At 42.4% G+C, this 72,089-nt stretch overlaps 1 protein-coding gene across 2 annotated transcripts; it reads left to right on the plus strand.

Annotated features, from left to right (window-relative positions):
* The first annotated feature begins 5,937 nt into the window (after positions 1-5,937).
* On the plus strand, positions 5,938-58,155 carry TXNRD1 (thioredoxin reductase 1). Of its 2 annotated transcripts, none has more exons than XM_084621409.1 (17): positions 5,938-6,156; positions 16,317-16,480; positions 20,197-20,257; positions 26,016-26,125; positions 30,017-30,139; positions 31,338-31,410; positions 31,525-31,644; positions 32,392-32,534; positions 32,664-32,779; positions 35,106-35,331; positions 38,731-38,823; positions 41,306-41,382; positions 43,453-43,609; positions 44,406-44,513; positions 47,209-47,304; positions 49,686-49,820; positions 54,537-58,155. In XM_084621409.1, the coding sequence occupies exons 1-17, from the start codon at positions 6,063-6,065 to the stop codon at positions 54,597-54,599; spliced, it is 1,959 nt and encodes a 652-aa protein (XP_084477535.1). In that variant the 5' UTR covers positions 5,938-6,062; the 3' UTR covers positions 54,600-58,155. The 2 variants fall into 2 exon arrangements, with proteins under 2 accessions (XP_084477535.1, XP_084477536.1); XM_084621410.1 differs by having other exon boundaries at positions 16,320-16,480.
* The last annotated feature ends 13,934 nt before the right edge of the window (positions 58,156-72,089 follow it).

The following is a 72,089-nucleotide window of genomic DNA, read 5'->3' on the forward strand; positions in this document are numbered from 1 at the left end:
AAATACCTTCACCAAGATTTCAACATAGAGTGAAATGCCTTCTGATATTTCACCTTTATAGAAGCTGAGTTTTTTATTAGTGACTAGGACACTTCATAGACTTACTACACGTTACTGAATTTATTCCCCCCCCCTCCATCTCTCTCCTTTGTTTTCATGATGCTGGTGCAATCTGTGTAATGTAATAGCCCAAAATACCAACCAGTATGATGCATTTGCAACCTTTCTTTTTGCTTTACAGAAATTCTGAAGGATACAACCTCCTGTCCTGCTCCTTTGAGAGTGCTGTGGCATCACAGAAAAAAAGAGAACAATATATATAATGGTTTTATACTGCTGCCTATCACTGTAATATGAGTGCCTTCCATGTAAAAGTGGTTAGCAATAATGAAGATCCTAGTAGACTTCATGGAGCCTCTGATTCTTCTCCCTTTTCTGCAGAATGCTATCTGATGTTCAAAATAAGAGATTGCTTGTTGTTGCACAGCAGTCCTCAACATCTGGACAAGTTTTTCACACTGATAAAAATTAAGGATGACTCCAAAGCATATTTAAGTCAATGAAAAGACTTCTAGTTTTCCATTGACTTCAATAAGCAAGGTTTGGATCAGGGCCTTAAATTAGAGTCTGTGTCCAGGAAAAGCTCCAGGATCCAACTGGTTCTCCTTTGACTTTTATAATACCCATGCAATGCTCTCCTGTGCTTATTTTATTATTTAAAAAAGAGACATGATCAATTATTATTTATTATGCAGATTGAAGTAGAGCTCATAATGTGCTAGACATTTTCCAGACACAGAGAAAGAAACCAGTCCCTTTCCTGAAGAGTGTACAGTTTAGGCAAAGATGAGCAAAGGCTGGGAGAAACAGATACAACATACAGTCAAAGGGATCAAGATGGTGGTAGTCACATAGATTATTAGTTACATGATTGTAGTTTAAAAAAAAATAAGTTTCACACACCACATTTTCTTCCCCTCACTCTCCCTCCACAATTCAGCTCTCTCATTTTTATCCCACAATTCCAGTGTTCTTAAATTCCAATGTTCACATGCATCGTCTCAACATTTGGCCCCTTACCTTCATGAAAATGAGCAGTTCATTCATGCAAAGATCGACTTAAATAGGTAAGTAGGTGCCTTTGGTCTGCTTTATTATAGGTATCACAGAAAAAATAGTTTTTTTTCTGGAGGGATTTAAATGAGGAGAGTACAGTGGCTTTGGGCACCAGCTCAGAAGTATCTGATGTGTAGGGGATGGTGTGAAAAAGCATTGAGACACTTGTGGGAAAAACAGACAAACAAGGTGATGAGACTGGCCTAACTGGCAGAATAGAGAGAATGACAGGGCAGTAAGACAAGAGTCAAGGATAGATAAGTAGGGAGGAGCAGAGTTATGTAGCACCTTGGAGTTGACCACAATGAATTTGCTGTGATAGAGACGGGAAGAGAGTGACAGGATTCAAACTGGGGGCATGAGATGATCAAAACCATAAAGAACATGACCTTGGAAGCTGCATTTCGTGTGGACTAGAGGGGACAGGGGAGCAATGTGAAGTCAGGAAGGCTAGGGAGGGGGCTACGATAGTCAAAAGGGGAGATAGGGTGGTCCCAAAAAAATGTTTTAGAAGTTGGGACAGAGGAGGGGAGAGGGGAAAAGCTGTTTTAGGAATATTGTGTAGGAAGAAGCAGCAGATTTGGACAACCCATGGATGTGTGGGGAGAGGGAGAAGTTGAAGATGACCAGTAGCTTATTTGGCTGTACTGACAGGGCTCTATTCAGTAGTAGCAGGAACTTTTGTTTAAATTTACTTACCTACTCTTGTGGCATGTAACATCTACAATAAATATAACTGAAAGACATTAGGAAAATATATTTTCAGTTTTCTTATTTTGTGCACTAGACAGTGTATAGTTCCCTTTCACCGTCCCCCCTTTACAGTCAGATGCAGCCACATTTTCATTGATTTTGGGCACCTCTGTTTTTGGGTGTCTTAAGTTGGGCTCCCAAAATCATTGGCCACTTTCAAAAATGTTGATCTTTGTTTCCCCTTTTGTTCCTGTGGGTCTTTCTCACAGCAACCTAGGAGATATTTTTCTTTTTCTAATAAAGGAATGTGATTGTGAAACCACAAAAATTGTCAAGAGATACCAGGGCAGGTGCAGTATCTTATGCTACTTTTACCTTGTTTATTTTCAAACTGACAAAATGTCCATTTGATGGTATCCCTTTGAAGACTTTGTGGGGCTTGGTGGAGTAGAATGACTTCCCACAGCCTATCCTGAGAATGATTTTATATCTCTAAGTCTGAAACCGTAGTCCCTGAATGACTGTTCTAGTTATTACCCTCTATTATAATAATTATTGCTATATAGATGAGTGAATGCAGATATTAACTGCAAAATCTTGGTGATCATTCTCATTGCTAGATCAGGAGCACTGCTTCATTTATAAGTGCACTGTAATAAAGTCATCTTAATTAAATGAAGATAGCAGTTTATGCATTTATAGATTTAATTATCTTAACTCCAAATTATTATTCTTTTGCCTTAGAAGACATTTAACAGGGTGGGCCAGAGGTTTCCATTTAAAAAATATGGCTTTGGTAAAAATATTTTGCCTGTTGGTTTATCCACTTTGTACAAAATGAAATGGCTTTACCCCTTGGGGTTTTAAATTAGATAGAGGTCAGTATACTTACATACCAGATTTAGGTCCCAATCCTGCAAATGCCTAGGCACGTGAATATCTTTATGCATGTGAATACTGATGAGTTCAATGGGACTACTCAAATATGACGTTATTTATATGCATATCTGTTTGCAGGATCATGGCCTTAGTCAACAAAAGTGTTTCAGAAATTCAAGTATAATTTTTTGGTACTTGAAACTCCAATTAATGGTGGAGATTGGATTGTAGGATGGGAGCACTGTACAGCATTTGTAATGGGACTGGCACAAGTCATCCGTGCAAACAGAACGGGTTTCTGGGAGGTTATACCCCTTGAGCATGGAGGCTATTCCACCACCACTGTGAGAGTAGAGAAACGGGTTTCCTTTCTATAGAGATCCCTCGTGTTGTTTGTTATTTGTATTATGGTAGTGCATAGAAGCCCCAAGTGAGATCAGAGTAGGGTGACCAGATGTCCCGATTTTATAGGGACAGTCCCGATATTTGGGGCTTTTTTTTTACATAGGCTCCGATTACACCCCACCCCCGTCCCGATTTTTCACATTTGCTATCTGGTCACCCTAGATCAGGGTCTCATTGTGCTAGGTGCTGTACAAACACATAGCAAGAGAGTGTCCCTGCCCCAGAGAGGTTACAATCTAAGTAGACAAGACAGGTATAAAGGTGGGGAAAAAAGAAGGATAATTATCTCCATTTTACAGCTGGGGAACTGAGATATGGATAACAAGAATGATTTTCCCATGGTCACTTAAAGTCTATGACCAAGCTACAGAATGAACCTAGATCTCCTGAATCTCAGTCTAATGCTTTAACCACAAGGTCATTCTTCCTCTCAGCATGTATCCTTCTTTTCATTCTCCCCTCCCCCAGCATATAATCAACCTGCATAATGGAAGAGATGATTTGTTCACAAAGACAAGAATTTTTTTTTTAAACATCAGGTATTGGCCATAAGCAAGAATAGGATACCAGCTTTGATGGACTTATTGTCTGAGCTGGTTTGGCCAATCATATATTTCCATACAAAGAGAAAGGAAATGCACAATTTCAACGAAACAGTAAGAAAACCACATCACATGTATGCTGTTGTTTTACTTTTATAGATTCATAGACTTTCTCTCCCATCTTTTGCCTTGTCTCTTTACACTGTAAATTCTGGCTCTCTCATGTGTACCTTCAACATCTATCATAAGGGTATCTCAATTTTGGTTGGGGCCTCTAAGCAGAACTGTAGTAGCTCATAATTTAAGACCAGAAGAAACCCATTATCATCATCTAGTCTGACTTCCTCCATAGCTAAGGCCACTGAATTTCAGTGAGACACATACAAAGTCAAATGTTTCTTTCTTTAATACTTTCTAAGTTGGAAATTATTGCTTTTGGAAAAAAAAGACATGCTGAAAATTGTCCCATATGTAGAATCTTTACTTTCAGAGTCCATCCTTTGTTTTTTTTTTAATTCAAATGTTTCCAAAAGCTAGACAGCATATGCGGACACATGCTACTGTCTGTGATTTACTTATAGTTAAAGTTGTCCTCTTTTACCCCTTTTTAATATTTTTGAAATCAGAAATGAAAAAGATAAATATAATAATTATATCTAGCTCTCATGTAGTGCTTTTCACCTGTAGATCTTAAAGCATTTTACAAAGGAGGCAAGTATCATCTCCGCTTCACACATGGGAAACTGAGGCACTGATAGGTGAAATGATTTGTCCAAGGTCAGCCCTCAGGCCAGCAACAGAGTAGGGAATAGAACCAGGTCACCTGATTCCACTCCACTGTTCTATCCACTAGGCCACATTGCATTCCCATATGGGTGGATGCTTGCAAGTAGGATTACAATAAGGACAGGTCATATTTTTAATTTTTCACTTCACCTCTTTGTAGTGTCCCTTTGAGCATGGTTCCAAAATAAAAAAAAAATAAAAAAAAAATAAAAAAAAAAGTAGGGATATTTAACTTTTAAAATATGTTTTGCCATGTGCTCTGTTCTAATTCCATGTCAGTTTGCAATATGCTTCTTGAGCTGACCTGCTAAAGCTCCAGTTTTAGTAGTAGTTTCTGCATATCTTTATATTGAAGAAAATCCCCCCCACCTTTACTCAATGCCTTATTTTAGCTGCATAGGTCTTCCAAGGAAATTGAGTAATATCTTTTACTTCTAAGACACCTCATCTGTAGTGTCTATGCTATGTACAGTAGTTTGAGGTATGCTTGACTAAAAGTTAGGGCTGTAGATTAATCATAGTTAAATCATGCAATTAACTCAAAAAATAATAACAATTAATCACAGTTTTAATCACATTGTTAAACAACAGAATACCAACTGAAATATTTTTGATGTTTTTCTACATTTTCAAATATATTGATTTAAATTACAACACAGAATACAAAGTGTACTAGGCTCACTTGATATTATTATTTTTGATTACAAATATTTGCACTGTAAAAATGATAAACAAAAGACATAGTATTTTTCAATTCACCTCATACAAGCACTGTAGTGCAATCTCTTGATGGTGAAAGCACAACTTACAAATGGATTTTTTTTGTCACATGACTGCACTCAAAACCAAAACAATGTAAAACTTTAGAGCCCAGAAGTCCACTCAGGCCTACTTCTTGTTCAGCCACTGGCTAAGACATTAATTAATCATTAATTAATAAAGTCACAAGGGAGCTGCCCCTCATCAGCTCCTCAAGACTGGGGATTGGGGCACAGGCCAATTCACTAAACAGCTGCTGTGATTCCCCCTCCACATTTCTCCCTCCAGGGGCAGCTCAGTTTGTTAAACAGCCTAGGGTAAAAAAGAATCACTTGGGAGCCAGATTTCAGAGTAACAGCTGTGTTAGTCTGTCTTCGCAAAAAGAAAAGGAGTACTTGTGGCACCTTAGAGACTAACCAATTTATTTGAGCATGAGTTTTCGTGAGCTACAGCTCACTTCATCGGATGCATACCGTGGAAACTGCAGCAGACTTTATATACACACAGAGAATATGAAACAATACCTCCTCCCACCCCACTGTCCTGCTGGTAACAGCTTATCTAAAGTGATCATCAGGTGGGCCATTTCCAGCACAAATCCAGGTTTTCTCACCCTCCACCCCCCCACACAAGAGGCGGTCCGGCACCGGCCGCAGCACTCAGTACCTGAGGCGCGTCCGCCGGCAGGGGTCGCCCCACGCCCTGCAAACCCGTTCCTATCGCTAGTGCAAGCGGAGCTTCACCTCGCAGGAGAGGAGGGCGCAGCTCCGTTGCCTGCAGCCCGGGCCTCCCTTGCGTCCTTATCTGGTGCTGGCCTGGCAGAGGGCGCTGCGCGGCCCCTCCCTGGGAGCCGCTGGAGGAGGATGCGCTCAGTCCCGCGCCATGGGGAGCTCGGTGAGGAAGGGCAAAGCGGTGCTGCCGGCCGAAGAGGCTGCCCGCCCCAGTAGCCCCCGCCGGGAGCAGCCCCAGCGAGCAGGTAGGCAGCCCGCCGCTCGCGCGGGGACCAGGCGGCAGCCGGGCAGGAAGGTGGGAGCAGGGAGCGGGGCTCGGCTCCCGCAGCAGCAGAAAGTTCGCTCTGCCCGTGCCAGGTGGCGGCCGCTCCCCAGCGCCTCCCCACCTCCTCGCGTCTCTCCCTGCCGGGGGCCTGCCTTGCCAAGCGCGGGGGCTTCCGCAGTGGGAGCCTGCGATTTTTCCTCTGCGTGGGTATCGGCCAAGATGTGCAGCCCTGCCACTGGCTAGTGATTTGGGGTGCCCAACTTCATAGATTGGGGCCAGATTTGGAGAAGGTGCCAAGTGCCTGCCCCATGAAAATCAAGCCCGTTTAAGGTGCCCGAACTAAGCTAGGTGCCCCAAAATAAAAGCACCCCAAATCACTAGTTGCTCTTGAAAATGTGGGCCTCCTACGTAGATCAGGTGTGAGTCTCTGCAGCGAAATAGATAACTGTATAGACCATCTTTCTACATATCTGCCTAAAAATACACAGTACTGGCAGCCCTTTACTCAAAGTACTTGACAAATGCCAATTAATCCATAGCTCTGGTCCATAAACTGACAATGAAACACTTAGATTTTCTGGTAAAAGAATTCATAAGTCTCAGAAACTGAAGCTAAAAATTGTGTGTGGGGGGGGGGGGCAACATAAAATTGAGAGCTCTGTAGCTATCTTTCTGCTTCAATTCCCTCTTCTAACCCTGACTCAGGACTTCTTATACTGGGACTTTTTAGGTATCTGTGTATGTAATTTTGGAAAGGTAGACCTGTTTAATGAAGTAAATGTGTGACTGCAGACAAGGCTTCAGTAATAATATGTTTCTAAAATTCAACTTGAGAAATTGAATTGTTTTCTGTGATTGCTTATACTTATCAAAATCTTGACCTGGTTTATGTGAAACAAAGATGATGTGGTTGATTCAGTTCCTATCTATTTATGGCCAGATTCTGATAACCTGTCATTTTGTTCTGTGTTTGTACAGCACCTGGCACAATAGGGACCTGGTCCATGAGTGGGACTTCTAGGTACTTTGATAATACAAGTAATTAATAATAATGATGATGATGTTCAGTAGTACTTTACTCCATTAATAAACTAACTTAAATGAATGGGGCTAGTCAGGGAGTAGAATGCCAATGAATAAGGACATCAAAATCTAGTGATTAGTATTTACCAGCATGGTAGCACTAGTCACTGAGTGCAAGATTCCTTGAGTAGGTGTCCATATCACAGAAGTTCTTATCACCATAAATGGCACCCTGGTAGCATTCACAGCAGAGAGGGCAAATTTTGAAGTGACATGAAGACTGAATTGTCCTCTCACCCATAGAGATAGTCCCTCCAGTCCAGGTTAGGACTAAGGCAACTAGCAGTACAGTGTGAAGAAGCTTGCACTTCAGCTGTCCGTTTTGTATTTGTTCTATGGATAAATCAAGGTCAGGACTTCCATCTCCAGTGCTTTCAGCTTGGCACTTAGCATGAAGAATACATTCACTAAAAAACTGTAAAAAGTGATTTAAAAATGTAAAGGGTTTGAAATGCTGAATGGCTGAGATTAAAAAAAAACAAACAAACAAAAAACTAAGTATCTAGAGTAAACCAAAAGCCATTTAAAATATGTAATATTTTAATAGGGCATTCAAGGCTGAAGGAAACTTTTAAAACATTACGTATTTTTGGATTATGGAAAGTTTTTAATACACAGCCCTCACTCCCTCAAATTTGGATACGGGTTGGTTGTTTTTTGTTTTGTTGTTGCCATAGAGCATTTTTGTATATATGATACTTGAAGAATTGTCAGGGCTAAAACACTTTTGTAGTTCTGTAAGATAATGTAAACCACTTTACATCTGTTTTATATACAGCTTCCCCAGAAATACAACGCAGAGAGGGGCCGCCCCTCCAGAGCAGCAGCTTTGCTCCTGGAACCCCCCCCAGAGCACCCAAGATTTAGTCAAGGGTATATAGTACAGGTTATGGACAGGTCACAGGGCTGTGAAGTTTTGTTTATTGCCCATGACCTGTCCATGAATTTTACTAAATATACCCATGATTAAATCTTAGCTTTATACATGATCACATACTATATAGTCCATAGAATCTCCCCTCCCCTCCCCCAGCTCCATGTCCTCATCTCCCCCAACTCCACATCTGGGTCAAAATTTGTGAGGTGCCGAGTGCCTTACACTTCCGATGACTTCAGTAGGAGTTGAGGGTTGGGCTCTTGAGACGCAATTCCTTGTCACTGGCACGTATGGAAAGATTCTAACTGGAATCTTGGAGTGAGTTTAGTATCAGGCCCTTCGTGGGTAGACTTGTAAAATATTGTTACTATTAAAAATCACTTTTGCACATTTTCTTTTACTAATAATAGCTGGCAGAGCCCCAAAATCCAACACAACTTCATGGTATGAAGAGAAGGGGCCCAAATCACTGCTGTGTTACTCTACATTAATGCCAGTGTAACTGTACTGAAATCAATGAAATTACATCAGCGTGAAACTGGAGTAATGCAGTGACAAATTAGGCCCAAACTCATTTTATTTCTCTTTGTGCTGTTTCCTGTAAACATTTCTGCCATATTATTGTGCGTGTGGACTTTTAAAGTATAACAATGCTTCATAGCTGTGTTCATATAGCATTACTGTTGACGGATGCGAGCTTGCAGACCCTGGGTTCAATTTTGTCCTCGCTTACATCAGTGCAATCTTAGGCCTAGTCTGCACCTAAAATTTAGGTTGATTTGGCTATGTCACTCAAGGGTGTGAAAAATCGACACCCCTGAGAGACATAATTGAGCCAATCTAAGCCCCAGTGGAGACACCACTAGGTTGACCTGGTTACTGCCTCTCGAGGGGGCAGATTTTCTACAACAGAAGAATCCCTTCCATTGCTGTACCAACTGTCTACACTACTGTGCTACGGTTGCATAGCTGCAGCAACACAGCTGCAGCACTTGTAGTGTAGGCATACCCTTAGTGACCTCAGTAGTAACTGAGAGCAGGACTTATCCCTTAGTATATGAACTGCCAGTACATTTCCTTGCCAGCCTAATGCTCATTCAATATGCATTTTTTTTATTCCTGTGTGTTTTGCTATATCCCCTAGTTCCCCACAAGCATAACACCATCAAATGGACATTTCGTCAGTTTGAAAATAAATAAGTTAAAAATAGCATAAGATCCTGCACCTGCCCTGATGTCTCTTGACAGTTTTTGTGGTTTCACAATCATATTCCTTTATTAGAAAAAGAAAAATATCTCCCAGGTTGCTGTGAGAGAGACCCACCAGAACAAAAGGGGAAACAAAGATCAACATTTTTGAAAGTGGCCAATGATTTTGGGAGCCCAACTTAAGACACCCAAAAACAAATGTGAAATAACCTAAATTCTTGAGGAACTTTAACAAGACTGAACAAAACAAGCATAACATCTGTACACAGTCCAGGGTATTCCCTCATTCTTTGAGCTATTAGGTCTTATCCCATTGCCTTCTCTCCCTGGTTCCCAAAGGCCCTTTTTGGCCTCAGCTCTCTTTCAGCATCCCTCCTCCCCAACATAGTCCTACCCAAACTTTCTGAGGTCTGGGCCTTTAGGACTGAGACTGGCTTAGTCATCTGGCACGTCTTTGGTCATCTGAGAAAGCTTTCTGGCCATTAAGTGCCCCGCTATGAGGGTGACTAAATCATCATAAGAGGAAGGGTCGTTTTGGCCAGCCTACCCTCAGAGGTCTCATGGTAGTCTTCTCAGGAATCTGTCCAAAACCAAGAGTTCCATGATCTTTTTCCAGGCTGTTGGTCCCAGAAGGCAGTCACTCCTGTCTCAGATGGATCAGGTTGAACAGTTGTGATCTGGTGCTTTGTCTCTGGGTATCTCCACTAGTGGAATCTCTGGGCCCCAATGGCTGTAGTTGTCTGGAAGTAGTCTTTAGCAGTTTCTGTTGGCATGTCATAGTATGTCTTCTGGGTCTCCCAATATGGGAAAGGAACCAGAAGTGAGGATACTGGCCCACTGGTCTCGGAGCCAGGCCTCCTATAGGGCTGTTCTTTCAAATGTGAGGAGATATGCCTTGATGTCATGCTTCTGTTGTCATTTTTTGTAGATAACTGTTAGCCTTCAGGGATTAAGTTCTCTTGTGGCCACCTCCCATCTGAGTCAGGGCTTTTAGTTGTCTCACTACTTTGCATAGAGTGACTTGGTCTTGTGTTGCCTGGTTTATCAGCAGTTGACTGTCTCCTACTGTGTTCACACCCTCACCACTTCCTCCATTCTCCAAAATGGTTTCTCTCTCCCTGGGAAAAGTCAGCTGTGCCAAATCCCATCCCTAATACCATGTGTGACAATACACCTCTTTCATCATGTCAGGGCGCAGCGTTTCTCCCAGTTGCATTGGGCGCGTGTGAGGTAAATCCGTCCTACTCTAGAAGTTTAGTTCTTCATGTTGGTTTATTAGAGGAGGCCCTAGGTTTGGTCCAAGAGCTTCCTTAAACAAACCAGTCCATTTCCTACCTCTCACTGGAGTATGCCTCTTCATATGCTGGCTGTCAATTGCCAGCCACCCTCTAACCCACTCTGTGCCCAGCTATGCTAGGAACCAAGGCCCGCTCCCAAAACAGAAATAAACACATTTCTCTTATTGAGAAAAACAGCTCTTTATTTGGAAAAACCTTCCCTCCCCCTCACTGCACACAGCCCTTTTGCTGCCTGCTCCTCTCCTCTCTCCCTCACTCTATCTGGAAGAGGTTTCTAAAGGTCACAGGCTGTCCTTAATTAGACTCAGGTGTTTATAATTAACCTGAGGTAACCTTTTCCAGGTCATATTAAAAGGTCTTTAAACATTCTAAGACTGATATACCTGCCTTCAACCACATATTTATCCTTTTAAAGATAAGCACAAGAAAAGAGGTGCTCATTAATGGAGCATTACTATAATGCTCTCCTTCTAATAGAAATGAACAAGCTGTTTACAGTTCAAATTGCTGAATGAGATATTTGAGCTATTTTAAAGCTTACTTTTGTGTTTTAGTACAAACTAAATGAAGGTGAAATACATGCTATAGAAATTCACTGATATTTCTGCATCATGTGTACAGTATTGAATGAAAGGATTTTATTCACTTTGTTTTATTTTGAATAGTGTCATGTCTTGAATTTAGTAAAGTTATAATATACCACCCTTCTAGAACTGTCAGGTCTACCTTTGTCATGCTGCTAACACCTGAGAGCTTCCAGACCGCAAATCTCTAGGATCTGGATTTTCTCCTACTGCCCACTCATTCTACACTTAGCCTCAAAACACTTTCAGAGATGCTGGGACGCTGCTTAGGAAAGCTTGGTTTCCTTTGACCACCACGTTCACTTTTGATACTTGGTTGATGGTACTCTTCCTTTAATGCAAAGTACTTCCCTGTGTTTGCTTGTGATGTTCTGTGTCACTAAAATGCAGACCTGATAGTAAATAATAGATAGAGACGGTTCAGAAAGGAATAGTTTTACTGGTGTGCATCAGGCAGTGGTGTTTGTTAGAGCAGTGGACTAGGACTCAGGATTCTATCCCAGCTCTGCTGCGTGACCTTGGACAAGTCAATTCAATCCTCTGTGCCTTGGTTTCCCCACCTGTAAAATGAGGAGGATGATACCGAATTCCTAAGCACTTGGTGCTAGATTCACAAAAAGTTTTTAGATGCCTAAGTCCCAGTTTTAGGCTCTTTAGTGATCCACAAAACTATTGAACTCTGTAGGCGTCTAAACTAATTTGACACCAATATTTTCAGGGTACAAGTTCCCTTGGTACCTAAATTTCTGCCTCTGAACAAGCACGCTGCTGCCTCCCTCTAGGCATCTGGACGCCTGTCTCCTGCCTAAGCCACAGAAGGATTGTCAAACGGGGAAGATAGGCACCTATCTTGCATGCAGGGCCTGATCTTATAAGTGTGCTGAGCGGCTGCTTATTAGATTGGGTCCCATTTAAAATCTGGCCAATGGTGGTGTCCACCTTATAACTTTTAGCCCAGTGGCAGGAGTACTTGCTTGGGATGTGGGAGACCCAGGTTCAGTTCCCTCCCCTGCCTGAAAGGGAGAAAGGATTTGAACAAGGTTCTTCCACAGCCTAGGCAAGTGTTCTAACCACTAGGCTAAAAGTTATAAGGTGGGCACCACCACTCATGGGTGCCAGAAGGACTGCAAAAAAGGCTAATATTCTGGGGGGTATTAACAGGAGTGTTGTGGAAAACGTGGAAGTAATTGTCCCATTTTACTTGGCACTGGTGAGGTCTTATCTGGAGTACTGTGTCCAAGTCTGGGCACCACACTTTAAGAAAGATGGGGGCAAATTGGAGAGAGTCCAGAGAAGAGCATCAAAAATTATATAAGGTTTAGAAAAGCTGACCTATGAAGAAAGGTTTAAAAAAAAACCTGGGGAAGCTTAGTTTTGAGAAAAGAAGACAGAGGGGGGACCTGATAAGAGTCTTCAAATATGTTAAGGGCTTGTTATAAAGAGGAAAGTGATCAATTGTTCTCCATGTCCACTGAAGGTAGGAGAAGTAATTGGCTTAATCTGCAGCAAGGGAGATTTAGGTCAGATATTAGAAAGTTTTTTCTAACTATAAAGGTAGTTAAGCTCTGGAACAGGCTTCCCAGGGAGGTTGTGGAATCCCCATCACTGTAGGTTTCTAAGAACAGGTTGGACAAACACCAGTCAGAGATGATCTAGGTTTACTTGGCCCTGCTACAGTGCAGGGGACTGGACTAGATGACCTCTTGAGGTCCCTTCCAGCCCTACATTTCTGTGATTCTATGAGAAGGGTGTGCATGCGTGTGTCTGTGAGGTGGTGGGAGCGGGCCAACCAACCAAAACAGTTCCTTCCCAGAGCCGTGGAGGGAATACCCTTTCTCCCCCCACCCAAGCCTGACCCTCCTCTTCCCCTCTCACACCTCACCCTCACGCACACCATCTTGACCATCTCGGTGCCTATGAACCAGAACCAGTTCACCAATCTTTAAGCCTATTTATATTTTCACCATGATGAGAAAAATCTCTGTTCACAAGAGATTGCCACTAAACAGTGTATTTAGAGATTATAAATTTTGCAGGATTTTTCTTGATAGGACCAAGATAGCAGTTAAGAATGGGGGCAGAGGGAACAGGATGACTAAGGGTAGATCAAGGTCTGCAAAAGAGTTAAGGGGGTAACAGATCCATAGATTTCAAGGCCAGAAGGGACCATTGTGATAATTTAGTCTGGCCACAGAACTTCTCCAAAATAGTTCCTAGAGCAGATCTTTTAGAAAAACATCCAATCTTGATTTTAAAATTGTCAGTGATGGAGAATTCACCACATCCCTTTGGTCTAGTGGTTAATTACTCTCACTTTTAAAAAATTTACACCTTATTTCCAGGCTGAATTTGTCTAGCTTCAACTTCAAGCCATTGGGTTGTGTTATATATTTATTTCTCTGCTAGTTTGAAGAGCTCTTTATTAAATATAGTTCCTCAGGTAAATACTTATAGACTGTAATCAATTCACCCCTTAACCTTCTTTTCGTTGAGCTAAATAGACTGAGCTCTTTGAGTCTATCACTACAAGGCATGTTGTCTAATCCTTTAATTATTCTCATGGCTCTTCCCTGAGCCCTTTCTAATTTATCAACCTCCTTTTTGAACTGTGGGCACCAGAACTGGACACAGTATTCAAGCAGCAGTTGCACCAGTAACCTCTCAACTCCTACTCAAGATTCTCATTTCTGCATTCCAAGATTGCATTAGCTCTTTTGGCTACAGCGTCACACTGAGATCTTATGTTCAGTTGATTATCTAACGTAGCCCCCAAATCTTTTTTCAGAGTCACAGGATGGATGACTAATCTGGGAAGTAGTAAGTATGGCCTACATTTTTTGGCCCTAGATATTTACATTAGGGATGTAAATAACCTGTAAAAAACAGTAACCATGTAACCAATTAAAATTCTGTCAGTTACACGGTTAAACATTTACCCAGGGAACTAGTGAAGCCCTCCATTTTATGTGGGGCTCTGCTGTCACCCCTGGGGATCCCCACTGCTGGGAGGAACTACCGGCTTGATGATGATTCCTCGTTTACATTTTGAAAGCTCTTAGTTAGCCAGTTTTTAATCCATTAAAGTCTGCCATAAGAGCTAGTTGTTATTATTGTGGTTGCCCCAGATTTGTGTTGACCACAATAACTATGAGCATCAAGGCAGGAAGCCCAGATATGCAGGTCATCTCAAACAAGTGACAATAGAGACTTTATAGAGACTAGTCACATAGTGTGTTTATGCCACTTACAGTATGCTGCATCTTATTAGTCATGTTAAAATGATATTCCACTGTTCAGTAATTGATATGGATATGTCCAGAAGATTATGAAATGTTAGATTATATAATGGTTTGAATTTTATTAAATGTGAAATATATTTATATTTTAACTATTATTTGTATCCATATGATGTATACAGTAGCAGCTATGTTAGTCTGTTTTCTATTACATTGTACATGGGTGTGGTGCTTTACAAATAACTAAAAAATACAGTTCTAACCATGAGGAGTTCACAATTTCAGGACCTGATCCTGGAAACCCTTACTCATTTATGCAGTTCTTACACAGCCAAGTAATCCCATTTAGTTTGTGGGATTTTTGTTCTAAATTCAAACATGACATGACAAGGAAAAATAAAAAATATTAGGGAGGTAATGGAGAGACAGGAAAAATGGTATAATTAGTTAATGTTAGTCTATTTTTAAACTATTTTCATACAATGTCCCAGATCCACAAGGGTATTTAGGCTCCTAACTGCTACTGAAATTGATTAATCAGAGCCTAACTGCCAAGAATTATTGTTGGTCCTATAGGATGGTTCATATAAGTTATAACTAAATGTGTCATATAAAGCTTTTTATGAGACCTATTATTGACATTTGTTATACTACAAAGCTACAGTAGTTTTATGTTTGTTTATTTTAACTGGTTTTATTTACTTTAAAATAAAATGGGAGATGGAAATGTTCAGATACTGGAGTAAATCAGTATTAGTAAATAATTAGTAGTAAATTCTGTCATTAAGAGGGGTATTATTAAAGTTTAGGAGCTATTGAATTAATTGCTTCAACCTTGTTCTATACTAGGCTTATGTAATTTATATTGTGAATGCTCTGGAAACATCTAAGATTAGCACATAATCTATTTACCCTCATGTAAAACATCTCCATTAATATTAATTAGAGCCTCATGACTAAATCCCCATATGCTTTACTGAAAACGTGCCACAGTCACGTGGGAAAAGAATATGATAAAGGTTTGAGCCTCTCTTGGAACACTGATGCTCAGCTGATGATGCTGAAGGCTCCAATTCTGAAATGAGATCTGAATAGGTGGACCCCAGTAATTAGGTTGTACAAGGATGAAGGGATCTTCCTGCATGGATCCGATTGCAGGAACAGAGCCAAATCCTGAAAGCTTGCCTCAGTTATGATTTCTAGGCCAAAAAATGTGAATGGTAAGGCATTTTCATAAAATGTCATGCAATGAAATCCTGGCCTCATTTAAGTCAGTGGGAGTTTTGCCATCGGCTTCCGTGAGTTCAGCATTTCATGCTCTTACGCTGCGTCTACACTTGGAGTTGGGGGGGGGTGAGTCCCCCCAGCTCGTGTAGACATACTCATGCTAGCTCTCTTTGAGGCAGCACACTAAAAACAGTAGCTGCAGTAGCATGGGCAGCGGTGAGTGGCAGCACAGGCTAGTCATGCTAAGTATGTGTTCATGGGGTTTAGGTGGGTTGGTACTCAGGGCAGCTACCCCACGCTGCCACTTGCTACTGCGGCTACACGGCTATTTTTAGCACACTAGCTTGATGCGAGCTAGCACAAGTATGTCTATGTGAGCTGGGAATCAACCCCCCAACTCCAAGTATAATCATACCCTTAGACTTTGCCTGCTGGTGTGTGAGCGGGGACAGAGAAAGAACAATGGAACCAGGTGACTAAAATTAGGGAATTGTTTTAAAAAACCCTTTGAAATAAATTATTAATATTTTAATTTCATCTGAACCTGTTCTCAGCATGTCATCTTTGTCATAAACCATTTTACAGTCTGGTTTTTGGTTACTCCACTTTGTTTTAATTTCTTATAGCAGCTGAAGATTATCACCATGCAGCTCAGAATGCAAACAATGGACAAGCCATTACAGCTTCCTGCAAAAATAAAGATACAGACCTGCAGTTTAAAATACAGGCCTACATAGATAAAAACACTGTTATGATCTTCAGTAACACAGCATGCAGTCTCTCTGCTAAGGTAATGTGTTAATTTTCATGCAGAGATATACAGGATTTGTCATATCTTACAAGTTCAGTGTCCTTCATTTCACTAACGTAATTGAGTTGCCAGATCCCATTGACTTCAGCATGGCTCCACGTGGGCACAGGAGTCTGTCCATGTGAAGTCATTTTCAGGATCAAGGTCTTGGTTGCTGTCTCCTCTACTTTTCCTAGTCCAGCCATGGCCAGAACCGTTTTTCTATTTTCCCCCCTAAAAAGTGTATGTCTGGTCTCTCATCCTAGCTGCAGACTGTTCCTACATCTGGCACCCATCCCACTGTCCCTGACAAATATCTGGTCCTCACCTTCCAGCTCACAGGCCTCAATCCAGAAAAGTACTTAAGCATGTACCTAACATATGTTTACTTCAGTGGGACATATTTTAAGCACGTGCTGAACCCTAAGCATATGCTGAAGTGCTTTGCTGAGTGAGGGCCATAGAATGTTCTGTTTCCGGATGTTCTCCACCTGGAAATTAAGTTGCAAGGGCTAAATTTTGGCTCTTCATCCCAGCCCATTCATTCAGGGCCTGATCCTAAATTAGAGTTTTCCTATTGACTTCAAGGCTTTGGGTCAGGCTCTCAGATAGATGACCTAGAAGAGATTTCTTATTAATTCTGGTGCAGAATTTATCATCCCTTTGTCAATGCCAATTTTTGAGTTACCTTGCTTCTGTAATACCCTTGCTCTGCTATTTAGAGATTTCTTGAAAAATTATTAATTTATCTAGTTTGTCCTTTCGGAGAAACAGAACTGTGAAGAGTAATTTCTGCCTTTTTCACGTATTCATTGGGTTTGATTAAATAAGCATGATCTTTCTGTTAAAAGATGACCACTTTTTCTTTCCGTTATGGATAACGTGTTTAACTCTTATTCAGGTTGAGAAGTTCCCCGAAGGAAATTCACATCTACATAAAGATATTTTCCCACTTATTATGTAACTACCTGCATATGCCTCTACACATTAATTGTACATTTGTACTCTAATAGATGTAATTTAAAAATAATTTACATTTTCTCAAAGGGGAACAGAAGTTTTATTTCAAGTTAATACATCATTTTTAAAAACGATGGGCAATTGGAATAAGATTTTATACATTAGCAGAGGGATCTATGTTAGAGCACAGCCCCATTGTTCCTGTTATTAGGGCTTCTGTTTTGCAGGATTTATTTTTAGCAATTTTTGATTCATTATTTATTTTGAATTTAGCAATTTTATGTAGATGTCCAAAAATCAGGGCACTAAGGGGCTTTCTCTTTGTATCTACTGTAATAAATAGCACTTCATAATGTTCCCTACTGCACTTCAATGTAGTACTGTTTCAAAGAGCACTACATTAAAGCACACTATGGAATCTAAGGGTTTACACGAACCAATTAATGCACAACACATTAGAGTGCATTAGAAATCACCGCCGTAGCGTGCATTACTGCTCCATGTAGACAAGCCCTTAAATACAAGTAACCATTTCCAGAGTTTTTCCAGTGTTTATTTAATAAGCACCGATTTCATTTTTTTTAAGTTGGTAGTGTTTTATTGGTATTATCAGTTAAAACTTAAAACCAGAAGCCCTGCTGTTAATGTAAAGTATTTTTAACTGAATTCTAGCTCAAATCATCCGACATCTTGCTCTCACTCAAGTCAAGCTTAACTTTGGATGGAAGCAAGACTTTAAAAGCCGCAGAGCAGAATGACCACAGCACAACTAAGATTAAATCATTCTAGTTCTTGTGTCAGTAGTAAAATAAAACTTGTAATGGATAGATAAGATAGTGTGAGTGTCTGATTTTCTCAGGGCATTGATTATAAGGACAGAGTGGCAAAAATGGAGGAAAATATAAGACATTTTGAACTTTGGTGTTCACCTCTATTTTTAAGGCATCAGAATTAATGAATTCCTTGCCCAGCTAAATTCTAATATGGCATAACAATCTACCTCACTCCTGATTTACCAGTTATGAGGCTAACATAACTCCTTTTTAATGGATTTTAGAGGGCTTGTCAAAATTAAATTGATAACAACAAAAACTGAAGGGTAGATTTGACCCTGCATCTGAATTCTGCTTGGCTTGGGGAGGTGAGTGTAATGGAGGAAGGGCTTTGGATAGCCAGTTCCAGCTCCTTGATCCCGTGGGCCAGTTTACAGTGGTCTAAGCAGTGGTGAGCTGGAGCTGGTTCGCACCGGTTCACTAGAACCGGTTGTTAAATTTAGAAGCCCTTTTAGAACCGGTTGTTCCGCGAGGGACAATCAGCTCTAAAAAGGTTTCTAAATTTAACCAGCCAAAAATGGCGCCTTAGGCACCGATTCCGTGGGTGTTCCAGCCCTGGAGCACCCAAGGGGAAAATTTGGTGGGTGCAGAGCACCCACCAGCAGCTCCCTGCCCTCAGCTCACCTGCACTCCACCTCCACCTCCTCACCTGAACGCACCACCCAGCTCTGCTTCGCCGCCCCCCCAGGCTTCCTGCGAATCAGCTGTTCGGATGGGAAGCTGGGGCGGGCTGAGAAGCAGGTGGCGGCTTCGCACTCAGGCCCAGGGAGGCAGAGGTGAGCTGGGGCAGGGGGGCGTGAGGAGGGCCACCCATGTCACAGCAGGTAACTGGGGGATGGGGGGGGGGAGAGGGCGCAGGGGAACCACTCCCCGCCCCAGCTCACCTCTGCCCCCCTTGGCCTGAGCGGGAAGCCGCCGCCTGCTTCTCAGCCCTCCCTGGCTTCCCGCCGAACAGCTGATTTGCGGGATGCCGGGGGTGGGGGGAATGGAGAAGCAGAACGGGGCGGCGCGTTCAGGGGCGGAGGCAGAGTGGAGGTGAGCTGGGGCTGGGCTCAGGGTGGGGAGCTGCCAGTGGGTGCTCTGCACCCACCAAATTTTCCCCATGGGTGCTCCAGCCCCAGAGCACCCATGGAGTCGGCGCCTAAGGTGCCACTTTTGATGTGATCAGTGGGGGGAGCGGCTGCTCCCCCTGCTCCCTACCCAGCTACGCTCCCCCGCCCCTAGGAGCCAGAGGGACCTGCTGGATGCTTCCTGGGAGCTGCCCCAGGTAAGCACTGCCGGGACTCCCAACCTGGCCCCCTGCAGGTCCCTCTGGCTCTTAGGGGTGGGGTGGGCACCCACTACGGTGGCCCACAAGACCCTCCTGCCTGGTTCTGGGGGCAGTCAGGGGGATGGGGCAGGGATCCTGGGGGAGGCGTCAAGGAACGCTGGGGGTTGGATGGGGCAGGAGTCCCGGGGGGCGGGGGTGGGCAACGACCCCCTCGTGGCGTGAGGAGGGAACCAGTTGTTAAGATTTTGGCAGCTCATCACTAGGTCTAAGCCGCTGGTTGAATTAGAGCAGTTTCAAGGCTGCTCTAACTTATACCACTGGCCTCTGGCCCCTAAGAGAACTCATTGGAATTTCTTGTGCAAGACAGTGACTGCTCACCATTGGGAGTAAGGCCCAGTGTTTCCCAGAGACTGGCTAAGTGACTTGCGCAAGGACACAGTGAGGCAGTGGCAGAGCGAGGAGGAGAACCTATGACCTCTGAGGTTCTTCCCTAGCCATACATCTACACGCCTCTCAGTGGGAGGATTCTTATGGGCTAAATGTAGATAGCAGATAGGAGGATAAATGGGTGGCCTAGTAGAGGGAAGAACGGAAAATTTCGGTGTTCAGTGCTTTGTGTTAATGTCAATATTTATACACTGTGCTTTATGCAGGTGAAGGAACTGTTCAAATCCATGAGCGTTCCCTATTGTTCACTTGAACTAGACAAGACAGGTAAGGCTCTTTTGCAGTTGAGTTTCTTGTATGCTAATAAATATACTCACAGTCTGTGAGCACCACAGTCTTTCTTAATATTTCCTGTGACTACTTCCTCGTTGGCTGTATCTGCAAACAATGAGACTGCAGTTCTTCCTTGTAGTCTAAAGATAAAAATTTTTTTGCGTCTCTTCCTCATGGAGAGCATAGATATTCTTGTAAAACAGGTGAAACGTTTCCTCACCTGCCTCCTCAGAACAACTATTGAGAGTAACCTCTGCCTGACCTGTTAAAACTACAGTACCAAATGGAAGAACAATGAGGAGTCCTTGTGGCACCTTAGAGACTAACAAATTTATTTGGGCATAAGCTTTTGTTGTCTAGAACCCACTTCATCAGATGCATGGAGTGGAAAATACAAGAGCAGATATAAATACATGAAAAGATGTGAGTTGCCTTACCAAGTGTGAGATTGATCTAGCGACTGTACCAAATGGGATTCACTGCTGTTATGTTTCATTCTGCTATAGCTATGGCTGGGATATGCATGATGGTATCTGAAAATGATAGTGATGCTTCTTTCATCCTATACTGCTTTTATTTAATGTTTTAGCCCCTATGAGAGAAGGTGAGATTGTAGTGAAGTTGCTTTTATACGTACGATGTTTCTCAAACACATTAAACACAAGTAGCTAAATTGAGAGGTGAGGCTAGTGAGACTGTAAGTTCATGTAACATACGCCTTCATCCATACCTATAGGGCTTGCTTCTGATCTCACTTACGACATTACAGTAATGTAACTCCTCTGTCTTCAATGGGTCATTCCTGGCTTACACTGATCTCAGTGAGAGGCATAGAAAGTCCCTTGTGTGTACATTATACCCATTTAGATTATCTTTGACTGACCAACTTGCTCACTTTGGCACAGCCAACGATTGAACCCTGGCTGTGAAGGCAAACGTGGCTCTAAACCACCTTCATGTTTCCTCTGATCTCAGCAGGGCCAGGGGTTGGGTAATCCCCTGACACAGACTATCCACAGGACTGCTTTAATTTTTATGGTAATTTGGGCTACAATGGTCCTTTGGCCAGGGATCAGTGCAGGGTCACCCAAGCCAGCCCTGATACATCTCTTGCAATGGGGTTGAGGGGTGGCAGAAGCCACTTGCATAAAGCCAGCATAGCTGCCCTCTGCAAGATCACAAAGAGAAATTGTTGGGGCAAAGATCTAGTCTTATGATTTACCCCTACTCATCACCCTGCAAAAGAGCCTTATGCACATTACCTTTGAATTTGGCCCACTGAACCTGAGTCTGTTGAACTGTAAACTAATGTAACTCATATTGCTGAGGGTCTAGGTGATAGGAGTAAAGCAACTGGCACATCATTGTTAAAACGAGGCATTTGTTTTTAAGTTGTCTCTTCCAGATTGTTAGAGTAGTAATGACAGCTAATTTTTCAATCAAATTCATTCTTGTGTAAAGGTTCTCTTGCTGGTGCACGCCAATGTCAATCAGCAGAAAGTTTCTGCTTTGTGATATGGAGAGCAAATTCTTACTTAAATCAACAAAGACCTTCGTCTTGAAGTGCAGTTCTTAGATCTGCATGGCGAGTACTTTAAGGGTTTACACCTACCACACTTTCTTACGTAAGCAACAGTTGCTTTTTTTCCCTTACAGCACTAGAAGTTACACAAACATTAGTCTGAAGTTCTCAGGTGGGACCTTAGAGTAAATGAGAATCAGGCCCTCCATTTTACTCTTGCACTTACTATTGAATTTTGTTTGGCTTTTTAATGCTGCAAAGAGTTTCTTAGTTTTTTTTATAGTATCAGATTGTTAATGGACCCTGTGCAGGGGGCACAAGGGCTGGGGTCAAAGCTCTTTGTGCTTTTCTCCCCTTATCCTGCTCCACTGAGCTATCACAGGATGCTTTTTTCCACAAAGGGGGCAGGCCCGGGGGTAGAGTCTGTGCGCGGGCCAGCAGGTGAGCCCAGACGTGAGGAGAGCACACACTGCATCCATTTCAGGGGTGGCAGAGCTGCAGTGTGCACTTCCTGGAAACCCTAGAAAGAATTCCTCCTGGGCTACCATTGCAGCATAGTCCCTCCTTACACATTCAGTGCAGGGTTGTGCCTTTAAGACACAATCCATCTCATAGTGTTGTTAACATTAATGTATATTTAGTGACGGGGGAGTTTCATATTTTCTTTAATGTTACAGTGTGCCAGATGTAGTCCAATATCGTGGTCCAACCAGCTTTTGGTGGGTTTTCCTAATGTTATGGGCCATATATTCACCTGGTGTAAATTAGCACAGGTCCACTGAAGTTAGGGTGACCAGACAGCAAATGTGAAAAATCAGGATAGGGGTTGGGGTGGGGGGTAATAGGAGCCTATATAAGAAAAAGACCCAAAAATCTGGATTGTCCCTATTAAATCATGACGTCTGGTCACCCTCACTGAAGTCATAACTTCATTAGAGTGATGCTAATTTACACCAACTATGAGAGTGGCCCTAAATGCCCTCTGTCTCAGAGAAGGATCTAAATGTGCTAGATGTGAGATCCAAGACCTGCTTGTGGATGTTAAACTAGCATATTCCTCAGGGTATCTGAGGGAAAATATAGATTCACCAACTCTCTGCATTATTGTAATTACCATTAATGGAAGAGATCCTACTGAGTGTTTGCCAGAAAAAACAGGATAGCTTCTTTGCTTTGTCATTCATCTCTGGCTGTTTGCCCAGTGCAACAAGGGAGTGGCCAAGAAGCTATGAATTCATGACTAAGTTCTCCTGGTAGATACTTGGGGTGACTAGAGTTATTTGTGTACAATTTGCCTTCTCCAACCAACATATTTTTATCTCATTTCAGAGGATAGTTTTACATGAACATTCTTGAAGCTGTTTAAACTTGTTATAGGAATACAACATAAGGTTCATTTGTTTAAGGTCCATAGAACTCTGACTTTTTGTAGGGTTTTTTTTATATTTTTTTAGCAGAAGGGATGTTCTCCCTCAATACAAATCCTGGGAGGTATTCAAAAACTGTGTCTCAGTATTCCTCAGCATGTATTGGGGTAGGCTGCTGTCCTGTCCCCTCCGCTCAGGAAGGATTAAACACCACAATCGGCGTCTGTTCAGTCCCTTTCCTTAGGGCACCATTTATTGTTTGCACTGACAATCTTTAGCAAACCCCAAAATCAAACAGTTCAACATAAATCCAGCAGCCACCCTTCCCACAACCCGAGGACTTTCTTGCCAGAGCCTCTCTGCACCTGGCAGCACCTGGTGCTGTGCTGGGAGTGCTGTCTCACCCTCTGTCCTGAAGTGATTTCCATCATATAGAGGGTTTACCATTTGGTTCAGTGGCTCTCAGCATCCTCACTATACAAATTGTTCCAGTGCCCCTGCCAGGCAACTCTTCCCCAGTCTTCCTGTGGACCAGAAGCTGCCAAAGTTACTGACCCTCTAAGCTGCATATAACAATCTTCAGAAGTTCAAGAGCTAGGGCACAGCTGCCAGGGCCTGGGGCGTATGCCCTGCTGGAGGCACCTGCCGGACACAAGGCTTCAGCCCAGCTCTTGTTGAAGCCCCGGCAGGTGCACCCCATGGGGCTGAAGCCCCACTGGGCAAAAGGCCCTACTCCACCACCCTGCTGTAAGGCCCGGTCACCCTTCCTCTTCCCGCTGCTGAGTCTGGTAGGTGGAGAATGGGGGAGGCATCGTGCGGTCCTCCAAGAGCCACACTTTAACTGTAAAAGAGCCTCATGCGGCTCGTGAGCCACAGTTTGGCCACCCCTACTATAGACTGTCTTCCTGGGAGTCCCCCTGCCACATGAGCCAACCTGCTGCCTGGAGTGTTCCCTTTGAGTAGAGCTCTTTCAGCCTTGATTGGAATCGGGTGCTCATCAGGCAATTACCTGACTCCTTCCTTCCCAGGGGCGGGGCAGGAAGAGGTGTGGCAGGGGCGAGAAGTTGGGTGGGGCCTTGGGGGAAGGTTTGCAGTGGGAGCAGGGCCTGGGGTAGAGCGGGGGTTGAGCGCTCCCAGGGAAATTAGAAAGTTGGTGTCTCGGGTGAGTATTATCCCTAAGTTACGGAGTAGGAAATGGAAATAATAAAGTTAAAGGCTAATTTTCAGTAAGTTGGTCTGTCTGTATTTGAGTGCACAGTTGCATTTCTCCTTTGTGTGCTCACTACCAGATATGTATGCACATATCCAGGACAGGTGTGTATCTATCCATGTGCATGTGCAAATGAGAATTTGCACTGTGTATCCTGTAGTAAGCAGAAGTATGCGCACAACTAAATACACACAAGTGCGTGCTGACCAACTTACTGAAAATCAGGCCCGACATGACTTGACCAAAGTTACATGGAGATTCAGGAGCAGAGCAGGTCATAGAACCTGTCATGTGTGCAAACCTTGCCTCTTCTCCTCATTCAGTGCTGTGCCAGATCATAAATCATCAGGCTTGGAGAATGTTAGTTGTTGTTTTCTACTAATTTGTTATACAAACCTCTCTGAACATAAGTGGGTAGATTTTTTTTTTCACATTGATAAAGTACTCCACAGAACTGGCTTTCAATCAGTCACATTATCTGTGTCTTTAGTTGGGCATTCTAAGATTTCACATATAACGTGCCGCATGTAATAATTTTGGCATTTGAGTTCTATGAAGTCAAAAATTTCTGTCATATTTAGGGTTATCATACATCTGGGTTTTCCCGGACATGACCTCTTTTTTGGTAGTCTGCTCTCCATCTGGGAGGATTTTTCAAATAAGAGGAAATGTCTGGGGGGTAGTGGAGCAGATGCCGCAGCTCAGAAAGGGCGGTCTATGTGCTTCGATCAGTCCCGCTCCTGCATCCGCAGCTGCTGGATCCCTCCCACCCCACCCCGGCCTGCCAGGTAAGCGGAGCTGCCAAGTGCCTCTCAGTCATGCCGCCTGCCATGCTGCGGCGCCTTTGAGCCTGGCCAGGAGGGTGACCGGGCCAGGCTGAGGCTCCCTGCCCTGGGTATGGGGAAAAGCCTGCAAGCACTGACTGACGTGCTGGTGCCATGTCGCGGGCCTGCCACTGTGACAGGGAGTGTGACATTGACCCCCACCTTGAGTGTGAGGCCACAGGTACTCCCTCCAGCACCCCCAAATATCTCTCTCAGGGAAACCCCACCTCCTAAATACCCCTCCAGCACCCCCAACTTAACCTCCCCTCTTACTCTTTCCCCCCCCCCCCCCCCCCCGCTTGGCAGTGTCCTCTATTTGGGAACTTGAAATATGGTAACCCTAGTCATGGTAACAGATGCAATTGAAGGCAGAGTTCTGAAGAAACTAACCAAAAGAGAACCATCCTGAACTTTTAATAAATTTTCATAAGATATTAGCATGAAAAACTAATGGTTGATGAGGGATTTTTTTCTGGAGAGCTGAGAGTGAAAAATATTGGTAGTTATTTTCTTTAGAACTGTTAAAAACTTAACCACAGAAAATCTAATTTCCCTATTTTTTTCTAAATACATTGTAAAACTGGCAGGAACCCTAGCCAATCAGTTTATTGGATTTCAGCAGACTAAAATATAGCAAGTCATTCTACCTTTGCATGTGACTCATCATTGCCTTAGGAAACAGGTTGCATTGAAGTGTAATCCAGTTCATGGGGAAGTGAGTGATCTTTCTTGAGAAACAGAAAGCCACACCCCTCTGTTATTTCACTTCACATAGTAGCCTTCATAAAGGAAGACTTGAGACTGTATTCTTTTGTACTTTATTTCACAGAGGATGGGCAGAAGCTGCAAGACGCACTGTATGAACTAACCATGGAAACTTCAGTACCAATTGTATTTGTGCAACAGAAGCAAATAGGAGATTATGACAAAATTTTAAAGGTAGGAAAAGAAACAACATGAGCAGACTTTTATAACTTTTTAGGTTTGAAGGTAAGAATCAGTACAGATGCAGCCTTCCTTTTAACAGTATGTAGTTCGGGGGGTTGTTTCAGCCTCGAGTCACAGTCACCCTTTTCCCATATTACTGAATGGGAAGCAGGTCCTGGCAAGATCCCAGCTAAATCAGAGCAGTGCTCTGAAGGGGGGCTGGGAAGGGGGAGAGGGGAAGGATCTTGATATGGAAAAAGTTGAGAACTACTGATGTAGTAAAGACTCTAAACCGTTTCGTAACTTGTGTAATGCAAAGTAAAACATTCTTTTTTTAAAATTTTCAAAGCATGACTTACAAAGTATCGTCTCCTCTCCAGATACACTATAAGTAAGTTTTGTAGTCTCTTCTTATGATGTGTCCTTCATCAAGGTATCTTTTCTCACTAATTATGTTTGATGGTTATCTGGTAGTTATTTTGTGATGGCTGTCTATTCTCAGACAGGGCTGTTGCCATCAGGCAAACAAAAGGATGTGTTTTGGGGAGGAAGAGAGGTGGAGAGAAACACCACACTTTCTTTTTAAACTTATTTCTATAAACTTGAACAATATGAATGGTATTTCACAGAGTACAATAAATGCTTCCTTCCTAAGCTCTTCTAACAGAAATAGAACTTGAACCTAGCCATAGGGCAAAGGCCATGTTGCAAAAGGGGAACCGAATCCAAAGTTTTAGATGCAATATTCTTTTTTCTGTGGGTTTTGTGTGTGTGTGTGTGTGGTTACATGTTCCCAGCTACTGATGTCTCTGATGCTTTCAGGGTTTTGTTTCCATTTTTAAAAAGCAGTCTGTGATTAATGCTTCTGATTTAGCTTTCTACAGCCAAGTCTATACTACTGACTTTTGCTAATATAGCTGTGTTGGTCAGGGGTGTGGATGAGGTGTGATCTGTGACTTAAAGAGCTGTGCTGGAAAAAGCCCCTCGTGTAGATGGTATAGCTTTCATGATATAGCTTATTTCGCTTGGGGTGACTGGAATAATAAAAGTGCAGCTTTGCCAGTATAAGCTGTGTCCACCCAAAGAGCACTTTGCTAGTATAGCTATTCTGGCAAAGCCTTCAGAGTGCAGACCTGGTCTAAATAATGAGATGTTGCATGTGGAATTTCAGTGAGGTTGACATGTGCTGGGGCTAGGAGGTTGAAAAATCTAGCTTAAAATCAGAAGCTACTGTGAACCTTCGCTATGGAAGCATCATCATCCTTCCTTAATGCACTACACATGATATGTGTTTGGTGTGAGAGTCACAGTACATCATATATGGTAGAATATTGACTCTTTGGAAGATATGATATACTCATTGAATGAAACTCCAAATAGAGAGAAGTTTGTAGTGATTTCAGTGCGGCTTTAGGGCATAAGGATGCTTTTGCTAATTTATCGTATGTGTGATTTGTGATATAAATAACAGCACCATAATTTGTTGAGATGTTGTTTGCTTAGTGTGGGTTTTTTTCGGGGGGCGGAGAGATGGGTGGAGTATTGCCCGGTTTGTTCATTCTTTACTTCCTGATTTTGTTCTATGAATTAGCATTTTCTTAATACGTTCCTTTATCTGACGCATTTGTTCTCTTCATGTACTTTCACACCTTGATCCATGGGGATAATAACCTCGCAGTGCAGTGCAAACAGCTAAATCAACAAAAATGTGCTTGGCATGTAATTATAATAGATGCTTGAAGGGGTCTTAAAATTTAGTCAGCTCAATGAAGTGAGTTAAAGGTATTTTCAAGTGCTTTTCTTGTTCCCTGAATCCCCCTGCCAATTTTTTTTGGGGGGGGGGGTTTGCAATCAAATTTTCCTGTGCTTGTTCTTTTTTGTTTTTCAATGATTTTCTCTCCTTGCTGTCTGAAAGAAACAGAACAACAAAAGAAGACAGCAACAGACAGTGAGCTACGTCTTCTCCTTTCTTTCCATTCCACCCCGATCCAAACATGGCTCTCAATGCCTTTGTGCTGAAGAGGGATTTGTGCACTTTCCCCTGCTTTGGACACTGCAGAGGCTTCTCTGCTCAGTCTGGGGGTCCATGCAGACGTATACAATGGGATAGGACAGGGGTGGCTAACCTGAGCCTGAGAAGGAGCCAGAATTTACCCATGTACATTGCCAAAGAGCCACAGTAATACATCAGCAGCCGCCCCATCGGCTCCACAGGTGTCCTACTACCCCCCAGCACTTCCTGCCCACCGGCAGCCACTCCCCCTCCTCTCTGTGCCTCTCGATCAGCTGTTTGGTGGCATTCAGAAGGCTGGGGGGGGCAGAGGGGGAGTGAGGGCATAGCAGGCTCACGGGAGGGGGAGAGGGTGGGAAGGGGTGGAGTGGGGGCAGGGCCTGTGGCAGCGCCAGGGGTTGAGCAGTGAGCACCCCCCGGCACATTGGAAAGTTGATGCCTGTAGCTCCAGTCCTGGAGTTGGTGCCTGTACAAGGAGCCGCATATTAACTTCTGAAGAGCCGCCTGTGGCTCCGGAGCCACAGGTTAGCCGCCCCTGGGATAGGAGGATGCCTGTCATTCCCCCTCCGACCTTGCAGAATTTATCTGGAGAAAGTAATTCAGCCCCAGCCTGGCTGTGTTACCTCTTCCGTGGAGGTCCATATTCTGAAATGAAGTTTCAGAATTACAAGATGCAAATTTTCTGAAAACATTTTTTTTTTTTAGTTTCAAACATTTTTTTTCTGTGGGAATGTCTGTCGAAATAATACATTTTTTCTAAATGCTTTGGTTTCAACAAAAATTCTGTCAAAAGTTTTGATGAAAAATTTCCTTCCAGCTTCCTTCCACTAGCTGACAAGCTCTCAGAGAGCTGTGTGGTTTCAAAGGTGGCTGTGTCCCTTTAACATACAGAGATGTTTATTTAGTATGGAAAGTCATTTGGAGCTATGCCCATGGACACCAGCTGAGGATCTGGTCCTTGCTCACTGGAGGACTTATCTTGTGCCGTTGGGGTCAATGGAAGTTTTGCCTGCAACATCAAGTATCAGGCCTCGTGGGAAAAATCCTTCATTGGGATTTTGACTGAGTAAAAAATGAAGTGGGGCCCCACACATTTAATACAATGGCTGATTTTGGACAGAGGGATATGAAGATTAATGGAATGTGCTTTATAGACTACAACTGTCCAAATGCATGACTATTAGAGCAGAATAACAACAGCTAATCCACAAAAAGAGATCAGAGGCAAATTCATCTCTGGTGCAACTCCATTGACTTCATTTGACTTTCTTTCATTTGGGCTTATGATTCTGGAATGAAAGCTAAAACTATTATGTAAGACATCAGGGAAAGCCACATGCAAAAAACATTAAGTATAGTTTTGTTTTCTAAGAGGGACTAGTTTATGTAAAGTGGTAAATGAAGTTTGTTTAAAAACTTTAGGGGATGTTTTCAGGGAATATGGCATTGCTGAATTTTCCTGCTCAGACATGCTGTGGAAAAAACAATTCTAGAAAAGGGTGGCGGTTGGTGGGGGAATAATTATTTAAAAAACCCTAACAGATTATAGACCTGTTGCATTCACTCTGTGTCAGCATATTATATAGTATGAACAGGGACTAGGGCTGATTTAATACAGTACATTGAACTGTTCAGACCAAACCTGCACAAAAGCAGCAGGTTCATATTTTTGTGTCTATACAGGAAGCTGAGCTATTGGGGTAAGGATTACAAAGATACAACTCTAAGAAGCTAATGGGGAGCAGTGTTTGCAAACTCCAGAAACACCCATATCCCCCTCCCCCAGCAACTGTTTCTCATTGGAAGCATTCATTTTGTCATTGATTCAGATTTGAGAGCTATGGATAATACTTTTCTTTGAATAAATTTGTCTCTTTGTTTTCTTCTTTCAGGCACATAAGGAAGGAAAGATTCAAAAACTACTTGAAACAAAGGGACATGATCACATGCAGGATTCCTATGACTATGATCTAATTGTCATTGGAGGGGGTTCTGGAGGTCTGGCTGCTTCCAAGGTATGGGTGACAAAATGCAAATGTATGAGCCACTGATAATTGAGCAGAATACATCCTGAACATTTCAGGTCTGAATATCTCTAATATTGTAGAGGCATCAAATTAATTCTTGTTCTTTTGTGGATCTTTGGGTGCTAGTCCCAGTGGCATGGTATCCTCATTTAAAGAGACAGTTGCTCTGAAGATGAAAAGTATGAAAATGTAACAAAGTGAATATAAAATAAAACTTGACCTTTTCCTCCCACCTCCCTTCAAGAGATATTGTTAGAAAACACTGGGAAAATATCTCAAGAGGTTTTCTTAGCATTTGGATTAAATTGCTGAGAGTATGTTAAAAACTATCCTGAAATTATTATAAACAAGTTTTTATTTTTGTCTGAGATTAATATCCACCTGGGAATCTTTGTGTGTATGTACATATGTACGTACATACACGCGCCTGCGCGCACATTTTTTAAAAAAAATTTGGGATCAGTCATTTTATTTTTAATGGAAGAAGTTGTATAACTTCAAAGTTTCATAAAATGAAATCCTGGCCTCACTGAAGTCAGTGGGAGTTTTGCTTAACTAGCTGTGAGCCCTTCATATGATGGAATATAATTAATAACGCATGAGCCAGTTGTGGTCATTCAAGATATCAGGTTTACTAGTTTGAAAAACAAATGCCATTCTTGACATCTACAGATCGTGGGCTAAATTCTGTATTCATGTATACCAGCACGACCACACTGAAATGCAGGGGATGTGCAGAGATGTAACTGAGGGCAGAATTTGGTGCCAGGTGCCTTTATGCTGTTATGGGACATGTCAGATCAATGCAGTAGAAACACATTGTTAAAGGGAGAACCAGATAAATAACGTTTGTTAGAAGGATTTTAAAACAAATGGAATGTTGAGAAATTATTTAAGCAATATGACTGGCTGAAGTGGAGAGCATCAGTTCTTTAGCAGTGCCCTCAACCTACCAAGTGGAACTGTATCACTTGTAGAAATCTATATGCCCATTTTCCCCCCCCTCTTTTCCGTCTTGAGCATGCAGATTAATCCTGAAGATTAATGACCGTCTGGCCATGCCCTTGCAACTCAATTATTATTACATAATTAAAAATGACATTGATTTTCAGCAGTGTATGATGCTATCATGTAGTATGGATAGAAGTTCTAATATTTCTATATTTGTGTTTAATTTGCTCTCTAGGAGGCTGCCAAGTATGGCAAGAAAGTGATGGTGCTGGACTACGTTACTCCTACTCCTCAGGGAACTAGATGGGGTAAATTTCTGATGACTACAGTCATGTTGTTATAAAGGGGCATTTCTTATAAAACTCAGATTCTATTTTAGGACAGAGCACATTCATACATAAAACATTTTGTTTCCCTCTTAGGTCTTGGAGGGACATGTGTAAATGTGGGTTGTATACCTAAAAAACTGATGCACCAGGCAGCTTTGCTAGGACAAGCCTTACAAGATTCACGCAAGTTTGGATGGCAGTTTGAGGAGAAAGGTATAGAAATTTAAAAATATATATATCTTTTAATTTTCATGTACCTCATTCAGAACTCTATCCTGCAAGGTGCTGAGCACTTCAGGACCTCTGCCGCAAAGCAATTCAGATTGTGCTAGCCTTAAGAACATAAGTGGTACCATTGAGTTCAGTGGGATGACACACATGGTTAAGTGCATTGCAGGATCAGGACTGGAGTACTCTGCATCAGGTCCTCAGTGGTGTAGTGTGCATTTTTATAGCCCATTGGTTCCTTCCAGCGTTTAATATCATGAACCCTACATGTCCATATATGTGGGTCTGGATTTGGTGGAGGCATGGCCCTCTAAGTGGGAATATGTAGAGGCAATTCTCAAAGAGACGTAACCTGTTCATGTTTTAACAGACACCTGCTCACAGTTGTCAACAGAATAATACTGATACTGAGATAAAGCTATAAGCTTCAAGGGTTAAAAAAATAGGAAATGACAAGATCTTGAATGGCTTGGTCGGAGCCCACTGATAACAAAATGCTTGCCTGCCACTGTTGTTGCAGCCATGTGGTAAGCACTGTAGGTCAGACTACCTTATTCCAGCTTTTTGCTGCTGTAACTCATTAGATTTCAGGGGGTACACGAGGGTGAAACAGGAGCAACACAGTGGTGAATCGGGCCCTGTGTGACTACTGTGATGTGAGAATCCCGTTGGAAGGCTGGGGAAAATGAGGAATAGACAGGTTAAAAGTTGGACATCTTTTTGTTTCAACAGTCAAACACAGCTGGGAGACTATGACAGAAGCTGTTCAGAATTATATTGGCTCTCTCAACTGGGGCTACAGGGTGTCTTTGAGAGAGAAGGAGGTCACGTACGAGAATGCTTACGGAGAATTTGTTGGGCCACACACAATTAAGGTATCAAATAGCAATGTGTCCTCTATCTCTTCTTTACTCTTTTTGGACAAAGATGCTTTTCTGACACCAACAATCTTCTTGTTGGTAAGAGTGTGAAATACAAACTATGTCCTGTTGCTTTGCATATAGGCAACAAATAACAAAGGAAAAGAGAAATTTTACACAGCGGAGAAATTTCTGATTGCCACCGGTGAAAGGCCGCGCTACCTGGGTGTCCCTGGAGACAAGGAATACTGCATTAGCAGGTAAACATAGGCAGGAATGCAGAATAATCCACTATGCCTATTTTAAAATGGTCTCTTACGGCATGAGTTCTGCAAGAACATCAGACCTAGCATACATCACGAGGCTGTGAGCACTTAGCTATGAGACATGTTTCATGCAATCCTTTAGTAGCACTACTTCAGGGTGACAGCAGCAGTAATTGAGAATGCCATAAATGAGAATACCAGAATGCCCAGAATTTGCATTAATTCATCAGGCCTATCTCCATGCCTGTTGCACTCATTTCCTCCCTATTCACCTGCGACCGGTTCAGTGCAGCTGTGGTGGTTTGTTCAAGTTGAGGAGCACTGTGCACTTTGAGGAAGCCTCTCTGCACAAGTGCTGAGGAAATCCTGAGTCTGAAAGCATTTCCACTTCCACAAGTCAGCAGTCTGTATAAACACATGCAGTGAGCTGAAGTACTGTTGACCAAAGAAATACTAGAGTTTTTGTTGTGAAACCACATGAAATTTGCCTGTCTTGTCTTGTTACAACTTTGAAACTCAATCCAGGTTCCCAAAGAAGTTCATAAAATTTCATGAATCTTATGGGTAAACGCGAACTGATTTATGACTCCATGCAAGCCATACAAAACTTGTGGCTTTGCAAGTTTTTAACACATATCCAGGTGAAATGCAGTGGTTTCAACTGAGTTTAACTTTTAGGTTCTTTGGAGCATGGAACCGAAGGCAAAAATTATGGGCATGTAAACCTATATGAGTCAAAACAAATAAAAGGTTGAAATAAACTCCTGTGAATGGAAACAGCCAAATTTCACACTTCTCTACTAACAGGAAGTGGTGAAAGTGGACATATGTTATATATAAATTAACACACAAAAAACTGTTAAAAGTACATTAAGATTGCAAAGTCAAGCAATTACTCAGAAGTTAGGAAACGCCGGAATAGTTTGTCTGTCAATCTCAATTTGGTCCCTTTGTGTGCATGCATTATAATACAGACTTCAATTACATGATCATATTCTGTTTTTTCTACAGTAGCTTTTTCAGGGAGAATCCTGCTGAGTCTCTGCAGTCCTGGGCTGGAGCATGCTTATTATAGATGGAATCCTTGGAGAATTCAGCTGCCAAACTTTAACAAATCTCTACTAAGCATGTGGAATGCATCCACTGCCAGATTTCAAGCCATTGCTCTAACGCAGGGGTTCTTAAACTTCATTGCACTATGACCCCCTTCTGACAATAAAAATTACTACATGACCCCAGGAGTGGGGACTGAAGCCTGAACCCATCCTAGCCCAGCTGCCCGGGGAGCCGGGGGGCAGTTCCAAAGCCTGGTGGGGCCAACACTGAAGCCCAAGGGCTTCTGTCCCAGTCAGGGGGCCTGTAACCTGAGCCCCGCCACCCAGGGCTTAAGCCCTTGGGCTTTGGCTTTGATCCCAGGTGGTTGGGCTTGGGCTTTGGCCCTGTGTGGTGGGTCTCAAGCTTTGGCTTTGGCCACAGGCCTCAGCAACTCTAATGCCAGCCCTGGCAACCCCATAAAACGGGGTCATGATCCACTTTGGGGTCCCACTCCATAGTTTGAGAACTGCTGCTCTAAAGCATGGTGGAGCTAAAGCCGCTCCACAAAACAGTTGAAAGAAGTTGTTTTGCCCATGTTAAAAATTTATTTTTTCCTACTCTCCTTCTTGGAAACAGTTGAACTGTATTTAGCTGAAACATTTAAAAAAAATCCAGCCTGAAGCAGACACTCATGTTGGAAAACTTCAGCCAAAACAGTTAAAGCTTAGTAAAGTTATATATAATTGTAAATAGGGGCTTTTACTAGGAAGCATCAGGAAACCTTAATTACGTGTGGACCTAATAGCCCCACCGATAGTTATGTTTTGTGCACATTTGTTATATTGTTTTATTTGCATATTGGTTGTATTTTTAATATTTTTACAACACTGATTAAAATAAAATCTTCAAAAAAGTCAAGATGGTACATTTATCTACATACTGACCCCTCTTCCTTGCGAAGAGTTAACTCATTACGACACCATTTGCAATGAGATTCAAATTTAAGAAAAGCAGGCACTAAGATCTGCGCAGCTGGTTATACTTTATTGTAGAAAATCCATAATTTTTTTTGGTAATTTGGACAAACTGAAAGGCAAATTAGAGTATTTCACATTCATTTTTGATGCTCCTAGTTAGAACTTCTCTGCCATGTGTTGACCTCAAATGCCAATTATGTATATAGTGTATTCCTAGTTCTAAAGATTTCCTATTTCCTCTATAGAAAAATAGCTGTCAGTTATAAAGAATTGTATTAAATAGTCTAATTTAATTTTTTTTTTTTCAGTGATGATCTCTTCTCTCTACCTTACTGTCCAGGAAAGACCCTGGTGGTTGGAGCTTCCTATGTTGCCCTTGAATGTGCTGGATTTCTTGCCGGTCTTGGTTTAGACATAACTGTAATGGTGCGATCCATCCTTTTAAGAGGATTTGATCAGGAAATGGCGAACAAAATTGGGGAACATATGGAAGAACATGGAGTCAAGTTTATTAAACAGTTTGTTCCAACTAAGGTAAGCCTTTTCATTGGAACAACTGAAAGTGGTACATAAACATAAATGAAAGCAATCTTCAGATTATAGTATTTTAAGAAACATGAATTATCTATCTTAGTGGCAACAAAAAGTTGAATCCATATTATTGGATCTGCTAAAATGTAAGTAAGGTTAATTTTTTATTGCCTTGTAACAGTCTGATTTTATAAACTTTGTCTAATTGAAAACTACAATCTAGTTTTATTATTTAAGTTGCCTGAGGTTTTAAAATCCTTTAGAAGAATTAGAGTCTTTAGCCTCCTGTGCTAAAAATATTGTTAAAAACTAAGGTCCTGATTCTGCAAACATTGAATGCACATGCTTAACTTTGAGTATGTGAATAGTTCCAGTGACGTTAGCAGCACTATTCACATACTAAAAGTTAAGAATGTGCATAAGTTTTTGCAGAACTGAGGCCAATGCATCGAAAGCATTCACATTACATGAGGATAAACTGAATGCCAGTTTCAGTTTAACATTCTGAGCCTCTAAATGCTTACTGCAGTACCTAATGCTTACTACCCAGTAGAGTCAAGGGAGCTATCCTTTGATATTAACCACTAAGTACGGTAGTAAGTATTTGTAGCATAATGCCTTAAATTTGCAAGGTGACAAGAAAATTCTTTTCACTGTGCAATTAAAATAAGAAGAATGTTTATCTGATTATTTTATTGAAAATGGTGTAAAAAATCAAATACCAACCACCTTGCAGTTTAGTCCCCAATTGTGCAAATAATTACATGTGTATATCTTCGCTCATATGTAGTGTTTGCAGGATGGGGATCCCCAGACATGGACTCCTGCACCTGTGGCTTTAACAGAACTATGTGTGGGAATTGGGATCCCAATGCAGGACTGGGGCCTAACTGTAAAAAATACAATTGTATCTTCACAGTGTAAGATAATGGCTAAAATGAGGCAACAAAAAGGCCCTGATTTGGCAAAGCACTTAAGCACATGCTTAACTTTGACTTTGTGCATATGAGTAAGCCTGTTAAAGTTAAGCATATTCTTAGATGAATTAGGGCCATAAAAAGGACCCATTATACTACATATAAAGCTTTTTTGTCATTTATGTAAAGTTACCATCAAAGACCAGGGCGGATGCCAACAGCATTTTGCTTAATGATTAGGGTTTAATTATTATAAAATGAGAAAGGAATTACAAAACAACTTCCATTAGGTGCTAAGCCAATACATTATAATATTTTAGGTGTTCAAGGATTAAAAATAAATAAAATGCATTCCATTCTTTTCACTCTTACACACCGGAGGTAGGCTTAAAAAACTGTGTGTGTGTGTGTATGTAGGGGGGGATTGCTAATTTCTGTTGTGTAAACTCACTCTGTTCTCATAAAGGATAAAAGATTTATCCCGAAAGGTTAGAGTGGAGATTGCAAGGAATTTTCTGTTCTTATTCATGCAAAAACTGTAGCAATCCCAATGCATATGAAAAAGAGAGAGCTGAATGTTTAGCTTCTAATTGCTCCATATTTAGTGCAGCAGGTTTTTATTGGACCCAATCCTACAAGATGCTGAGCCTTCCCACAAAGTGCTGAGTACTCTCCACTCCCATTGAAGACAGCAGGTGCTGAGGATGCTCAGCACCTCACAAGTGCTTAGCACACTGCAGGGAGCCCATTCTGCATTACTTGCAGAATATGCTTTTGACTGTTGCATACTGTGTCTCTGCTACCTTGCCATTGACTTCAATAGGAGCAGGATTCAGCCCTGTATCCATTCAGGAATTTACTTGAACGTTAAGTCTCAGATGGTTGGGCAGATTTTCAGCAGCCATCTTCCTTGTTTATCTTTTTGGCACTGGGTTTGAAGTTACGTACATTCCATTTTAGTATCGAGCCTTGTGTTGAATGTTGTGAGACAGCAGATGCATCAACCTAAATCAGTGGTTTTCAAACTGTGGGTCGTGGCTCAGTACTGGGTTGCGGAATGTAAGGCACTGGGTCGCGGCGGCTCTGGTCAGCACCGCTGACTGGGCCATTAAAAGTCCCATCGGCAGTGCTGCCCAGCTAAGGCAGGCTAGTCCCGACCTGTTCCGAGACTGTGCTTCACCCCAGAAGCGGCCAGCAGCGGGTCTGGCTCCTAGGTGGGGGGGCTACGGGGCTTCGTGCATTACCCCTGCCCTGAGCACCAGCTCCGCACTCCCATTGTCTGGTTCCTGGCCAATGGGAACTGGGGGTGGCACTGCCTGCAGGCGAGAGCCACACAGAGCAGCTTGCGCGCCTCTGCCTAGGAGCCGGACCTGCTGCTGGCCGCTTCTGGGGTGCAGCATGGTCCATGATGCCAGGACAGGACGGCGTGGTCCATGGTGCCAGGACTGCCTTAGCACCCCCACTGCATCGCTGACCGGGAGCCGCCCAAGGTAAGCCCGTGCCCCAACCCCCTGCCCCAGCCCTGACCCCCCCCAAACCTAGAGCCCCCTCCTGCACCCCAAATCCCTCATCTCTGGCCCCAGCCCAGAGCCTGCACCCCCAGCCCAGAGCCCCGACTCTCTCCCACACCCTCACCCCCAGCCTAGAGCCTCTCCCACTCCCTGAACCCCTCATTCCTGGCCCCACCCTGAAGCCCTCACCCCCGCACCCCAACCCTCTGCCCCAGTCCTGAGCCCCTCCCACACTCCAAGCCCCTCATCCCCAGCTCTGTTGGGTTGCAGGCATCAACAGTTTTCTTCAACTGGATCGGCAGAAAAAAAGTTTGAAAACCATTGCCTTAAATAACACTGTGCTGATTCAATGCAACCTGTAAAATGGGTCCAGTGGCACAAAGATTTTAAGAAATTGTTAGGAAAAAATCACAAGAACAGTTGTTACAGTTTATTATTTTGGGTTGCTTAGTAATTATGCAGTAAAACTGTCCCTGAAAATATCATATCACGATAAACTTACTTGTAAAGGGCTAGATTGTGTTTTATACACCGCCCCAGGTCAGAGGCAGCATGGAGCCTCATGCCTCTGGGGAAACACAGTAAGGGATTGTACTTTAGGAGGCATAGTCTCATTCACATGGCTCAGTGAAAAGGAGGTGTGGCACTACAGAGAACCGACTGCACGGATTTGCAACCTAAATAGGTTCAGAGTCTGTTCTTTAATTTTGTTTGATTAAATGTTAGTTTCCCTTTGGTGAGAGCAGATCCTGTGTATTCATCAAAGGAAATAAAATTCCATGGAAAAGATTGTGGTATATCTTGTTTTCGAAGTGTCCGTAGGAGTGTTTTCAGTATGAAGACGCAGCTGCAGTTAGATACAAAATTTCTGTCTTTCGCTCTGTTATGCTCTGCTGAAAACAGCTGCAGCCTTAGTATTTTACTCCTGCATATCTCCCATTCGGAAAGTAAAGCTTCATTTTCAAATATTGTAGATCAAACAGCTTGAGGAAGGAACTCCTGGCAAATTGAAAGTCATAGCCCAGTCCACAGACGGCAGGGAAATAATTGAAGGGGAATACAACACTGTAAGTAATTCATAATGGTGCCTTCACATTGATAAAGAAGAGCATGGGAAAAACCTTTGAGTGAACATTAAGATTTAGTGCTGCTGGAGAGATCTTCTGGAGATTGAAGTGGTTTTTGGTATTCAGGCCTTGTCTACACTACCGCGGTAAGTTGACTGAGTCACGTAGCTGGAGTTGATGTAGCTTATGTCAATTTACCGCAGTGTCTACACTCTCCCATCAGTTTACCTATTCTCATTCCAGTGGAGTACCTGAGTCGACTGGAGAGCGCTTTGTGGCCGATTTTAGTGGGTCTTTACTAGACCCGCTAAATCGATCCCTGCTGCATTGATTGCAGCAGCATCGATGCCCAGTAAATGTAGACATGGCCTCAATGTCAAGATGTGTTTCTTGTATATCTGCAACAGGTAATGAGTAAAATTTGCAAAAGCACATAAATGACATAAGAGCGTGAGTCCTACTGACTTTCAAGGGAGCTTAGGCTCCTTGAGCCACTTAGGTGCTTTGAAAACTTTACTCATTAGGGAGTACAGGGGTCTGCACGTATAGAGCCATTTGCAGGATTTGGCTCTAAGGAGTTACCCCCGATAAACTATTGGCAAAGGAGGATACATAATGGCTTCTACTACAGCTGCAGCATGCTACTGCAATATTAGCATACAACAGATGGACTTTCTAAAAACCAGACACAAATAAAGGTAATCCCTTCTCAAGACCAACTGGTGAAACACTTACATGAAATCACCCAATGCCTAATTCAGTGGTCCCCAAACATTTTACCTCACACGTCCCCCTGGCGCCTGTCCATGTTTTCACCCCCCACATGGGACTGGGAGCGGAGCTGCGATTGGGGGGGGGGGACGACGGACGTGGACAGGAGTAAGGGGGCCAAGGCTGGGGCCAAAGCTCAGGGTGGGGCCAAGAGTGGAGCCCTGGGCGCAGGGCCTGCAGCCAGAACCGTGGGGCGGGGCCGGCAGTGGGGCGCGGAGCCAGAAGCTGGTGCTGGTGTCAGGAGTGGAGGTGGATGGTGCTCCCTCCTCTCCCCCTGTGGAGGACTGACCCCGGGCCCCAGCCACACCTCCCCGAACTTTCCTCTCCACCCCCCTGGGGGGCATGCTCCACACTTTGGGGACCTCTGGCTTAATGGCTAGGCTGAAGGACAGCTAGGGAAAGCTATACTTATTTTTAATGACAAAACTAAAATGGTATATTTTGTATGTGTGTGTATTATATATATTTGATGGTTGCCCTTTTCAATTCACCTTTTTGCATGCCACTCATTTTCTTTCGCCCTGATCCTGGCAAGACTTATGCACACAAAGTCAGTGAGACTACTTACAGTGCATAAAGTTAAGCCTTGTGAGATCAGGGCCTTTGATTGTAAGTGCTTGGAGGAACGGACTTATCCACCTCAATGTATCACACCAGGGCCTCTGGGTACTACCATAATATAAATGTTTAATAGTAATTGTGTTGTGTGACCTTAATTACGTACTACCCTTTTTTTCTGACTTATGCTAGTGGGAGGCCCCAGGTCTCAAAACCTGAGCCATCTCTTCATAAAGAAAGCTGCTGATTTCCCACCACCAATACCCCTCCTCTGACTATATCACCTTGACCTCGCCTTCCCAAGGGCTGTCATCCCATTTTGGACCAATGAGCTGATGAGTCGGCTCAGTTAAGAATGTAATCAGTTACTCTTCTGGAGAACTAAGTTTAGCTGAACCATCTGGTAGTATTACAGCTCTGAAGTGCTCAGTCACCCAGCAGGGATGAGAGGGAGTGTTTGAACATATCTTCAACAGTTCTTAGTGGTTGGATGTGTGGCATTGTGAGGGCTGAAGCAACTCCTTGACCATAATTGCAGATTTTGAGGGACCCTTTTTTGGGAATCTACCATGCTCAAAAAGGTGGCCAATTGGTGGGATAGGTGAAGAATTTCACCTGGCCTGGCCAACGTTCTGAGCAAATGCTTGTGTGGAGATAAGTCCTCTTTGACCATCATCTTGCAAAGGGGACATATCCAGCCATATCCTACTTGGGGTTCCAGAGCTAAAACAAAAAGAGGTGACTGTTCTGCATTCTTCTTATTTGCCAATGCCTTTGAGTTTCCTAATTAAGGAAGCCTTTCGTTAAAGAACTGTTGCAGACTCACGTCTTGCTTTTTTAAAAAAAGTGTCGTAATACTTCTGTGTCACAGATGAGAGAGTGGAGAGACAGGATCTGATCTGCATTTGGGGATGTTTTCTCGAGGGGAAAATGTTTAACTGGGCTTAATGGTAAAAACATCAGCTGGCACCATTAGCTCATGGAAGAGGCAGGGATTGTCCCTAATGCTGTGCTTTGCACAGTGGGATTCTGATTGGGCCTCTGGCCGCTACCATAATACAAATAGCGTAATAACGTATAATAACAGGCAAGTATGCAAATGCCCTTCCATGCTCTTAGGAGATCACTAATACCATGCACTGGTGTTTTTCAGGTGCTGTTAGCAGTAGGAAGGGACACATGCACAAGAACAATCGGCTTAGACAAAGTCGGAGTGAAGATCAATGAAAGGTAAGGACAAACTTCTTTGCAGCTCTCATGATTGTGTGGATATGACTTACTATTGCAACATTAGTTATATAAGACATAAAATTTAATTTTTGAGACCTTTATTTTTCTTGCCATTTCACTTATATGGCAGTAGAAAAGCTCTTAGCAGATAGCCGCCCTTTATTAAATACATGAAAAGGACAAACACGACAGTAATGCAAACATAGTCTGTTTCACCTAGGTTCTTAGACTGCCCTTGTCACCATGGTATCTCTCACTGGCTTCCAGCAATTCATTAAGCAGCATGACTAGCATCTGTCACATGGTTCATTCTTCCTCTCATCCTCTCCCCGGGGGGAGAATTGTGTCTGCACTGTCGCGTTTTAGTAGGGATGTGTTTATTAGGTTTTTTGTTTCTTTTTTAAAGTACATGCCACTGTGTGTTTAAGTGAGAAAGCAAGGCTGAAGAAATGCACCTTGCACTTCAGGTGGAAGATAATGAGGTGTGTGATGGTCCTTGGTTCTTGGGGGAGTTCATTCCACAGTCTGGGACCGCCCCCACCCCTTCAATATTCATTCTCCTGCACAGACAAGCTTCTCCCTCACTGTAGGGAGCATGTTGTGCCAGAGGAGTGGTGATGTTGGCCATAGTATTCATCCTGAAGCTTTAGTTGGTCTTTTAGATAGTCTGGGCTCAGGCTATGGATCGCCTTGAAGAGAAGGGCCGCAGCCTAGAATTTGACCAATATTCTACTGAAAGCCAGTGAGCAGAAAACAGCTCTGATGTGCTCACAGTAGCCCAGGTTGCTGAGGAGATGTGCTGAACTGGTTGGAGTCTCTCTACACCTATAGTGTCTCCATTTGTTGTTTTTCTTGGAAACAGCAAAAGACACTTCCCTGACACCAGGACCTTCCCCAGCCACATTCTAAAGTCCCTGTGTAAATCATGGAGGGTGGTAGAGTTCTTAAAATAAAAAGTTACAGAATTTTTGTAATGGGAAGTGTGAAGTGACCTTTGAATAGGAGTCTATAGTGGTCCCACTATAATTCCTTCAGTCAATGTTGGTTGTTACCATGAGATGAACGACTGTGCAGAATTCCTTGTTATCTACCTTTTCCCCTCCCTGTAATGCCAACTGTGCTATTGACTTATTAGCAACCTGAGAATTATTAATATTTTAATAACTCATTAAATATAACATTTAAAAAAGTTCTTGTTAGTTGCCCTTAGATGGGATGTTCTAGAATTCTGGTGGGCAACCTGCGGCCTACAGGCCCCACACGGCCTGTCAGGGTAATCTGCTGGCGGGCCACCAGACAGTTTGTTTACATTTGCACGGCCGCCCACAGCTCCTAGTGGCTGTGGTTTGCAGTTCCCAGCAAATGGGAGCTGTGGGAAGTGGTGGCCAGCGCGTCCCTGTGACCCACGCCGTTTCCCACAGCTCCCATTGGCTGGGACTGGTGAACCGCAGCCACTGGGAGTTGCAGGTGGCTGTGCAAATGTAAATAGTGTCTGGCTGCCCACCAGCGGATTACCCTAATGGGCCGCGTGCGGGTCGCAGGTTGCCCACCACTGGTCTAGAAGCTTGAACTGAATGTCTGGCACTTAAAGTGGAAGACCGAGGGTTAGGGCCGCAGTAGCAACTTCTGTCATCAGGTTGGATTATCAGCAATAGAGAAGCTCTGCTTCTGCTCCAAATCTTGTGTGGGAGAATATCTCCTGTTTTGGGTCCTGGAGATTCTCTGTACCCAATGCGGCTACTGGGGGTGGGTGTTGAGAAGAGGATCTGGGTCCTGCTCTATGACTCTGTAATTCAGAAGCCTGACTACTGCTTCAAGAGCCCAGGTCCTTATCTGGTGTGTAAATTCGTATAGCTTTGGTTGGAGAGATGCTGGTTTGCACCAGCTTAGATTCTGGCCCAAGACTGTAACACAGGGTTGTCTGGCTACTTGAGTGTCTGAGAGAAATTCAGTATGTATCCTTCTGATAGAGCTAGAGGGCTTTACTTCTACAGGTTATTAATATTTTACTCCTCCAGTCTCCTATATTGAGTTACTTCATGCCTTGTCTCTTGTTAATCTAACTTGTAGATCAGGAAAAATTCCTGTCAGTGATGAGGAACAAACTAATGTGCCTTATATTTATGCCATTGGGGATGTGTTGGAGGGCAAGCTGGAGCTCACACCAGTGGCAATCCAAGCAGGTAGATTGTTGGCTCGAAGGCTTTATGCTGGAACAACCTTAAAGGTAAGCAAGCAATTAGCATGAAGCACTGTCATTGTTCAAACCTTTAAATGCAGCATATTGGACTTTATACTCATAGCATGTTTTTTAAGCATTAACTTTGTTTATTCTTCAGTCTCCCTCCTTTGCAAAGATGTTACTGCAGACGTGTTCTGCCTAAAGTGCAGGACAAAATTAATACTTTAAGAATGCAAGAAAGGTCTGATTTTTATCTAGTGTAAGTGGGTTTTTTCTTTCTCTCAGAGAGTATAATAAGAAAGTGAACTGAGTCCATTTTGACTAAATTTTAGTGCTTTCTTATAAATGTCAGCAAAAGCCATAGTTTCATTAAACTAACTCTCATTCACAGGCAATTTAGTAAATCTGCTTATTGTCCCTAATAAGACAATAATAGGGTTTCAGAATCCTAGGTGATGCTGTTTGGACTAATATTTTTAACTTCCCATCTTTGTGTTTTCATTATAATACATAACTCTAAGTTCTTTGGCATTTTAAAATATGTATAGAACAAAGGTCTGATACATTAGTGGAGCAACATATTTTCACTTATAGGGTCTGGATCACCACTGCGTATTTCCATTTTACATCAGTGTAACTGTTGAAGCCAGTGGTGTTACTCTAGAGCAACACCCTTAGGTCTTGTTGCTTTCAAAGTGATACCTTCAGAGTTACGAATTTCCCATCTTTTCTTCCTGTGTTCCAAATCTACCTGAAATGTTAACAATGCACTGATTTATAACTGGTATATTGATGATGCTAAACATGCTGACATAAAATAAATAAATTTAATCCCATACAGTGCGACTATGTGAATGTTCCAACCACAGTGTTCACTCCACTGGAATACGGAGCCTGTGGATTCTCAGAAGAGACAGCGCTGGAGAAGTTTGGGGAGGAAAATATTGAGGTAAACTGTTTAGTTCTTCTTTTTCATTAAAAGAAAGATTTTTGAATTAAATTTTAACTTCCTACCCTCTATCAGAAAGAGGGAATGTTTACACAGCAAGTAGACACCCACAGCCGGCCTGTTCCAGCCAACCCAGGCTTGCAGGGGTTGGGTTGTGGGGCCGTTCCATTGCTGTGTAGACTTTCAGGCTCAGGCTAGAGCCTGGGCCCTAGGACCCTGCAAGGTGGGAGGGTCCCACAGCTCGGGCTCCACCCTGAGCCCGGAAGTCTATACAGCTATGAAACAGCCCTGTGAGCCCAAGTCAGCTGGCACAGGCCAAGCATGGGTTTTTCTTTGCTGTGTAGACCTACCCTTAAGGGCAACAGGATACTAAGAATATTTTTATCGCTTTGGTTAGATCCTAAAACCTGGTGTAAACCTTAGTCTGCAATTCTGGTAAACCTAGCTGCAGATGTTTTCTTGTTGGCAAACGGGGCTTGTGCATGAAATAGTTGTAAAAATGTAATCTTTGTCTCTAGATGTAATAAGGGGATCAATTAGTGGAGGAGCATTGAAAGGCAGTAAATCGTTTTTAGTGCCAAAGCTGAACTATTGGTGTAATCACAAAGTATGGCAATATACTCCTCTGCCATGGTTATTATTCCTGTTAGGCTGTTTGGACTTATCTACACAAACACGTAGTTCATGGCAAGCTGGGGTGTAAGTCTACCTTGCACTAGCCTGCCACCCACTGTCAGTGTGGACCCTGCTACTATGCACTATTAGTTGTTTAGTGCACTTTGATCTACCCTGCTTTGAAATGGCATGAGGGTCAGCATGGACACTTAGGGCTGATCTATACTATGAGGTTAAGTTGACCTAAGTTACGCAACTCCAGCTACGTGACTAACTTAGCTGGAGTCGACCGTCCCTTAGGTCGACTTATTGGGGTGTCTACACTGTACTGGGTCCATGGGAGAAATTGTCCCATCAACTTAACTTACACTTCTCGTTCCGATGGAGTACTGGAGTCGACGGGAGAGCGATCTGCTGTTGATTTAGCGGATCTTCACTAGACCTCGCTAAATCGACCCCCAGTGGATCGATCGCCACAGCATCGATCAGCAGTAAGTGTACATACCCTTAATGTAGAAGGCTGATCAGAGGTGGATTTACACCTCAGCTTGCTGTAAGGTAGATGGTTCTATAGACAAGCCCTAGGGCCCTGATTGTACAAACACACACATACTTAATTTTACTCAGGGGAGTAGTCCCACTGAGATTGCTCATGGGAGTGAAATTGAACATGTGTAAGAATTTGTAGGATTGGGCCTTAAAACAGTAAAATATTCTACAAACCACAGAGTAAAAAAAAAAGAAAAAAATCTTTGCAAGAATCTGGCAGTGAATGGTGTCTTCTCATTGATATCGTTTTGGGAGCAAGACCTGGGTGAATGATTATGTAAGGACTGGTTCATAAATTAGCAAACTTTTAATAGAGTAAAGCTAAGAAGATTTTTTTTTTTTAAGAGAGCTATGTGGAAAAAGAATTATATGATTTGACACACAATGCCCCCCCCCCCTTTTTTTTTTTTTACATGGACTTATTTCTGGCCACTAGAAGATGGCTGAAATTCTCATTTGCACACACACCTTCAGTTTATGTTCACAAAACCCAGTCTGTGCAAGCCCCCAAACTGGGTGTGGAATCTTGGACCCTTAACTGAAAAATGCACTTGCAGTTTTAGAAGACTTTTTTTTTTTTTTTTTGAAAATTTGATCGAAGGAGGCAAAAAGAATTTCAATGTCATTTGTAACCTGGCTGACTTCTAATTTGGATAATTACAATTTCCTTAACACTTAGTTGCACCTGTATTCTCCTTTTCTTTGTCCTCTAAACATTTGTTAGTTGTGGTCTTGAGCTGCCTTTCACCCCTGAAATGGCTAAATTTCAGTGTTGGGTGGCATCATCTTTCTATATATGTAGTTTATAAAGTGCCTTAGAACCTTACTTATGTGAAATGCATTAAATCAGTTCTCTCCTGATTTGTTGAGGGGCATATGTTCAGTTTTTCTCAGTAAGCTGCAGTTAATTAAAAACTCTTCTCATCTAATAATTCATTTACAGTTAGCTGATGGTAGAGCTGCACTGCTCCACAGAGAACTCCAGGAGGGAACCACTCCCAGAGCTTCCAGGGGACTGGGAAACCTGATCCCTCTTAGAACTCAACCAGCAGTTCAGACAGTTGTAGAGGAGGGACAGGATCATGGCCCATTCTGCCCCCCACCCTTCCCACTTCAGGTTGATGTGCACCCAGATGACTCGGAAGGTGCATTCCCCAAGCACAGGACTCTGAATATTCCTTTCCCTTGTACCTGGTGTGCCTCCCCTCAGACCTTTTGTTAGGAAATCTTGTCTCTATATGACTTAAAGTATTCCAAGTTTTGTGTGCTTGGATAATTGTCAGTTAACATATTAGTAAATGATTTATACTTGCATTGCATCACAGTTTGTACTCCTTTTTAAGAACTATAAGGGTGAGAATTTCAAAAGTGCCCCTTGTCAGCCTAACTCTGCTCCTGCTGAAGTCAGCAGTAAAACTCCCCATTGACTTCAGTGGGTGCAGAGTTAGTTCAATGCTGAGCGCTTTTTTGAAAAGCCTACTTAGCACCATAAACTTATAAAACTTGTTTACAGTCCTTATTGTATTTCTAGGTTTACCATAGTTATTTCTGGCCACTGGAGTGGACTGTCCCATCTAGAGACAACAACAAATGCTATGCAAAGATAATCTGCAATATTCAAGATAATGTAAGTGCATTTTTTTCCTCATGGGGAAACAGGAACTGGCTAGTCATTTTAGGGGCCACAGTGAAAGGGATAAGTAGTTGTTTTTCCTATTTGTTAAAAATTAATATCCTTCAGTTTGTCACTAATCTACCTTTTGAATATTATTAAACATTTCTAATAATATGTACCAAAGATTTATGTTTTATAGAAAAATGGCCCTTTAACAGACTGTATGACTGACATTTGTACATAGTAGATTTCAATAAGGATAAAAATATTGGTAGTTATCACTAGAAATGTTCATTATATTTCAAAAGTAGGTATATAAACTATTAGTAATGCTACATAGCTCTTACACTTTTTAAAAAAGTCATCCTGTTCTTCCTCTAGGAGATGCATCTCCCTTAAATCAAGGTCAGCCGGAATCCATCAAATTTCTTCCCCTTACAAATCCATGAGTTAGTTTTGAACCCTCGAGATGACTATAACAGGATTTCTGTGTCTTGCCCTCACAAATCTTATTTTAAATGATAATGCTAAGATTAACCTGCCATAGTAGGGATAAAACTACCACCCTTCGCTACTACAGACCTCTACAGAAGCTGTTAAACCATTAAGTAGATTATAAACCATTTAGAAGAATCAGCATTCCCAGCTGTAAGTGAGCAAGATCTGTTTAATAAGAGCTGAGTTGGACTTTAATTATTAACAAGTCTCTCCCTCGCCTTTAACTTTTTCTACTGTGACAGTATGTTTGTTACTAGATATTGGCATCTAGCAACCAATATGAGCAAATGTCTATAAAATCTATTTTATCTAGTTACTCTTATCCATGTTGTCTTATGTACCTATGGTAATTTTAAGGATCCTACCACAAACTTATGGTGTCTAAATAACTACCTCATTTCTAAAGTGCCCATCACCATAGTATTTAGTCTCCACTTTTTGGAGATCACCTTTACACCCATGTGGATCCTGTGGTAGAACTGGGGCTATAGGGCCTGATCCAAAGTCCATTGAAATAAATGGAAAGACTCCCATTAACTTCAGTGGACTTTGAATCAGGTCCTTAATTTGTTCACATTTTATTGTCCTGAAAATTGTAAATGAGTTTAAATATCTATAGGGTTAGAGGTTATCCAGGATGAAAATTGACTGCATTAAATATTTAAGTTTGTACGTGAAACTCTTATTAATACAATATCATAAAAAAAAGATAATTGAAAATAGATATACTTTAGGTTTTACTCCTTATCTTATCCTTGAAATAGCTCATAGGTAACTAGCCCATAGGTGCTCACTAATGAGGAAAAATAATCTTAAACTCAAATCACAAATTGTGTGTCCTGTAGTTAGCAGAAGCAGATAGCCTTTGATGTCCAACAGGATTGCTGTGGCATGAAAACAAAGAGACAGAACCTTAGCTAGCATAAATCACATAACTCCATCAAAGTCCATGGAGCTGTGGCAATTTACACCAGCTCAGGATGTAAAATATTTTATAAATCAGATTTGTTGTTCTCTCGGTAGTACGGAAAGGAGCTATACTAAAATGTTACTAGATATTTTTCATTTGGACACTAGCATATGCTAGAGAAACAGAGTATGCAGTGATAGTTGTTTTCTTGTGACTATGTGCCTTGTCTGTTTCAGCAATCACCAGAGATGTTATCTATTGGTCGTAGTTAAGGCTAAGATTTTGGCATGGGTATTTTTATTAAAAGTCACGGACAGGGCATGGGCAATAAACAATAAAATCACAGAAATGAACACAGGGCTGGCATTAGGGGGTAGCAAGTAGGGCAATTGCCCTGGGCCCCCACGCCATAGGGGGCCCCACGAAGCTAAGGGGCAGAAGAGCTCAGGCTTCAGCCCTGGGCAGCAGGGCTTCGGGCTTTTGGCTCGGGCTTTGGGCCTGGGTGGCGAGGCTCAAGCTTCAGTCTCCTAGGAACCCAACAGCACATCCATGAGCCCATTTTTTGATTTATGACCTTTTGCACAGAATATGTATTGCTTGTCGGTGAATATATTTGCTCAGCAGTAATCATTCAATTACATCAATCCAATTAGAAAAGCTAAATAGAATTATATATAAGCGTTTCTTGTGTTGTTACACTTAATGTTACTTAACTGCTAAACTGGGAGTTTGTAAAATTTAATTTTTATTGAGATGATTCAGAACAAACACACAGTAAATGAACAACTAACACTGGCCCTGGTATTGCAATATGCTTGATATACACATATGCTTATCTTCACTTTGGTGAGTAGCCCATTGAAGTCAGTGGAACAACTCATCTGAGTAAAAGTTAAACACACTGTCTTTCATAAGAAGAAAATCTTCAAGACTATCTGAAGAGAATAAATGTACAAGGCTACTTGAATTGATTTTCTTTATTTAGGAGCGAGTTATCGGTTTCCATGTGCTTGGTCCAAATGCTGGAGAAGTTACCCAGGGGTTTTCAGCAGCCATCAAATGTGGACTGACAAAAGCACAGTTGGACAACACAATAGGAATTCATCCAGTTTGTGCAGAGGTGTGTATGTGATGTCAGAGTTTTCACAGTCTATTATTGTGTGGTATCGCTAAACAAAAAATACATAAGGCTAGATTTTCTTATGCAGTGCAGCCCCTTTGCACTGCAGTGCCAGATGATGTGATCATAAAGCTAGCACATCCAGCCCCAGGGGGATCACACCAGATTATGCCATTTTGCTTTAGCCAACACAAGGGGATCTTCTGATAGAGGAGAGCAGGCATCTCCCTTCTTCCTGCTGCCAGCACATGAGGGGGAAGAGTGCTAATGTAAGAGCTCCCATACCTGCTGTACTCCACCAGAAGATCCCTCTTTCTGATCCTCAACCTTGTGAACATTAATAGCCGTCATAAATCAAAGCATCCCTAAGATGCTCTAACTAAGAGCACAGGGACCAGTCTAATATAGTGTCAGCAGGATCAGGGATAGTTCAAGAGTGAACTTTTAAGCCTGCCCATAGCTACTTCCACCCTTACACTCCCCAGCTTGCACAAGGCACATTTTGGCCGTACCTGAGAATGTGTCTCACAGCCTTTTATTTTGGGGTCTCAGGGGAAGAGGTTGGAAATCTTAAAATAATTAGAGTTTATAAAAATGAATTTTGGTTTCTGCACAGTTTTGATTTGCATTTTGGATGACCAGGAGTTTCAGATACAAAAGTTTTGACTTTATATAAAGACTTAGGGTTTTTCTTCACATATGTTTAATTCTTTAACTATTTAATGTCAATGGTCTGCCATGATGTAGTGTCTCCTCTGTCTGAGAGTAGAGAATTCTCCTCACACGCTGACTCTCAGAAATCTGTATATGGAGGCTTCAGATATTTATTTCTGCTAATTGGTTATCAAGGCTAACATTTCAGGTTGATCTAAAATAGGCTTATAAAGTGGTATTCTAGAGAAAGAGAGCAACTACTTAATGATTTTTCTCTTAAATTCTGCCTCTCTGGAGATTTTTTCTTTACTCAGTTCATGTGTCTGACTCCAAGTAAAGAAGCATGAAAAGGAGCAAAATCATTTGCTGGTGTAAATCAGTGACGTTCCATTGAAGAGTGCCTATTTACACCAGCTGAGGATTTCCTATAAGACTAGACATACGCTGCAATTAAAACTCTGTGCCTGGCCTGTGCCAGCTGACTTGGGCTCGGGCTAAGGAGCTGCTTAATTGCGGCGTAGACGTTTGGGCCCGGGCTGTAGCCTGAGCTTGAAACCCGAGAATCCTGATCATGAACATCTACTTACGAGCAGCTATAGGTGTCTAATTGCAGTGTAGACATACCCTAAGCCATTTTAACTCTTGAATCTGTCAGTGGGTCTTGGACTGAATCTGTGTCCTTCAGTACGTATTTTAGCTACAAGCTGTAATATTATAAAATACCAGAGATCTGCAAAAGTAGCCCCATCCACTTGTCTGTGCTATTTGTATGTTGTGTTTTCAGCATAATGCAAGGTAGGTCAAGATGACAGCCTTTGTGAATGTAACAGATTGGCAGATACCCGAGTGATTTCAAAGCATCCACAGGAAAGGTTTTACCTTTCTCTGTAACATCATGTTACAATGGGGTTCTTATAGACCCTCAAAGAAAGGAAAACAAGTTCTCATTTTATCAGAGGCCTTTTCCTGGTAGACGGCTGAGTGGGAGTCTTCACACCTGTGAATTCAAATGGAGCATTAGCATATGCAGTGTGAAGATAGAATGATAATCATAATGTATTTTGGACATCTGAGCTGCTAAAATTGAAAATGAATTAGAATGATTAGACATAATTTGGTGTGGTAATTTCAGCTAATCATGTTTATTTGGAGAGGAGTGGGGGAGAGAATCATCTGAGGAGGAAGATGCAAATTAAAAGCTCCAGAGGGTTGTGATAATTTTGTAGTCAAAAGGTTTTTGCTCCTTTTACTTAATCTCATCTCTTATTCAGCCGCCAACAAGAACAAAAAAATAAAAAATCTGTTGGCATTTTGTAGGTACTGAGTGCATTGGGATAAATAGAACAATGAATGACCTCAGCATGCTTTCTAAGTTATATATTTATAAACATGCCAAAGGAAAGGAAATTACTATCACTTTCCTGCACAGATGTATCGCATCTTTATTTAGGACCAGATACTGCCACTCTCAGTGACTTCCAGTAGTATCTCATTTCACAAGTGGTCTTCTGACAAGTACAGTGGTATTCAGCATGAATATTTTGCTTTTATAAATTAGAGCCAGATTTTGCTTCTCTTACTCACTCTACAAAACAGGCTCTTGAAATCAATGAGACTGTTTGCAGAGACAAGTGCTACTCAGCATGAGTATAGGTGGCAGAAACTGGGTCTTAATAAGACCTGGTTTTAAGAAAGACTGAATTGTAGTAATTAAAAATGTTGGTATTTACAATTCAGGCAAATCTTCCTTTTAAAAACTGGCATGACTCAGCTAGTTCACTAATGAGTGCTTTCCATTTATTGGATCTATAGCCTTGTCTTCACTTGTACAGCTAACAAGCTCTCAATCAAAAAATCATATTTCCAGTAACTCTCGGATCCCAGCTGGTTTGCTTTAGTCAAGAAGCTATGCAGACACTGCACAGCAGCTAGAGCTGGCCGGTACACCCAGAAGCTGGGGTCAAGACCAAGAAGGAAAAACAGATAAAGCTAGCACATTTTAATCTTTATTTTCATTTCAAAGTGACTTCAACAATGCAGTGCAATCAAAGTCCACTTGAAATGAAAATGAAGATTAAGATGCGCACATATTGCATTGGAGTATTAGAAGCCCTATTTCAAACCCAGTCCCTTAGCTTAAATATATCTTTCTTTTCACTATACATTAAGGTAGTTTCTTGCATGTATCTGAATTCCTTATTGGTATGTAGTGTTTTATTTGCTTACAGAGGGAGGAGGTTGTGTATCATTTATTGATGCTATTCTCCAAAGAGCTGTTTGCAGTCTGTATACAGCAAGGCTTCAACTTACTGAACTTTAAGGCTTCAGATCTCTATTAACTGCAGACATTTCAATCTTATTTGCATGGCTGAAATGTGCAGCTACTCTGTTCTGTTCTCAGTTTATTCTTCCTCAGAGATGACTTTGATGCCAGCTAATTACTGTAGCTTTGAACCATTTAGATAGAAGTGGTTTTGATTTCCTGTAATCCTTCCTGTATTATATGTGTGCAAAACAGCACCATCAGTTATGTAGTAAACCTTAACTACTAACTGAGATAATTTGTTGGATTTCATGCAACTTAATTTTCTTCTAGAATTTCAGTATTTTTTCATTTTACAAAAACTACTCTTGAACATCTTTATTTTTAATGTAAGTTTCAGGAAAGCACCAAGAGTCCTCACTTTGTAGACTAGATCTACAAAGGTTTCTTAGCTATTGTCTGGGGGGAAGAAAGAAAACCTTTACAAAGTGCATTAAGAATATTTTTCCTTCAGCCTCATGTTAGAGCAGCTTGAATCCAAGAGAATTACATGGGAAGAGTTGTGCTCATGGATTTTCATTTTTGGGGGAACTCTTTGAGCTCCCTCAGTCAAAGATATAGTTAAAAAGAGCCTGGTCCTGAAATGTGAGGTTGGGTACCTCCATTAAAGTCAATTATTATTATTTTATTTGTATTACAGTAGCATGTAAGGGGCCCAATGTGCTAGGCACTATATAAACCCATAGTAAGAGATAGTCCCTGCCCCACAGTGCTTGTAGTCTTGTAGATAAGACAGACAAGAAGTGTGAGAAAGGGACACATAAAAGCAGAAGATTGTAAACTGAGGCATGGAGAGGTTAAGTGACTTGCCCAAGGTCACAGAGGAAAAGTGTGTCAGAGTAGGGAATGGAACACAGGTTTCCTGGAGTCCTTGTCCAGTGCCAAGATCATTCTTGGCCTTCAACAGGCAAGTTGCTGGGGAAGAATTTCCTCCTTGCAGGTACTATGTTGGGCCACGATAGGTGTCCCTATACTGGCCCTTCCCCAGACAAACCTTTGTGCCATGGGCAGTAGACGTTGAGGCCTTAGTGTATATTCCCATGGCCATTCTGGCTTGTACCGCAAACGATAGGAACCCCAAGGTATGCTGCCATAATTTAAAGCAGCCTCCAGGGCTGTTCAAAATTATGCTGGTTGGCATTTTAGCCCCAGAACCAGGCATACACAAAATTAGCTTAAAACCATCATTCTCTTCCCCTTGCCCAGGCATACACAAAATTAGCTTAAAACCATCATTCTCTTCCCCTTGCCCAGGACTTCTGGAGACATAGCACAGAATTCCAGTGTATGTGTTGGAATGGTAGCCACATCTTCTTCACACCTCCTAAAGCAGGAGTTCCAATCACCAGATCCTGGTCAGCACAAGTGCTGTAAATCCGAATCCATAATATCTAGAGCTGGAATTGGTTCCAGAATTATATTTGACGTGATATCAACGTGATATCTTAATTAATGTGATATCTTAATTTACCATATTAAGATAAAAGTGGTAGAAAGCCACGTGACTTTCCCTCAGTCATTTCTTCTTGACCACAAAAATAAAAACCCTAAGAAAAGTGGTGATGACAAGAGGTGTGCACTATGAAGCAATGAGGATGTTAAATGAATCTTTGCCATTACAATGTACTACTTTGAATAAGAAATGCTATTGTTGTAGCATTATTCCTTATATATCTGGGTGCCATCCTCCTTGGGATTCATTCAATATACTGAAAACATTCTTGCTTCCTTCCTCTCAGATATTCACCACGCTGTCAGAGACTAAGCGTTCTGGTGGAAATGTCCTTCAGTCTGGCTGCTGAGGTTAATCACCCCCATTGTTGCTGCATTTGCCAGAGACTGACTTTCATCACCACGGTTGACTTCTGCAAGGCAGAAGAAAACATCTCCACACAAGCCGTCATCATCATCCTCAGCAGCAGTGGGCACCCCCTTGACCAAAGCGTTCACTTAACTGAATGAGAAAAGCACACTGGGAGTTGTTAGTCATTCGTGATGATTGGATGGCAATCGGCAAAACAGTGGGAGTATTTAACATCAAGCTGCTGCATGGCAAGGCATCTACAGGATGCTTCCATGATGTCGCAGCCTAAACCCAGAGTTTTCTGGTAGGCAGCGATGGAAGAACTGCTGGCACAGTTTGAGAATAACCCTTTTCCCCTAAATGAAGAGCTTCCTAAATTAAATGTGTTACCACAAGTACTGATAGTTCTATGGTATCTCCGATATATTGCATTATAAAACAGTACGATGGTGACTCTTCCTCAGTGAGCCTGCATATCATCATCAGATCACGGTAATGCAGCAGGTAAAGTATGAGTATAGAGGAGTGATCTTATCTCATGTTTCATTCTGAGTTGCAAAATAGCCTGTCACATACATTTAGCCATAATTAGCAATATCCAGAATAGCAAGTCTTTTTTCGCTTCCAAAAATCCTAACACCAAAATTAATCCCTCATAATTTGTTATTCTAGAGACGACTACTTGTTACCACGGTTGCCCCTTGTACTAGCCTCTGAGAAAGGAAAATGTTTATCTCAGAAAGGCCTTGTCTATCTGGGAAAGCTTTTTTTGGGTATCTTTAGTTTTTTGGCATAAACTGCTTTCCATCCAGACTCAAATGATCTTGTGGGGCATTATCTTGCATCTTATCCCTCTGTAATTAACCCACTTGGGAAGTGACATAATTCTGTTTTGGAATGTGTTATACCGCTGTAAGATTGGTGTGGACATATCCCTGTTTTGAAATAGCTATATCGCATCAGGTAGTCCTCCCACTGCTATCCCACACTGCATTACTTTGTATCTGGATTGGCTTGTCTGATTACGTGTGCACTCTCCACTAGAACTGGGACCAAAACTACTTTTTTGTCCAAAAAATGCAGATTTGGGTCAACCGAAACATTTTGCTAATTCATGTTGAATTCGCTGAATTGTTTTGGTGGGGAGCAAAAAAATTCTAAAATAATCAAAACACTTTGTTTCAACATTTTCTGAATGAGGTGTTTCATTTTTTTTATTCAAGATTATTTTGCAGTTTGAATTTTACCTCAAAATTAGTTAAAAATTTTGGGGAAAAAAACCCAGACCACATCTTCAAACAAAACATTTCATTCAACCTTGAAACAATTTCCCCCCCTGACTTTACGGTTCACCCACAAAACTAAAAAATGACTTATTTGCACAGCCCTATCCTCTTCTGTATCTGGTATTTAAAGTGTATGTGCTTGGTGAGGGAGTGGAGGGGGGACATGGTGGTCTAAGGGGTTGCAGACCTGGGGGGGGAAAAAGAAAAATTAAAAAAACCGAGCTAGGTTGCTGAGGGGCACACCTCAAGCACCGTTTTACCAAAGCTGCTGTTCCCAGATTATGGTGGACCCCCCCACACACACTCTTTCAGACCAGTTTAAGCACTGACTGCATCTTGATTGGACGTCCCTATCTCTTTTGTATACTGGCAGAAACACAAGCGCATCTGTGTGTCTCCAGTTCGGGGCAAGTTCACAGACCCTGAGTCCATTGCACCCTCATGTGGTTGCATCAGGAGATTGAGGAATTCCTGGCCTTGCAGGGAGAAAAGTACATTCAGTCTCATCTTTTCAGGAGTCACTAGAATGCCAAGATTTATCAGCAGCTAACAGAGCAAATGCAGGTGAAAGGGGTATTCCCAGGACATGTGCCAGTGTGGCACCAAAACCAAGGAGCAGTGGCAGAATTACAAAAACAAAGATCTCTGTTAATGCCCCCAGCACATGTGCATGCTATGAGGAGCTGGACTGAAGTAACTGCTGTTTTATCCTCTTGCTCTAGAAGCATCTGTGTGGTGTCACAATTGTGGTGATCCTTCATCTCTTCCAACACCACCTGCCTACGCAGTTAACACATATGGAGCACCCTGTTTGTATTAATGATGGTCAGGATTGCTGTACTCAGCAGGGCTTCCTCCATGCTGCCTGACAGCAGTTTGAAAACTTGTTTGAAACTGAAACAGTTTGAAAATCATATTGGCTAGTGAAAAACAAGCAAATTATGGGTTACCGTGGAAGGAATCAACTACCATGTTCCAGTAGTCCCGTAGATTCCCATAGGTATCCCACAGTCCAAAACAATAAACAACCCACAGTGTACTGAGCCTAGCAACAGAACACTCTACCCTGGGACACCTGCTCAGACAGCTTGTGTGCGTATTTCAAAAAACACAGTGCTACGTGGGCATTGTGATTCACAAAGGAAGTTGCTTAAGCCACTTTAGACAAAGCAGTGTGAATGCACTCTTTCAAGTTAGCTATATTTGTATAATTGAGTAAATAAAAAGAAACAAACACACCCTGTCAATCTTTCCTGTGTAGACAAGACCTAAAACTGTCCTCATTTCCATATGTGCATTGTTTATATCTGATTAAGAAAATTATATATTTAAAACAGACTATATAAGTGGTGCATTGGGCTTCTGCACAGGGTGAATATCACCATTTTCTATTGAGAAGCTTCCAATAGTGTTGTAAATTATTTTTATAAACTCATATACTTAACTGAAGGATTTTTTTATGCTTTATACCACATAAAACAATGTGTATTTTTCCCTGGCCAGTTTATTGCAGCAAATAGAATGTTTGCGTGAAGTGCTACTCCTTTTGATGCACTCCTGAGTGAAGAAATCATAGCTTAGCAAGACATACATTTTTAAGACCAGAAAAGGCCACTTTGATCATAAACCTTTGTGTCATTTATTTCAATCTTTTGATTTTTGAGTAGTATGTTAGATATTTTCAGAAAAATGTAGGTTTTTTTTCCCCAGTGCATATCAAACAAATAACGACAAGTTTTTAAAATGTAAGGAATGAAAAATTAGGGGCCTATTTTTCACTAACATTAGGAGCATTTGTGTTCCTAATGCTCTAGATGTCACATGTATAAGACCAGAAAATACAGTGAGTAGAGTTTCACACTAGGTAGGCCCTCGAACTCAAACATTTAAACACACGGGCAACTACTTAAATGTCTGTCTTCAGGGAGACAATGCATTAAGTATATGAGTAAGTTCCATGTGTACTCAAGCATTTGCAGGACTGGGCTATAGATTATAAATCCTTCTTTACTGATTGATCTGCTAAATAATAATTTTTGGTGTACATTTTCAAAGCTGCTGATTTTTATATTTTAAATAAGACAACTGAACTGTGAAAACATTAGTACTTTCTCCAGATTTTTTTCTCTCCAATATTATTTTTCTTGTGGGTCTATGCATGGTGAAAGAGGCATATAATTTATGAAGACATCATATAAGACTACGTTAAAGGCCAAAACAAAATCCTTTGAATTCATATAAAATTAAATGTACATTTTTTTATGAAATCATTGGACATATACTAGAAAATGTAATAAATTAAACTATTTATATTCCACTCATGTCCAGTTCTTTATTTTATCAGTCAACAACATTTTTGGATCTCCTACATGAATACAAGCCAAATTTCTCCAAAGGTATTTCATATAAAAATGTAGAGATTCAGCATTTTGTAAAGTTTCAGTGCTTAATTAGCAGGCTTTATCTAATGAGATTAAAATTTTTATTGTTTAATTTTCTTCCACTTCTCTTTATTCATCCCGGTGTGACCTGTTAGAACAACCCTAACCTGTACATGATTTTGGTATTCAGAGAGATTCGCTGATGGGGATGCCTCCCTCTTTCAGATCAAAACACTACAGTTTTCTTCTGTAATCAGAAGGTTGCTTTCTTGGGCTTAACTGTCGGATGCCCTGTGACCTCTTTTAGCCCCCTGTACGGACTCTCACATTTTCTGGAGTTGGGGTGGGAAGCAGCTGCTGCTGGCAGAGCTGCTACTGTCTCACTCACGCAGATGGGCAAGGAGTGTACAAACAAGAGGGGGGAAGGGACAGACTATTGGCTCCACATTCCCGTTCACCAGCCAGCACAGCTGGGCTGGTGAAGAGGGAAATTAGGCAGTGCCAGATATAGAGCTGGTGCAGTCTACTTATCTTATAAAACAAGGAATAAGCAAGGACCCTCGGGTATCTGAGCTACACGCTGCCCCATACGAAGGGCTTTTGATCACTCCCAATCTAGCTCACCGTGGCAGTTGAAAGTTTGGCAGTTGCAGCTAGCTGTTGCCTGAGTAAAACACTATTGCCGGTTGGCACTGTCTGAAATGGCAGAGCACCTCTTAACTTAAAAGGACAACATGTAAAACCATAGAAATCTATTCAGTTAGGGCCAGGTCCACTCCCATTAAAGTCACTCACAGGACTCCCATCGATTTTTACTAAGCGTTGAATTGGGCCCGTCAGAGCCATTGACAAGCCCACTCAACTAAAAGTGTAACCTACTACAATCTACTGTTAGTTTAATAGTCTTTTAGCGCTATATTTTTGTCTTTTAAGCAGGACTTACACTAGGCTGCATGTAGTGTAATCAAGTTGTACCTGCTGCTGGCTTAAAAGAGTAAACTGTGCATAACACTTTTAGCCTAAAAACATCAGTGTAAATAAGGCACTCGCTGAACAACATTACCCATGCTGAGAACTGATGTGTGCCACACAGTGTGACCCAGAAAGAAGAATGATGACTTGTGCCTGGTTTTAGATGAGGTTGGCCTTCACTCTCTGAGACTCTTACTCCATATGGTTCTTTGGCCATGGTTTTTATTGCACTTTGTGAATTGTGGCATAGGTGAGCTAAAGGTTTTTCCAGTTAAATGCTTCATTCAAGTCAGCTTGTGGCCTATAAGTAATTCGAGCAAAACAAACAAAGACCCAAAACAATAATGACAACCACATACACTGTGTTCCATAGCCAAAAGTTATTTAGTATTCTCCAATTCATGTTCTTTGTGCATATTTATCAACATGGTCATTACAAAACCACCTGCATAGTTGAGTGTAATTGCACAATTGGCAGTATCTGCAAATCCGCGCAGAGGACTGAGGTGCTGTGCCAGAGTTGAGGTGGGGAGGCCAAGAGTGATGTAGCAGAGGGTATAGAAAGTCAGAATTCAGATGACAGTGACAAAGCTGTGGGTGGGAAGCTTACACAGCTCTCATTTGTATTTTTCCTGGCTCTGCCCAGCATCATCTGTCCCTTAGAACATAAGTGATCTCTCTCCTGTCATCCATTTCCAACCTCTGACAAACAGAGGCTAGGGACACCATTCCTACCCTATCCTGGCAAATAGCCATTAATGGACTTAACCTCCATGAATTTTTCCAGTTCTCTTTTAAACTATGTTATAGTCCTAGCCTTCACAACCTCCTCAGGCAGGTTTTCTTTTATTGGTTTTAAACCTGCTGCCCATTAATTTCATTTGGTGGCCCATAGTTCTTATATTATGGGAACAAGTAAATAACTTTCCTTATTCACTTTCTCCACACCACTCATGATTTTATAGACCTCTATCATATCCCCTCTTAGTCTCCTCTTTTCCAAGCTGAAAAGTCCTAGCCTCTTTAATCTCTCCTCATATGGGACCTGTTCCAAACCTCTAATCATTTTAGTTGCCCTTTTCTGAACCTTTTCTAATTCCAGTATATCTTTTTTGAGGTGAGGGGACCACATCTGTTCGCAGTATTCAAGATGTGGTTGTACCATGGATTTATATAAGGGCAATAAGATATTCTCCGTCTTATTCTCTATCCCTTTTTTAATGATTCCTAACATCCCGTTTGCTTTTTTGACTGCCGCTGCTCACTGCGTGGACGTCTTCAGAGAACTATCCACGATGACTCCAAGATCTCTTTCCTGATTAATTGTAGCTAAATTAGCCCCCATCATATTGTATGTATAGTTGGGGTTATTTTTTCCAATATGCATTACTTTACATTTATCCACATTAAATTTCATTTGCCATTTTGTTGCCCAATCACTTAGTCTTGTGAGATCTTTTTGAAGTTCTTCACAGTCTCCTTTGGTCTTAACTATCTTGAGCAGTTTAATATTGTCTGCAAACTTTGCCACCTCACTGTTAACCCCTTTCTCCAGATCATTTATGAATAAGTTGAATAGGATTGGTCCTAGGACTGACCTTTGGGGGATACCACTAGTTACCCCTCTCCATTCTGAAAATTTACCATTTATTCCTACCCTTTGTTCCCTGTCTTTTAACCAGTTCTCAATCCATGAAAGGATCTTCCCTCTTATCCCATAACAATTTAATTTACATAAAAGCCTTTGGTGAGGGACCTTGTCAAAGGCTTTCTGGAAATCTAAGTACACTATGTCCACTGGATCCCCCTTGTCCGCATGTTTGTTGACCCCCTCAAAGAACTCTATTAGATTAGTAAGACATGATCTCCCTTTACAGAAACCATGTTGACTTTTGTGCAACAATTTATGTTCTTCTATGTGTCTGACAATTTTATTCTTTACTATTGTTTCAGCTAATTTGCCCGGTACTGACGTTAGACTTACCAGTTGCCTCTCCCCTTGTGGGTTCCTGTACCAGCTGCTCCAAGAAGCAGTCATTTAAAGTATTGAGAAATTTTGTCTCTGCATTTCGTCCTGAGGTGACATGTACCCAGTCAATATGGGGATAATTGAAATCCCCCACTATTATTAAGTTCCTTATTTTGATAGCTTCTCTAATCTCCCTTAGCATTTCATCATCACTATCACTGTCTTGGTCAGGTGGTCGATGATAGATCCCTACTGTTATATTCTTATTAGAGCATGGAATTACTATCCGTAGAGATTCTGTGGAACATGTGGATTCATTTAAGATTTTTATTTCATTTGATTCTACATTTTCTTTCACATATAGTGCCACCCCCACGCCCTGCACGACCTGTTCTGTCCTTCCGATATATTCTGTACCCCAGAATGATTGTGTCCCATTTATTGTCCTCACTCCACCAGGTTTCTGTGATACCTATTATATCAATATCCTCCTTTAACATGAGGCACTCTAGTTCACCCATCTTATTATTTAGACTTCTAGCATTTGTGTACAAGCACTTTTAAAAACTTGTCACTGTTTATTTGTCTGCCCTTTTCTGATGTGTCAGATTCTTTATGTGAATGTTTCTCGTCTGATCTGGCCCATACTTTATCCTCTTCCATCCTCTCCTCCTGACTAAAACCTAGAGAATCTCTATCAATAGACTCTCCTCTAAGAGAAGTCTCTGTCTGATCTATGTGTGTCTCTGCAGCCATCGGCTTTCCTCCATCTCTTAGTTTAAAAACTGCTCTGCAACTGTTTTAATGTTAAGTGCCAGCAGTCTGCTTACTTTCGTGAGTGTTAAAAACAACCCGCAAATTAGTAACTTATCCACAAATAACATTTAGATCTAAACCTATACTGGTCACTCTGACAATTTGTACAGAAACTACCACTTGCTGCACATTTACAGCTTTAAAAAAATTGCCTCTAAGATGTGGTCTTGCTTTTTCTGTCAGCAGATGTCAGGTCCATAACATGGATTTAAATGTTTTTGTAAATGATAATTGTTGCTTTTCCTTAAGGCAATATTAAACTCTATTTAAAAAGAATATTAACACGTATGATTCAGATGTTAGAGCTTCCAAATTATTAGTACTTGTTTCTCCAAAAGGAATGGTGAGATTTTCAAAGGTGGCTCTTTCTTCCATATTTAGGCGCCAACCCGCTCCCAAGCTGTTACCTCTGGCCTGTTGCTGCGGCCTCGCTCCCTCCCCACTGCCCCATACAACTTTCAGCTGTGGTCTAAAAAAGTCCAGAGAGGACAGCAGCTTCCATCTGGCTTCAGTGGAAGTTTCTGTGTGCTCAGCACATTTGAAGATCAGGTCACTTATTTAGGTGGCTAAATATGGACCGAAGAGCCCAACTTTATGTACCCATTTTTGAAATCTTGGCAAATTTGTTTTCACACTCCTCACTAGCAAGGCACATGGACTGGGAAGAAAAAATTTGTAATTCAATTCAGAATGTTTGCTTCCAGCAAGAATCATTAACCGCTGAGGTAAATATATACCACCTCATCCTATCACTGCCAAAACCTTTTCTCCTCAGGCTTTATAATGAGCTGGTCGAATAATTTTCATCAAATAGTTGTATTCAAAGAATGTCACACGTGGACTATATTATTCATGGCATATTTTTAGAGAGCTGGGTGAATAATTCAAATATATCCATCCAATTCATTTATCAAGTATGATGTTCAACAAATCTATCTTTTCCCCCATTCTTTACCCAGTTCTTCTGTATCTACGCAGTTCTGTTAATGAAGTGATACTACTCTTCCTGAAGAGATCCCTGTGTTGTAGCCAGCTCTTCTTTAAGGGGGCATGGGGCTAGGGTTGCCACCTCAGCGGCACAAAAAGCTGGGACATCCAGGATGATCCGGAGCCCATAAAACTGGATAGCTGGCAGAGTGCACTGAGAGCCCTTAGAGATTGCCCAGGACAGCTACCTCAAAAAAGGGGACAATGCTGGGAAAACTTGGTCAGGTGGCAACCCTCCCATGGGGCAGCCACTGACAGGGGAGGCGCTGGTAGAATGTGACTCCTTTGGAGCTTTGTTGTCAAGTTATGGGGGGTGGGAAGGCAGCAATTTCCCAGATGTACAGAGCAATCACAGGGTGACTGGCCCCTTTAAGAGTAATAGGTCCAGCCCTACATGAGCTTCCTTCAGCTCTCCTTCCCAGGTGGGAAAAGTCATTGCAGCTGTGTGACAGGTAGGTCTTATGGCTAAATCAGTCCCAGGCCTAGCAATAAAAGAGAAGCCTCCAGCAACCCAAAAGGGAGGTGGGGAGGGAACTGCTTGAGGGCTACAACTGGCTTGAGTTACCAGTACAGACTCTAAGAGGAGGGCTATGAGATTTGACCAGAGGAGGTGAAGCCTATGTGAGTTACCAGCACAGACTTTAGCAGGTGGGCTGTGAGAACCCCACATCAAGGGGAACAAGGGTTGGCTTGAGGGGCTGAGGACTAATCTGATGTACTGTAAGATGCTTAGGGTACATCTACACAGCAGTTAGAAACCCGCGGCTGGGCCATGTCAGCTGACTCAGGGTCGTCAGGCTAAGGAGCTGTTTAATTGTGGTGCAGCCTGAGCTCTGGGACGCTCCCACCTCACAGGGTCCTATAGTCTGGGTATGTCTACATTGCAGTGTAAGCCCAGGGTTTGAACTCAGGCTCAAACCTAACCTTTCTTCCGTTTACACAAAAATCATGCTGTCCCAAGGCTCAGTCGCAGGACCCTACGGGGTGTGTGGGGGTCAGAGCTTGAGTCAAGCCAGGACCCAGGGTTCAAGCTCTATTGCTTTGCAGTGTAGACTCAGCCCCACTAGACTTGTGCTCTGGGAGTCTGTCAAAAGTAACTCACAATCCCAAACCCAAATGTCTACACAGGGACTCTTAGCCCTCATGAACCTGAATCAGCAGACCTTGGCTGCCTGCAGCCATGCCACGGGTATTTTATCCCTGTGTAGAAGTACCCGCAGAGACAATCTCAGTTCCAAGTGTTCTGGCCTGGGAGTAGCTTCTTACAAGAGGCAGACAGAGGGAGCAGAGTACAGTACACCTGCAGGGCCACACTGTGCCACAAGGAGGGAATCCTGGGGGACGGTTGCATGGCACAAGGGTTTTCACATGAATGACTCTGCCCTGGGTGGCTAAGGGTTTGAGGGCTGAACCTGGGAATTGTTGAGGGCTACAACTGGCTTGAGTTACCAGTACAGACTCTAGGAGGAGGGCCGTGAGGGAAGTTGTTTGAGGGGTGGGGATGGGAAAAGCCTCCCCTTGCGAAGGAGCAATGTGGGAGAAACTCCACAAAGGGGACTGCCACGAACACTTCTTCCCCCATAGCTGCCTCCCCTGGCTTTTTACTGCAGTTAGGGAATTTCAGAATGTTGTTAACCTGGTTAAATGTGCTTATTTGTAATGTGTGGCAGACTGGCATTAGTCTGTCAGTTTATATTTGTGGTAGTGCAAAATAATATTAAAAGAGAACAAGGAAAAAATGTGAGCTCCATGTTCTTTAAGCTCAGATGGAAGACAGACAGCAGCTGGCTTCAAGAGCGCACCTCCAGATCACCAGCATGTAAAAGCATAGTGGTTGGGCTAGAACAAGGACATGAGATGCAAAGGTAGGCAGGGAAGAGAGAGAGAGAGAGTGTGTGTGTTTTCACACCTTTTAAATTGTAAAGATGATATAGGAAATTGGAGTTAAAACCGTGTATCCAGAACAAAGATTAAAATCCTGAATGGATCTGTGTTACATACCAGGAACACAGTCACCAGGCTTTCTTCTCTATCTAAATACACCTCTACCCCAATATAACATGGTCCTCGGGAGCCAAAAAATCTTACTGCGTTATAGGTGAAACCGCGTTACATCGAACTTGCTTTGGCCTTGAGCATTTCCGTTATTAATGGTCACTTCCCCCCCCCAACTGACCCCTCAGAACCCCCAACCCATCCAACACCCCCGGCTCCTTGTCCCTTACCACCCCCTCTAGAGGCTCCCTGCCGCTAACCACCCCTCCCAAGACCCCACGCCCTATCTAAGCCCCCCTGCTCCTTGTCCCCTGACCGCCCCTCCAGAGATCCCCCCATCCCTAATCACCTCCAGTACCCCACCCCCTACCCAACCCCCCTGCTCCCTGTCCCCTGACTGCCCCAACCCCTATCCAACCTCTGCCCCGTGACAGGCCCCCGGGACTCCCACGCGCTATCCAATGTCCCCTGACCACCCCACCCCCTGAACCTCCTAACCATCCAACCCGACCTGCTCCCTGTCCCCTGCCCGCCCCACCCGAGACCCTCTGCCCCTTATCCAACCCCTCAGCCCCGGCCCGGCACCCTTAACATGCCACTCAGAGCAGCGTGTCGGAGCCAGACATGCTGATCCGCCGGAGCTCACAGCCCCGCCCCTGCAGAGCACTGCTTTACCGTGTTATATCCAAATTCGTGTTCTATCTGGTCATGTTATATCGGGGTAGAGGTGTACCATTGAGGGTGAGGTCATGGTGTTGGCAAATCAAAGTATCCGGTAAAGAGTAAAGGGCGTGTGGAGAGTGAGGGTAGCACAGAAGTTGATTTATGACAATTGAAAAAACGGAGGCTGTGTCATTGCATGTTACCTCCCAAGAATCAGAGGAAAGAAAAGACACTCTAGAAATGAATGATATTACTCATTTTCTAGCAACAACATGGAAGGTACAGATCTGCCTTGCAGAGTTTAAGACTAGATATGTTATATGTTTCATTTCTTTTGTTTTAATCTAACTTGCTTTCTTTTTAATAAAACCTTGGTGGTTTTTGACTATTATTCGGGGAGATCATGAAAACCATTGCAGGGTGTGGCCCAGACAAGCATGCACCCTGGCATGACACTGCAGTGACCCCATCTCACCTATCTTGGTTCTCTAATTAACTCCTTCACAGCCAGGAGTTTATAATATATTATTCCACCCTTTTGGGGTCTAATTCATTAAGTGCTTACAAAATATATTCACAGTTCCTTTAGCCCTTCCAGGCTCAAATCCTTCCTTCCTCTGCCTGGGCTTCAAGCTCTGTGTCTTTCTTGTCTGATCAGGGGAGCTCTGCTGGGCCCACTCTACACTCCATGTCTTCTCTGGAGAGACCCCCTCCACTCCCCTCAGGTCTCTTCCTAGCCCCTGTCCCTGAGCTCAACTCTTTCTGACCTCAGTACTGTGACTTCACAGCCCTCCTCCTTGGGACTGCTTCAACTGCCCCAGCTCACCATCAGCCTTGTTCTACCGCAGCTGAGCCTGTGTCTTGGCTCACCCTTACTGAGCCAATTTTAATTCTCAGGGAGCAGTGTTTGTGTTCAGCCAAGTCAATACATCAGGTTTAAATTGAACTGAGGGCCCACAGGGGAGTTTGGGGTTAGCTGAACTAAATCGTTTTAAAATCACACCTTAGTTAAACCAGTACAACATGGAATATAGACAAAACATTCCGTTTTCTAAAACTATCTAGTGACTGAAACATTTTGGAACAAGGTACTTCATTTTAATGAAGAATCCCTCTCTAAACAGAGGTTAAGTTACTCTTGCAGGTGATTTAGGGCCCAGTCTAATATTGTGCAGCAACTGAATGGACCACTCTGTACAATCATGGAGAGTGTGTTATTACACAAATGGATATTCTCCACCAGTGACATCATCATTTAGATTACCTATATTGGCATACAAAAACTGGGATTGTGTAAAGACAGATTCATGCCACACAGTCTATTCTGTAGAATTGTTTTTTTCCTGTTACATTTTACCAGCCAACGAGGAGGGGGCTAATATTGTTTGAAGTCCAAGCAGAGTAAGACCATATAGCCAAGATAGTTGTATAGCTCCCCTTTTATGCAGCTGTATTTGTGCAAAAGTCCTTCCACATATCTATCCTGGTCATCCACCTAAATTATAGAGGTGACAAAAGGAGAATAATAGATGCTAGAGGGCAATTGATGTTGGAAATCATGAGCTTTACTGACTGCTGAGCACACTATAGTCATCTTGCTGGACTGGGCTGGTTTCTCCTCAGGCTGTGTCGGACCCATCTGTTGTTTAATTTGGTGAATTTTCTCTACAGATCCCCCCCCTTTTCTGTAAGTGTTACTCCAACAGGAAAAAGAAGCAAGAGAATATTAGAAAAGAAACAAAAATTAGGTCTCAAAAAATTGAAAGACTTTTATCTGGCAAAGATATATTTTTCCATTGTTCAAAGGAAGCACTTGGTGTGCCAAGAGGGTTATAATGTGGGCATTGGGCCGATTAGAGTTAAATATATTTGTGCATATTATTTGTACAGGTGCTTACATTTTTCAATATGTGCCTTTTTAGAAATCAGAATGAGTGAATGTGATTCTAAACAATCTGACAACAAATGGAGAACATGTACCAAGGTATAGCCGGCAAAAATTGGTCCTTGTGTAACCCCACTGATTTCAAAATAAGAGAAGGCAGAATTTGACTACTAGTGTATGACCTCGTAGTGGTTCTGCATTGCCATATAAGAGAGAGATTTTTACTAGTGCAGCTTCTTGCAAATCTTAGTGGGAAAGGGAGCATCTTGTATTACTCCACATCAGTCCTTTGGATTAAAGCCCTGATTCGGGAAAGTGCCTAGGCACATGATTAAGTCCATCCCTATCTAGCAAAGCATTTAAGTACATGCCTAACTTTGAGTATGTGTTTTAGAATAGCAGCTGTGTTAGTCTGTATCTGCAAAAAGAAAAGGAGTACTTGGGGCACCTTAGAGACTAATAAATTTATTAGAGCATAAGCTTTCGTGAGCTACAGCTCACTTCATCGGATGCATATCAATGAATCTGATGAAGTGAGCTGTAGCTCACGAAAGCTTATGCTCTAATAAATTTGTTAGTCTCTAAGGTGCCACAAGTACTCCTTTTCTTTTTGAGTATGTGTGTAAGAGCTTTCCTGAAGCAGGGTCTAAATGATGATAATAGGCTGTAAATGGAGGTCTGTCCTCTGACAGCTTCTCTTGATAGGAAAAATGAAAAGGATTCTTGGGGCTCTGAAACAGATGCAGAAGAACTCTGGAACCAGTGAAAAATACTGATTCAGTGACAGAACTGTTTTACACATTTGTATTGTTTTCCAAATTGTGTGTGTTAGGGAGGGGGAACAACAACATTTCCAAAAAAGTTTAAATGTTTCATTTTGACATTTTCAAAATTAAATGTTTCCATTTTTTGTTTAAACAACTCTTTGCTTCAAAATTTTCTTTGTTTTTTTTTTTAAATAAAAACCTGTAAAAATGGCTGAAATTGAAACAAGCTAGTAGTTTGATTCAATGAAACATCTGTTTTGACCTGAAACAAATTTTTTATTTTGACTTTTAATTTTCCAAGTATTCAAAAAATGTTGTTTTCGGTTTGAGATCAACCGAGGAAAAACACCATAAAAGAGCCATGTATGTATGTAGTTATTTATTAACAACTGTCAATCAAGTTAAAACCTGGGCTCTAATTTAGCTGGTAAATAGGGTAGACAGAATCCTAACCCAATCAGTTGTAAGTGTTGTGTAACTGCATCCAAAGACTTGTAACTTAGTCCTTGACACATTTGTAACTGTAGCATAGACAGCCTCTTGGAACCATGAAATATTATGGGTTACAGTCTATAAAGGGCTCAATTATGACATTAAGGTAGGCAAAGGGAAGTGCAGAGGACTCTTGCAGGAATTGCCAGTAAACTGAGAAATCGATTATTCACACAGTTCTACTCAGAAGTGCAATAAGGAATCTGTTATACACAAGTAAGAATGTGCTAGCAGATGTGAATTCTTAGCTTGTCACTCACTGTCTCCACTGCTCTTCTCAAAAAGTTCTTTTAAATACTTAAACCAATATTCCTGTGACTAAACTGTGATTGCGGTGTGTTTCTCTTTATGTATCTTAATTCAAAGGCAGCAAGTTATCCTGCTGAGTCAGTGATGTGAGCCATTGCCCTTTTAAAAAAACAACAACTCCTCAATTTTGGCTGTGTTGAGGATTAAGAGAAGAGCTCTGTGTGAATTCGAAAGCCTGTTTCTTTTGCCATCAGAAGTTAGTCCAATAAAGATATTACCTCACCCACTGTGGATCTCAGAGGATTAATTGGCAGTTATTAAGTTTGAGATTTTTGAAGGAGCCTAAGGGAGTCAGGTGTTCAAATCTCATTGAAATCCAGTTAGAGGTGTTCACTGGTGCCCTCAGCACCCTTTCAAAATCCCCGTCCAAGTCTTGAACATGTTGAAGGACATGCCAGACAGTAACCTATTCTTGCTCCTTTTGACCCAAATGGCTAGCTAATTTTCAGGGGATTGTGTGTTAGGAGGAGACACAGATGATGCAATCTGGTATTTCTTTGACACAATCCTGTTAATTTATCAAGAATGTACAAATTCCTGGTTGCCTGAACACAGCAGGAGACAGTTTCTTTGCTCACAGCCACAATCCTCCTTCCAGCCAATGCTTTACCTCTTTCTCTTAGCTTGTCTCAGGGTCACCCTACCAGTGCTTCTCTGTCTGTGGGTTGGCTTTCTTGTTGCCTTCTATAGTATGTCTGGTGCTTCTCTCCCACCCCCAGACACTCATAGCTGCAATCCAATCAATCCTGCGCCCCTGTTTGTTACCAGTCCCCCAGGAAGTTCTATGGACCTCATGACCCAGGCTTGCATGTGGTCTCATCCTTGGGTGGTGATTTTACATTGTTTCAGCTATCACTAAACACAGGGGCATCTAACTGTTCCCTCTTTTAGCCTGAATGGAAGGCAGCTGTCATGCCCAACTGCTTTGAGTTGTGTGATGCTCAGTCCCCTGTATAACACTATCATCAGTGCTGGTGAGCATTTGGATGTTTGGCCTCAGTTCCAATAAGCACAACAATATTTGGATCTTTATACAAATTATCTGGACATCATGCATCAATAATAATGAGACTGGAAATATCAAAAAGGTTAAGTTTCCTTGCAGTGTTCCTTCTAAGCTCGAACCAAGGTTGTCCCCTACAACCATTTCTTCTATGAGGTCCTCACTACTCACCAAAACCCAATCTAAAATGGCATCCCCTCTTCTTGGTTCAGCAACTACTTGGTGAAGGAATCCATCAACTATCGCATCCAGGAAAATCTGAGCCCTATTATTATTACTAGCACTTGTCCTCCAGTCTATGTCTGGGAAGTTAAAGTCTCCCATGATCACACAATTCCCATTAGTATTTACTTCATTAAAAACATTAAAGAGGTCTCTATCCTTATCCAAATCTGATCCCGGCGGTCTATAGCACACCCCAAGCACTATCCCAGGAGAGGCTCTTGTAGCTTTCTTCCCCACTGTGATTTTTGCCCAGACAGACTCTGTCTTATCCATTCCATCACTTATTTCTTTACAGTCTACCTCATCATTGATATACAATGCTACTCCACCACCTTTACCTTTATTTCTGTCTTTCCTAAACAGCACATACCCTTCAATACCTGTACTCCAGTCATGACTACTATTCCACCATGTTTCTGTTATCCCTATAATATCTGGTTTCACTTCCTGCACCAGTAGCTCTAGTTTCTCCATTTTATTACCTAGGCGCCTTGCATTAGTGTACAAACATCAACTTTTGCTGTTTGGCGTCTCTCACATTCTTTACCGGATTAGGCGCGGACATTCTACTGCCAGTATCACCTATTAGACTAGTATCTACACTACCCTTCCTCCTTATGTCCATTCTCCTACCCACAGCTGTATCCTTTCTTACTTCATTTTCTTCCCTCTCAACGTTAAAATCCGGTGTGGAGATTACCTAGACATCTCCCAAACTCCTAGTTTAAAGCTCTCTTAATCAGTTGTGCCAGCCTCCATCCTAGAATTGTATTTCCCTCCTACTCAGGTGAAGTCCATCCTGAGAGAACAGTCCTCTGTCCATGAATGCCTCCCAGTGGCCATACATCCCAAAGCCCTCCTTATAGTACCACTGCCTGAGCCATCTGTTGATCATCACAATTTTGTCACACCTTTGTTGCCCTTCTCTAGGAACAGGCAGAATCCCACTAAAGATCACCTGAGCCTTGATTTCCTTAAGCGTCTTCCCCCAGTCTGGCATAGTCTCCCTCAGGGGTAAAAGTAAGTTAAAGGACTTACCGGTACGCCAGAGTCCTGAGCAGGGGGCGTGGCCTCAACTGGAAGAGGCATGACCTTAAATCCCCGGGCCCTTTAAATCAAGATTTAAAGGACCCGGGTTTCCAGCTGCCAATACCGCAGTGGAGCCCCGGGCCCTTTAAATCACTGAGGAGCCCTGGGGACTCCCGGCTGCCAGTGCTACCCTAGAGCTCTAGGCTCTGGCAGAGCTTTAAAGGGCCTGCGGCTCGCTATGGTAGCGGCTGCCGGAGCCCTGAGCCCTTTAAATCCCCACCTGAGCCCTGCTGCCTGAGCCCTGGGGTAGCAGCAGCCAGGCTTTGGCAGCAATTTAAAGGGCCCCGGGGCTCCAGCCGCTGCTACCACCCTGGCCCTTTAAATCCCCTTTGGAGCCCCGCCACCGCTACCTTAGGGCTTCGGCAGCAGGGCTCCGGTGGGGATTTAAAGGGCTGGGGCGGTAGCAGCAGCTGAAGCTCCGGGACTTTTAAATCCCCACCAGAGCCCCACCACCGCTACCCCAGGGCTTTAAATTGCCATCTAGGAAAGCCGGTCCTGGTACCGCGCACCGGCTCTTGCCAGTACTCCGTACTGGGGCATACCGCCTTACTTTCACCTCTGGTCTCCCTTGATACATTGCAGCGAGAATCTAGCCATATCATTTGTTCCCACATGAAGGGCAATCAGTGGATTCTTTCCCACTCCTGTT

This window comes from Lepidochelys olivacea (genome assembly GCF_965140295.1).
Source record: "Lepidochelys olivacea isolate rLepOli2 genome assembly, chromosome: 1".
NCBI lineage: Eukaryota > Metazoa > Chordata > Testudines > Cheloniidae > Lepidochelys > Lepidochelys olivacea.

What these genes read in the sequence shown, in the direction of transcription:
- TXNRD1 (XM_084621409.1), top strand. Translation starts at nt 6,063, where the DNA reads ATGGGGAGCTCGGTGAGGAAGGGCAAAGCGGTGCTGCCGGCCGAAGAG. An exon ending in TCCTCAGGGAACTAGATGGG is followed by an intron (nt 31,411 to 31,524) that starts GTAAATTTCTGA and finishes TTTCCCTCTTAG; the next exon opens with GTCTTGGAGGGACATGTGTA. An exon ending in TTGGGGAGGAAAATATTGAG is followed by an intron (nt 44,514 to 47,208) that starts GTAAACTGTTTA and finishes TTGTATTTCTAG; the next exon opens with GTTTACCATAGTTATTTCTG.